The sequence below is a fragment of the Drosophila innubila genome (assembly GCF_004354385.1).
Source record: "Drosophila innubila isolate TH190305 chromosome 3L unlocalized genomic scaffold, UK_Dinn_1.0 0_D_3L, whole genome shotgun sequence".
Taxonomy (NCBI): Eukaryota; Metazoa; Arthropoda; class Insecta; order Diptera; family Drosophilidae; genus Drosophila; species Drosophila innubila.
The window spans coordinates 9,279,486-9,351,311 of record NW_022995376.1 but is presented as its reverse complement, the minus strand read 5'-3'; the positions used below and the strand labels follow the sequence as shown (position 1 = coordinate 9,351,311).

The 71,826-nt window shown below is 38.9% G+C and overlaps 4 protein-coding genes and 1 long non-coding RNA gene across 7 annotated transcripts; 4 read left to right on the top strand and 1 right to left on the bottom strand.

Annotated features, from left to right (window-relative positions):
- Window positions 1–28,988: 28,988 nt before the first annotated feature.
- On the top strand, window positions 28,989–38,548 carry LOC117786513. 2 transcript variants are annotated; one of them, XM_034624812.1, is made up of 4 exons: window positions 28,989–29,072; window positions 37,315–37,434; window positions 37,511–37,673; window positions 38,224–38,548. In XM_034624812.1, the coding sequence occupies exons 1-4, from the start codon at window positions 29,063–29,065 to the stop codon at window positions 38,246–38,248; spliced, it is 318 nt and encodes a 105-aa protein (XP_034480703.1). In that variant the 5' UTR covers window positions 28,989–29,062; the 3' UTR covers window positions 38,249–38,548. The 2 variants fall into 2 exon arrangements, with proteins under 2 accessions (XP_034480703.1, XP_034480704.1); XM_034624813.1 differs by lacking the exons at window positions 37,315–37,434; window positions 37,511–37,673; window positions 38,224–38,548 and adding an exon at window positions 35,730–36,901 and having other exon boundaries at window positions 29,013–29,072.
- Window positions 29,800–34,658, top strand: LOC117786514. Of its 2 annotated transcripts, none has more exons than XR_004617635.1 (2): window positions 29,800–29,812; window positions 34,495–34,658. It is a non-coding gene; the product is annotated as an uncharacterized LOC117786514 (long non-coding RNA). The 2 variants fall into 2 exon arrangements; XR_004617634.1 differs by lacking the exon at window positions 29,800–29,812 and adding an exon at window positions 30,079–30,092.
- On the top strand, window positions 37,320–56,835 carry LOC117787006 (glucose transporter type 1-like). Its single transcript, XM_034625441.1, has 15 exons — window positions 37,320–37,434; window positions 37,511–37,673; window positions 43,988–44,153; window positions 44,261–44,398; window positions 45,088–45,344; window positions 45,417–45,541; window positions 45,602–45,880; window positions 45,940–46,217; window positions 46,285–46,407; window positions 48,332–48,535; window positions 48,596–48,735; window positions 50,730–50,833; window positions 52,152–52,416; window positions 53,635–53,880; window positions 54,022–56,835. Exons 3-15 carry the CDS (start codon window positions 44,010–44,012, stop codon window positions 56,024–56,026), a joined length of 4,308 nt encoding a protein of 1,435 aa, XP_034481332.1. The 5' UTR covers window positions 37,320–37,434; window positions 37,511–37,673; window positions 43,988–44,009; the 3' UTR covers window positions 56,027–56,835.
- A 2,669-nt stretch (window positions 56,836–59,504) lies between these two features.
- On the top strand, window positions 59,505–61,163 carry LOC117786460 (divergent protein kinase domain 1C). The gene is made up of 5 exons (XM_034624731.1): window positions 59,505–59,685; window positions 59,751–59,903; window positions 59,967–60,104; window positions 60,162–60,370; window positions 60,431–61,163. The coding sequence occupies exons 1-5, from the start codon at window positions 59,536–59,538 to the stop codon at window positions 61,017–61,019; spliced, it is 1,239 nt and encodes a 412-aa protein (XP_034480622.1). The 5' UTR covers window positions 59,505–59,535; the 3' UTR covers window positions 61,020–61,163.
- Window positions 61,164–61,187: 24 nt separating this feature from the next.
- LOC117786461 (diphosphoinositol polyphosphate phosphohydrolase 3-alpha) lies at window positions 61,188–64,699 on the bottom strand. The gene is made up of 4 exons (XM_034624733.1): window positions 63,656–64,699; window positions 63,132–63,230; window positions 62,835–62,990; window positions 61,188–62,777 (listed from the first exon to the last, which is right to left on the bottom strand). The coding sequence occupies exons 2-4, from the start codon at window positions 63,228–63,230 to the stop codon at window positions 62,490–62,492; spliced, it is 543 nt and encodes a 180-aa protein (XP_034480624.1). The 5' UTR covers window positions 63,656–64,699; the 3' UTR covers window positions 61,188–62,489.
- Window positions 64,700–71,826: the final 7,127 nt, after the last annotated feature.

Genomic DNA, 71,826 nt, shown 5'->3' with positions numbered 1-71,826 from the left:
GTTTTTTTTTCCTCTTTTCTCTCAATTTCATCATTTGGCATTTGCTGCACTCGTCACGTCTGTTTGTTTGTTTGTTGTTGTTGTTGTTACAGTTGTTGTTGCTGTTGGCAGTTTTCAGCTGCAGCTGCAGTTAAGTAGCCAAACTGACAGGAAGAAAAAAGGATAAAAAGAAAGCAGGCAAAAAGGAAAGGCGAAAGCCAAGCCAAAAGAAAACTTGGCGTCATATGTGAAAAGTTTGTCTGCGGCTTTGGGTTTTATTTTGATATGGGTAATGATTATAGGCGAAAGTTCGCTTAATATGCAGCAGAGTTTCTTCTCTGAATTGCCATGATTTATGGCACATCTCTCAAATTTGGCCAGCAACAAAATAAGGTTTCAATTGCAAACAGCATCAGCAAATTGTAAATGTAAAGTATCATGATATCATATATTAGTAGCTTTCAAAGAAACAGGAGCAATGTGCAAGAGATAGCTGGAAAAGCTTCTTATACTCTGAAAATAGCAACTTCATCTATTGAATTTTATGAAATGCAATTTTAAAGTTTTATAAATTTGATACCCAATTGAAAATTGTTAAATTGAATTGTATTTTCAGCTCTTTAACAGAACAATTCACACAAGAAATATGATGTAATATTTTTGCATTGACAGAGCACAAATATTTTGCAATCTGCTGCCGCATGATTTTTCACGCTCGTTAATTCAAAAGCATTGTGATATGTGTACGCATTTACACCAGTTGGGTTTTACAAGCTATATCCAACGGGGCGTATGAAATATTCGTTGTAGACTCGAATTCTTTTTAATTAAACAACATGTGTTGGATTTTAATTTGCAAGGTAAATAAAAAAAAATACACTGGACAACATGTAGAACATTTGCTCGTTTGCTGCATCAGCTCATGTTGTTTTTGTTGCTGTTGTTGTTGTTGTTGACGTTGTGTGCTTGTTTGTGTTATTTCTGTTGTTGCTCCTTGGTCAGGTGTCGCATCAAATTGAACAACGTGCACAACATGCGGCAATAAACGCGCGCGTTTTTTGTCGCTTCACTGCAAAAATGCCAAACAGAAAAGTGGCTCTAATCTGTTTAAACTGCAATAGCAGCAATAGCAGAACATCAACTGCAAAGGGAATGAAGGACGATGAACAACGGACAGTGGATACAACAAACGGTCAAGCAATTGACATGCCCATGAACCATCAATCACTTCAAACTGACCCCCGACCCCCGACCCCCACACTTGACGCCTGTCCTTGCAGTTGGCACTGCAATCAGCGGACATGGACAGTGGGCAAGAGATACACACACTCCCACACACAGTCACACTCTCACACAGATGAGAAAATAGATATATGAGTTTATCCTTTAAAAGAGTATTAACATTTTCTCATGCATTTGGTAAACATAAATAATATGATCTTAATAGAAATGCTGAATTTTTTCTTAAATATATATATATATCAATATTTATTTATAGAAATAGAATTTTCATACTTTAAAGTAAAATCTTTTGCAAAAATCTTTAAAGAAATTAGGTACTGTTTCTTATATTTATTTGAATATTTGTTTATGGCACTGCTTTGCATAAATGGACATTTTTAGAGCATAAATCGAGCTCGTTGCTTCGAATATCGTCAACCCTTCCAGTTGAGTGGTTAACCGGCGGGTCCTGCCACCGCAAACAATATAAATTATAAAAGCAAAATGAAGCCAGTTGACCAACGTTTATTGCTTTTTGTTTTTTGGGTTTTTTTGTTTTTGTTTTTTGAAGTGTCGTCAGGCAGAATTCCGTTTACCCTTTTTATAAGTTGGCTGAGGGTATTTTTTGTTTTTTTTTTTTTTGAGGGTCAGCAGCAATCATGCCATTCTGCTGTCAATAAAAACTTACCCACCCCTCAAAACGCTGACTGTCAACATTTTGCAGTTATTTTATCTCTGTGCCGAGTGACAATGTCATAAAAGTGCAGCTCAGGTGCTGGACAAACATTGTGAATGGCCTTTTATTTAGAGCTTTGCTATTTGTGTATGTGTGTGTGTGTGTGTCTGGTGTGTGTGCTTGTATGCTCAGTGACTTTTTGTTACATTGCACATACGCACTGTTGCATTTTAATTAAGGCCAATAGATTCAGCGCTAAAAACACACAAAAACCAATTAAACCAAAATAACGACTGCAGTTAGTACGAACACGGCCAGTAACAGTGCCTGCCAAATAAAATGCAATTATAGCACGAAAGCTGAGCCACCAAATTAATAGGAAGCCATCAGCGTGCGACATTCAGTGTCCAGTCCAGTCCAGTGCTGACCATTGGCCATGCGGCGTATGCGTAATGCGAAACGGTAGTTTCGTGTTCTTCTTCATCTGCTCTCAGTTGGCAGCCGCAGCAAAGCGGACAATTTGCAGCATTAATGCTCATCCCGGTGGCAAATGAATGCCGGGACATGCTCGGAAGTTTAAATGCAGACCACAGAACGGCACCAAGTGCGAGTGCGAATGCGACTGTGCGAGTGCTTGCAAGTAATTACAATTGACGATCCCAGTCGGAGGCCATTCATAAATGCATTTAACATGTCGCTGCGGCAGGTGGCAGGTGGCAGACCAGGTGAACGTGCCGCAAATGCAACTAACAAGGAAACAATTACGCGCTGCAGATGTCGCCATTTTGCAAGTGATGGAGACGATGGCGGCGATGTCAGAACGGAAAATCGCATTAGAAATGTTGTAATGCAGCCCCGCCACAAGGACACTGAAAGCGACACGCAGTACTATCTACCTAATGAGCAAATGAAGTCGATTAAACGTGTATATGAGTTGGTTTCCCAAGTTCCTTCAGCGTGTGTCTATGAGAGTGTAATTGTATGTGTGTGTCTGTAGCATTTGCAGTTTTAAATATGAGAAATGTTGATTGCAATGGCAGATAGCAAACGGCTGGCGAAAACAGGGCGTATGCGTAATATGTGAGCAACTAGGGGAAATTGTGCTACACTGTGCAACGTGTGATGGTGGTGTTGGCAGGGTTGCATGTGGCATGTGGCTGGGTTATGTGTGCCTTGGGGTAGCTAAACTATCCATTGTGCTGTCCCCTATGCGAAGCGTGCAGTCGTGGCATGGGAATGCATAATGAGGGGCACTAATCGCAGAGCAACTTGCAACGCAATGAGGGTAACAGTTCTTTATGCAACTTGCAACGAGCGAAAAGTGTTTGTAAGAATTCACAATACGCAATTTGATGGAGAAATATTCTGAGAACTATCGCGTATACGTATTTTAATATGTAGTTGAGAAATTCTTTTCATCATTAGCTTAAAGGGAATCAAAATGTTCAGTTAAGACGATTTTAATTGCTTGTCTTACTCTGTAGTTAAACAGATTTCTCAAGCATTAATTGCAATTTGATACTTAATCAAAACTATTTACAATGTACATTTACAGTACACTCGCTTTAATTGATATGACAGTCTGAGTTTAACTATAAATTTAAATTGTGCCAAAGTTGTTGCTTTAATTTTGATTACTATATGCCCCTAAGCCTACTTATTTGATTAAATGCGCCCAAATCCACAGCTACAGATGCAAATACACAGATACCAGGCCACAACTCATTTAACTGTCATGCACTAAATAACGCCAGTGTAAACACACACATATGCAGAGCTTATGGTGTTACATAATGCATACATATACATACATATATGTAGGTGCATATATATATATAGATTTACGAGTTACAAACCAGTCTCGGTATCTGCCGCTTGGCCAGGCACGGCAGGACATAATGAGATCACATGACATATAATGAGGTGCGCTGTTAACATCGCTGCTTATTATAGATATCAGTGTGTGTGTGTGTGTGTGTGTGTGTGTTAGTGTGTGTGTGTGTATATGCATTTTGATGGCAGCAACTAATTGCACAGATGCCAACGATTCAAATTCAATTATTCAAGGAATTTCATTAATTTCAAATTAGTTGAACGCGCCAATAGCAACACTTAAGCTCACACAGACACACATATGCACTTGGGCTTGCCACGCCCATGGCCACGAAATGAGGCGAAAGTAATGCCACAGCATCGTGGCCAGCAACGCCGAAAAGCGGGCAACACTTTTCATAAATATTAAAGGCAAGCGCCATATAAAATATAACGCATACCACATGTTGTCCGCAAGTGCAACCAGGTGTAGCAGGAATATCAGCAGCAGCAGCAGCAGCAGCAACACTTGTTGGTTTTGTTGCTGTGGCAAGAGGCAATCTGCCAGGATACCGGACTGAACTGGACACTGGTTACCGTGCAAAAGCATAAAGTTTGTTTTATGCAGCTTTTTATTGTTTTAATAGTCCAGAGACGACGGCACTCAAGGGCAAGTGGAGAGAGCCTACGAAATCGAAGATGTCCTTGTGCCAGGGACGCGAAACAAGGCGGCTAACCGCCAAATGACCGCAGCTACAGCAGCAGCTGGAGTAACTGGAGCAACAGTAGGAAAACTGCAGCAACTGCAAATTGCAATGTGTGTAAATTCACACACATCTGCCCGACCTGCCCGGATATAAAGTCAGCCCTGACAGTCGACAGACGACAGACGGTGGCCATGTTGGTCATATTTAATGTGTGCCTGGTCAACGCCTGGTCAGCTGCAACACTGCTCCGGGTGGCTGCCAGTGTTGCAGAGTGCAGAGTGGAGCAGCCAGCTTGGCATTGCATTTTTTATGCGCCCACAGCTGACAGCCATGGCCCATTTTGCATATGTGCGAGTTCTTTTCAGTGTGTGTGTGTGTGTGTGTGTGTGTGTCTGTGTGTTGCAGGTGTCGAGCCATGCACAATTTTTGTGGCTTTGATTGCCTTTTCAACCAAAAAGAGAGAGAAGCAGGTGGAGAGTGAGCGAGTGAGAGAGTTATAAATGAAGTTTAGCTGCAGTTGAGTTGTGACCAGCTCATAAATATGTCAGCAGTAGCTCAGCACAATCAAAATCTCAAGTAAATTTCACATGCTAAACAGATTGGCTGTGCTATCTTTCTATGTATGAGTATGAGCGTGTGTCTGTGTGTCTGTGTGAGTGTGTGTGGGTGTTTGACTGTATTTATGTTTGTAATATTTGCGCTCAAACTGCGGCAATGCAATGAAAACATACGAAATATGTAAATAAATCGCCTGATGTGACATGTGTGGACTGCGTGTGCGTGTGTGTGTGTGTCTGTATGGCCACAAAGATACACACAGAGCAGCAGTAAAAACCAACAGCGGAGGCAACAAATAAAAGCGCAAAAACATAAAACTAAAGCAAGCAAAGGCAAGTGCGCTATTTACTAAATTTTGCATATAAAATAAAATAAAATAAAGAATAAAGCCACAGCAAAAACAACAGAAACGAATGTAAATAACAACGAAAAGGCAATTGAAATAAAACATTTGACAATGGCCGCAACGAATAAAAAATGCTCTTAAAATGCCTGATAATGGAATGATTGAATTAAATGAAGAAAACTTTGAAATACATTCTAATCTCAACTGAAATTGCTACCAATCTTCATTCTCAATCTTAATTAATAACTTAACTTACAGAAACAAATGAAAAAATATCAAAAAAAATCTAAAATCTAATAATAAAGAAAGTACTAAAAAACTTCATACAATAAATTCTCAATGGATTCCAGTCGATTTTTAGTAGAGCATTTTAATAAACACAAGATGTTTATTAAAATATTTTTGACACTCGAAATTTTTGCCTTTTTAATTTTATTTTCTAATTTTAATTTACATATTACATTCTTCCTATTTTTATGGTTTCCTGATATTTGTTTCCGAAAAACAAGTATCTTTATTTGTTCTTGTTTCTATTGTTATTTCTAGTATAATTTCAATAAAATTTTATAGAGAATCTCTGCGTAACATTATATGTTACATCTATTCAACGTTATTTCCCTCAATTCTTAACCACTTTTGAACCACTTTACAGACTCATAACAATGTAATTTCACATTAAACGAATAAAATGGATACAAATTATTAAAATCAGCCTCATGCTTACAATGGTAATCAAACAATGTAGAAGCATTTTGTAAAATTAATTTTATATTGTTGTTGCCTTTTGTGTTTCTGATTATTTACAATTACATTGTGCAGTTGATAAACAATGATAAAAGCAGCAGCAACTGCAATGAACAGGTGATTGTCATAAAGTGAAAACTGAGCAGCTTCATTGGCTTTAAAGCAATCACTGGCTTGATGCAGTCAACATTGTACGAATTGTGCACAATTCTCAAGCCAGGTTAGTAAGGGAATTCAGTCTCAACTCCTTCTCCTGCTCCCACTTGCTCTTTCAGTTAGCTTGGGCAAATAAAATACATACTATCTGGCGGAAAAACAAGAAGTCGTGCGGCATTTTTGCCATAGCGCAAGACGAACAATAAAAATTTACAACCAGCAAAACGAACCTACAAACGAACGAGTTGCAAACAATGGAAAAGGGTTGAGAAAAAGGGGCCGGAGCAGAAAAAGGGGTAACCAAACCCAAAAACCACACAGAGCGGCAAATGAGCAGCAGGGGCAGGCGAGGTGCGGGGAGAGAGGGACACCCAAAAAAGAACTCAATAAATTGTCATGCAGTAAAATGTAGTTTTCTGTGGTGGCGCAAAAAGAGGAAACCAGCTGGATGGGAGGAGGCAAGAGGATCAGCAGGGAACGCGACTTTGTTTCAGCTGAACAACGCGACATCAGCAACTGCAACAACTGGCAACTGGCAACTGCAACAAGAGCTCAACTGTAGCACACATAAAGGAGCGCACGTAAAATGCCAAGACAGCAGCAAAGTGCACAGCAAACCAATACATATGCATAACAAGAATATATCCAAGACACACAGACACATGTGTGTGTGTGTGTGTGTTTGTTGTGCATTGTCTGACCGAAAATCACATGTTTAGTTGTACGGGAAGGATGTGATTCAAGTTGCAACAAGAGCAACAACAGCAACACGAACACCGCCTCTGACATTTTGGCATTTCAACTGCGCGAGAGAGAGAGAGAGAAACAGTTACTCCTAGGGTCTGAGTGCCAGTTCTGCCTATGCTCGACTGCCTCTGCCACTTGTACCCCACATCCCCTTTCTGCCTCGCCCTGTTTCTGGTTTTGTCAACGTTGTCAGCGCTGCTGTTGAATTTTTCATGCCCATTGCGCGACATAAACTTGGCCTGCCTCTAAATTAAGGCGGCTTCGCTTTATTGGCCAGCCTGCTGTTCCTTTTTTTCATCCTCCTCCTGCTCTTCTGCTCTTCTTCTGCTTCGTCTTCATCTGTTTCTGCTTCTGGTTGTAGTTGCGCCTGTTTCGCTGCCGTTGTTGCGGCTTCATTTGGCTTTCACGTAAATGTGCGCTTAGCGTGGCCGTGTAATTGAGAACCCTCCATGCCGCCCCCTGACACGCCTCCCCTTGCCACGCCTCTCGCAGTGCCCTTTTAAGTGTATTAATCCTTTTTTATATGCGCACAGAACCGCAGCCATTGCCGAACTTGAGTTGCCGAACACACACACAAAAATTAAGTATACGTGGTGTATGCTCGCGTAATTCTCTCTTATTTGATGCCGCCAAACATTTTGCGCCGAGGCATTTTGGCTCGTTTACTTGGCCAAAATTGCATTAAAGTTGCATAAGTGCACATGGTTTTAATATTTAATTTGGCAAAGAGCTTTCCGAACAGCGCCAGGGATCTGGATGCGGTACACTTCCCCTGTGCTCATCTTCAACCCTCGTTCGCTTTAACTGCTCTTCCACACTTCTTAGTCCTATTTGCTGTCCTGCCGCTGTGCACTTAGCGCTTGCTTTTGTCCAACTCTAAGGGCGATAACGCTGACATCCACGCTTAATAATATCCTTTTGCCGTTTCCTAATGCCGAAAAACAAAAGCGCAGCTGCAGTTGCACCATCCAGCGATGTCCTGTTTGTCCTGCTCGTGATTTTTTCCAGTTAAGCTCCAAAAAAACAAAAAAAAAAAACAAAAGGGACGAGCGCAACGCGCAAATGGAGATAAAAATTTGCCATGCCAAGCTAAAGGAAGCGACAAAAAATACAGGAAAAAAAAATAAGAAACAAAAAACCAACAACAGTCAAAGTGCAGCAAAAGTATTTACAAAGCGTTATCGTGATGCGACCTAAACCCCCTGAACTCTGAACTGCCCCCTCCCGACCTGCCCCCAATGCCGCCTCGCAACACGTTCGCTTGTTTATTTTTGCTGCTGGCATTCGCTCCTCTAATTTCTGTTGCCCTGCAGTTTATAAAGAGTTAAATAAAAACGCGATACACTTAGACCAAGTGCTACAAAAAAGATAGATGAAAATATTAAAAGGGTTTGTAATTATATTAAGCATAAAGTACATTTCTTGGCGGGTCGACAACTTTTTTTTTTAATATGTTTGCATATTCTTCAATTAACAGATTGATAAAAGTTTTTTGCAAACACAGTCTATAGCATACTTTTGGGATAAAAAATAAATGCTGTCAATCTAGCCATTGAAATCAGTTTTCCCTTTGACAAATTTTGCGTGTAGATTAATTTTTGAAAAATATATATATTTTGTGTTGTGCACTCATAAAGATTAAAAAGAAGTTTTTAAGCGATTGCTATCAATGAAATCAAAAATCAATAAATACAAATGATTACTTGAAAAGTAAATAAAATTATATTCTGATTCCTATAAATTAAAACTTTAACAACTTTAATGAGTTGCACAATTCCATTTATCTTTTCTTGCAACTTGGTTTTATATTCCTTGCTTTTCCCCGTTGGAATTATCTTCTCAAATGCGTTCAAATGCTCATCCAGCGCATTTGTTAGTCGTTTAATCTTCTTCAGAATACTCACTTCTCACTTGTTTCTGTTTTATTTTTTGCATTTTTTTTGTTGAACTGCTCTCTGTGTTTTTTAGCTATGCTTTTAACACTTTGCGCCTCATCTTCTATTCCATTTTTGTAATTTACGAGTCGACAGCTCTTAAGTTTAAAGCTCATCAAGCGTTTGAGCATTAAATTTCGCTGTTCGCAAAATAGTTTCGCATTTTTTATAACTCAATTAAGGCGCCAGCTCAAAGCCAATTAAAATGAGCAGACAGGCAGCTGATTAACCTTGTTACTTACACACACACACAGACACAAGGGAGAAAGAGAGAAAGGGAGCTGGGATCTATATACATATAGAAGCGTCTATTTGTCAGCCATGGGCAACGCCTGCAAGTATGCAATGGGCAGGCTTTAAACCATAGACCAAGTGACCGTCGCCAGGTCACGTTGTCGTCGTCGTCGTCGTCGTCGTTGGCGTCGTTATCGTCGCCAGGGCGTAATGGTAATTGTGCAAGTGCGAGTGCGAGTGCGAGTGCAGCAATGACGTCATTCGCACAATGCCACGCCCTCGCCATTCGCTATCGCCCAGCAAAACGTTGGCACGGTAATTGTGTGCACTGCACCACGCTTCGGTTGGCAATATTGTTATGACCAAAAACCAGGTCACAAAGGACTTTTCACAACACCCCCATCTTCCACTTTCCACTCTCCTCTTACCTTCCCTTCCCTTCACTTCACCCACCCCCTTTTGGACACACGAAACTCTTTTGCTCCCAACTAGCTGACTGTTGTTATCGTTTGTCTTGGCCTCAGCTTTCAGCGCGAACGCGCGCGCATATTTTATTTGATTTATTTTTAACAAAAAGAGAAATGCATAATTTTTGCAAATTTACCTACTTGAAGAATTTTTGCCCAAAGATTCTTGGCCTTTTTTTTTCTGTCAACAGCTGAAGCTGAAGTCAAAGCTATTGCAGCAGCTGCCAGCTGAAGATTTCTCAGCACTTTTGCACTATTTTGCATTTAATATTTATGCCGCATCTGTGCTCTCTCACTCACTATTTATCTCTCTCTCTCTCTCTCTCTCTCTTTCTCTCTTTCTCTTTGTACTTTGCAGGCATGCATCAAACTCGCAGCGCTCAACTGCTTAACTCGTTGCGACTTGGCAACTTGGCTCAATCTCTGACCAGGCCAGGTCCGGCCATGGGCTGTTGAATTATAGATGCAGTTTTGGTAAGTGCATTTTCAAAGAGATTCGTATTCTTGTGCACTCTCTGTCTTAGAGTCAGCTCTTTTAGCTCTTGAGTTCTTTAGTTGCTTAGCTTTGTAGCTATAGCCTCAAATCGCTTGGCATTTCATTTAAATGCATGCCAGTATCTGTCCCACTGAGCCAGAGCCTGACAAATGAAGTGTTCGACGGCAGCGGGAGGCGGGAGGGGCGTGGCAAAATCGCCTCATGCATAAACCAATACGCGCACACTTGGCCAACGGCAGCGTTTACGCGCCGGATGCGGAAATTGTACAACAACAATAGACAGCAAAATGGCATCGAGGCCAACGAAAAAATGGCGTTAACAGCACCTTCATCTATACACACACACACACTCACACACACACGCATACGAACAAATGGGAGACAAGCACTCGCCACATTGCCACACATATTGTCCACTATTTTCACACATTTGTATGGCCATTTCAAGCAACATGGGTGGTAGGAAATGGGTTCGGAGGCGGGGGAGGGGGGTTGTAGTAAAGCGAAGATTGGTGGCCATTATTTTGGGTCAACCTTCGGCCATCTCTTTCTTGCAGCTATTGCCGTTTCGCGTTAATAGTGTTTGGCGATGGCATCGTTAACTTTGCCATCAAGTTTGTAACCCAAAATGTTCATTATTATGTAAATGGATATAGGGAGTATATTAATATTTAACACTAGGATTTGCCAAAGTCTACAGCAAAGGGGCAATAAGATCAAACCATCCCCCTCATCACTCCCTCTCTCTCTCTCTCTCTCTCTCTGTGGTGATCTTATACAAAGTAAAGCCTAAGGCAATTGTTTTAAAATAACGCTAGATTAAAATGAAATGCACTTTATCGATATTACGCATACGCCTTGGTGTTCAATTTGAAATCGCTCAAGTATGCCATAAAGCTTTGCCCTCATTAGCTTTGGTAAGTGTATTTGGCAGTTGTTTGGTTGTTTAGTTGCTTGGTTGTTTGGTTGTTTATGTATGCATTTTCTTGCTTTATCTTAATGCTGTCTAGATACAACATTTTCGTCGCTGTTGCCGTTGTCGTTGTCGTTGCCGTTCCACATTGGGCAGCAACGACACTTATTTGGCCATGGCCAGGCTGAGCTTTTGTTGTTGCACAAGCTTATTGCTGTTGTTGTCGCACTGCTTATCCTTATCCACAACATTGTAGTCTTCGTCTTCGTCTTCGTTGTTGTCGTTGTCATCGTCATCGTCTTTGCCTTTCGCCTTTCCGCTCGTCGTTTGTTTTGTCATTCAATTCAATGAGGCTAATGTCCGTTGAGTTTTGCACCGCACCTACAGCTGGAGATATAGCCAGTTCAGCTTGTCGTTCTCTTTCTTCTACTTGTTTTTGCTGCTGTTGTTGTTGTTGTTGTAGTTATTGCTCTGTCTGGTCGGTCTGCTTGGGCTCTTGTGCGTCCATTGCTTCCCATGCTGCTGTTGAAGTGCCATTAAGTTTAGTTGTCACTTAGCCTCTTTGCTTTTATATGCCCGTTGTCCGTGCGTTGTCCGTTGTCAGGCTGTGCGACGCGTTGTTGTTATCCTTTTGGCTTGAACGTCTTAAGCGCCTAATACCATGCCCATAAAAATGTCCAACTAATGCTTTAAAGTGTGCCAGCCAACGACAAGACCCAAGTCAACTCAACTCAACTCAATCGAATATGGCCAAGATGAGCTGAGACGAGACGAGACGCGACGAGACGAGACAAGACCAGATGAGTTGAGTTGAGTTTAACTAAGGCTAAGTCCAAAGTCTAAGTAGCTGCTGTCTTGTTTTTTGTTATCGCAACGTTTCGGTTTTTTCATCGATCGTTTTGCGTGTTGTCTGTCATTTTGTCTGTCTCTTGTCTGTTTGATTTTCAGCTTTAAACGTTTTGGCATTGACAGTCGACTTAACTCCTTTTTTATATATTTTGATTTTTATTCTCGCTTTTCGGCCAGCCTGAAATTGCGTGTTAATTTTCACACAAATACAGTGACAGACAGCCAGACAGGCAGGCAGACCGTCAGTCGTATTTGTAGCGTATTCTGTTTGCGTTTTGCGGTTTTTATTTAAGCACCCAAGCCCCCCACTGCCATCCCCTGATCCCTGACCAGTGGACTTGTGTGAGAGTCTCTTTCTCTGTCTCTTTTTGGCGTGCTTGTGCGGTGCTCGTTTAAATATTTGCATTTTTATTGTGGATCAGGACACGTTGCGCCTTTTGGTTCATTAGCAGGCAACCGCATTGCTGCTGCTCCTGGTTGACCAAAATCTGATGGGGCCATATACTGAATTGAATGAGTTCGGCTCTGTTACAATGCTATAGTACGAGTATGCTATGCAAACTGTGCCGATTGTGCCAAAACTTTAGTCTAAATGAAGTACAAGCCATTCAATTAACTTTGCCCTCTGCTGTCGGAAAATAAAGCTTGCAGAAAAAATGCAAAAACAAAAAAACAAAAAAAACAAAAAAAAAAAACAGAAGAAAAGTTCGTAAACTTTTCGATCAACTCGCTCTCTCTCTTTCATACTCTTTGCTGTTGTCGATGAATTTTCATTACGCTGCATATATTTTGGCAATCATGTAAACAAGCCGCGCCAATTTGTATTTGTTGCTTCGACCCTCCCTCTCAAAATATGTGCAGTATATAAAAGAACAAACGAAAACAACAGCAAAAAAAAAAAAAAAAGAAAAAGATTACTTAAAAAACATGTCAAAATTTGCAAGCGCCTGAAAACACTTTGCACTTTAATGGGCAGCTGGAAGGGATGGCGTTGCCCGTTGCCGGTTGCCCGTTGCCCGGAAAATGCATTAAAAATGCAGATACAGCCGCTACAGGCAAAAGGCAGCGCCACAGTCATGTGCAAATTTCAACTTGTCAATTTATGATTATGGCACCTCATGAACCGAAGCAAAATGTAAATTATACGCCACCAACGAAATGAAACTCAAGCGAATAACAAGCAAAATTGCTGGTAAGTCTGCCTCGCTCTATCTCTCTCTCGTTCTTACTCTCTCGCTCTCTCTCTCGACCTTATAGTGTGCGGCTGCCAATTTTAAATTTAGTTTTTATTGTTGTTGCTTGTGGTAGTTGGCAGAATGACTCCTTGCTCGCCTGTCTGCCTGGCTTGCCGCCTGCCTTGTTACATTTAACGCTTTTTAACGCCGAATTGACTACTCTCACACACACACATACACACACACACACTCTGTTATTTGGCTGTTATGTAAATGAGAATGAGTCGCTTGCCGCTCGTCGTTGGTCGCTCCTTCAAAAATGTTGCCTCAATCGACAGCCGACGCGACGCGACGCAGGTGCATTGAAATAGTTACTTAGTACGTTACGTATACGACGTGTTGTGCACAGTAAAATCACATGAAGTTCGACTAGCAAGCAATCCATTGGCAGACCAGAGTCGTCAAGCCTGGCTAACAAACTGTCAATTTGGTTGCATGTTTTCTTGCTGCCATAATACCAATTGTCCTCCAGGCACATGTGCTCTCCATTACAGTATGTGCAGCGCACACACACATGCGTGTGGCAGTACCAAGAAATTGCGAGTACTTTTCAAAGAAAACTTTACGATACACTAAATTATGCTTAGCGTCGCAGCAGCTGATATTGATTTTATTTATTATTATTACTATCAAATTTATATTTTATTTTTAAATCACTCTTAAAGCAAAGCTGATTAAAATTTGTTAACATATGAAAAAGTTAAAACCATGAAATTTATTATTCAAATATGTTGTTAAACTTCATTTCTATTTTTGACCTGCGTGAGCTTTAATTCACAGCAATTTCCCCCATAGCTTGAATTATTTTTTACTTTATTTTATTTTATAGACCGTAAGCTAAACTGTATGAAAAAGAATTCAGGAATTTAATATGCTACATTTATTTTTGAAGAACTAAGATAGAAAGTGAACTGAAAACAGCAGATATTTTATATAAAGTTATTAATAGCATTCTATCAGAAAAAATAAAGTTTTATTCTAATGTGAGCGAAGCAGAAAATTGTTACAGTGTTACAGTAGTTTTGTGTTTTATATTTAAGAATCGAATTATTGCAAATTGCATTCAAAACGTGGTAGCATAATGCGTCTGCCTATATTATTTCTCTGAGTATTCGTTCAGTTGAATTCTCGGTTCAATTTTGCATTGTTGCAGCTTTCAATTTTATAGTATAGTTATCTAAAATTCCATTTTAGAGTACACTCACAATCAGCTAAACCTGCTAAACAATGAGAGTATATGGAGTTGCTAGCTGTTATTGCTGTTTTGTTGGGCGGCGGAAATGTAAATGAATCTGATTGTGAGCTTCTACGGGTAAATCGCACACACACACATACATGAGCGAGCACCTATGCCTGTATGTATGCATGTGTGGGGTATAAAATTTGATTGTGATTGAAAAGTGTAGCCTACTTTCAGGCGGGCGCATATAAAATGCATGTAATCAAGCGAAATGGCAATGTACGGCACACGAGGGGCAATGGCAACGTCAACGGACGGGGGCAGGGGGGTTGGTACATTGCATTGCTCCCCCCCCTTGGTTACTAGCTGGTCACGCCCATAAGCCACATGCCCTAGCACAATAATTGAAATTTGATTTGATTAGTTTGGATTCTGATTTTGTGCGGGCTGCTGTTACAGTTGCCCTTGTGTGTGTTTATGTTTGTTTAGAGAGTGTATTGTATGTATAAGTGTAAGTGACAGTATTAAAACGACACATTAATTTCGTTTTTGTGTGCTTAATTATAACGCCTCTGCCAGAATCCCTTTATAATTAAGTCGCTTGTGAAATGAGCAGCGTTCTTTTATTTTGTCTGCCATTTAACAATTACGAGTAAATGGAAATCGGAAAGGCGTTGAAATAATTGAACTATTTGGTTTTCATAATTACAATTTTACGCAGACAATTCAATAATAATTACCTCGAGACAATGCGTGACACAGAGAGCATGTCTCTGCTCGTATCCGGCGTCGCCTCCTGCGGCAGCGTCCAGTGGCATGTAAAAAATTTAATTAAGTAACTTATTGTTATTATTTGCATTCCCTTTTGTCCCTCTGCTGCTGGTCCTTTGCCTGCGGCAAGATAATTTGCTGCATATTTCTGTCGCTTTTGTTTTGTGCGCCTTTGTCCACGCAATAATTAAATAAATATTTGCGCACTACAAAACCAACAGCAAACAACAAAAAGAAATAAAAGAAAATGTAAAGAAAAAATAGAAATACATCTATTAAATTGTCAATATCAGGAAAATGCATTTTTATTTAATATTTGCGAAGCAATACAGACGGTATTTTCGCATCTTTAATGGCTAGCAAAAAGAATGAGACCTGGGCGGATACAGACAGAGAGAAAGAGAGAAAAAAAGAGAGAGAGAGTATGAAAAATGATGGTCACCATATTGATAAACAGTAAATGGAAGATTGCTAAATGATGAAAAATGTGCTGCACTTTCCGCACCTTTTTGTGTGGCCAAGTGGAAAGAAGAAAAAATAAAATGGAAGAAGCCAATGCACAAATATTGTCGAGAAATTTTCTTTAATATGAATTACGACTGTGCAGCTGACGGATGGGAAAAGTAGCAGCGGTAAGGAAGCGAAAAGGTTGCAACAGCTACAGACAAAAGTCAGGGACGTGGAAAGAGAGAGAGAGAAAGAGAAAAGAATTCAAAGAGGATTGATTGCAAGAAGGAAAGTAGTGCAAGCTAAGTAATAAATAGTTCTTTAACTAAGTAGCTTAAGCTCATTATGAGAACTAAAGCAGAGAAATTCAAGTATAAATAAATAAAAAATTTCATTTTTATATGTTTCTAACTTGACCTCTTTAAAGATAAGCGTTCTTCGAAGCTTATGTAAATATGGGACGCTGCCAAGGTTCAGCAGAAAGTTTCAAATGAGTTTTTGGGTCCTGTAGCCTATTTTGGCCCCAGCTATTCCAATTTCAGTTTCTTTGTTTTGCAACAATTTTCACTTTCTCTGGCATTTCGTTTTATGCAAGATATGCAAATTCCTAAGCTACCCAATGCTCTTTCTCACCCCATAGACACTTATCTCACTTTTGGTCCAACTTCTTTCTCTTTTTTTTCTCCTTCCCTCCACATAAAGATCCCCATCATTGCGCAGAGTTGCCAATTTTTTTCCCTTTTATTCTTGGCAGTCTCTTTGTGGTTTTCTCTGTTGCTGCAGAGATACCCTATCAAAGAGAATTGTGAATTGCTCGAGAGTTACAGTAACTTTTTGTTTACCCAACGACAACTAAATAAAGTCGAGCCACCATTTAACAATATTTTAAAATATGAAGTTAATTAATAATGAAATAAAATTTAAATTTATATTGTATAAAAAAGTTTAAATAAATTTAGGACTGATCGGATAGCAAAATTACAATTTTATATGGCACTTAGTACTTTATTTCAAATTTTAAAACATTGCTTAGCAACTTAACTAAATTTTTGTCCGTAAATTTTAATTAATTTGATTAAATAAGTATTTATTTTTATTGATTTTTTATTATCTATTGATCTTTGTATTTGTGCATGCTTTATACTTAAGTTATAGTCTCGTTGTTCTTGAAATATCCTTGCATTGCTGTTTTCTTTACTGACAACATAATAATAAGTTTTCGCACTCTCTCCCTCTCTGTCTCTCTATCTCTCTCTTTGGTTTCTTATTGTCGTTGTTGTTGCTGTTCTTTGTATTGTGGAAAACACTCTCAAAGGGCAACCTGCATTTGCCGTTTGTTGTAGTTATTATTGTAGTTGTCTTTGTTGTTGTTGTTGCTGCTGCGGTATTGAGCGCAAAAGTTTACTGAACGCAGGAAAAAAATGAAGAAAATATTACACACACTCACATGTAAACTGGCGATGGCCATAAGGACATGCTTGCATGTAAGCGTGCGTATATGCGAGAGTGTGTGTGTGTGTGTGACTTGTACTATTTACGCCGCCTTCGCTGTCGACTCCTTTGGCGCTTTATGGCGGCGGCGACGGCGGCCGTTTGCAGCGTGTCCTTACACACACTTTAAATTATTTATTTTTACACTTTGCTGTAACACATTTTAAGCTGTGTGCATGTGTGTGTGTATCTGTGTGTGCGTATGTGCGTTGTTGTTTAATACACTTGGCAGGCAACGCGTTGTTCAAGCTTCGGTCTCGGTCTCGGCTTCATTCCACGAAGAAGCAGAAGTAAAAGCAAAAGCAGAAGCAGAACAAGAACAGAGACCGCTCTTTATATTTGCACATGTTTACCCTCTCACACTCTATCGGATCTTTCCATCTCTTTCGGCTGTTGCCTTGCTCAATCTCTATCTCTTTCGCTGACTGGCTTTTCTTTTCAGAACTTGTAAATTATTTGCCTTTTGCCTTATTCCTTACACATACGCGCACAAATTGTCTTGAGTTTATGTGTTAAACTTTACATCTCATGTTTGGCCATGGAAGGACTACTCCTGCTCCTTCTCCTCGTTATTCAGGGTTGGGTCTTCTGTCCTGTGTTGGCCATTGTAGTATGCGGCCATGTGGGCGTCATTGTGGCTGTGGCCTGTGCGCCTGCATGGCATGTAAATGATATCGTTGCTTCTGGCCACGTCCACAACTACATCCACATCCATATCCACATACATGTCGTCCTTGCTCACGTCAGCAGCGGCGACGTCGCTTTTATTGCTCGCTTTTGTTGAAGCTGCCTGCCAGCCGCCGTTAAACAAATGAACAACATAAATAATTGCAAAAGCACACACTCACACTCACACTTACACACACACACACACACATACATAATCGCACACGTATGCAAAGTGGGGTAAATCGCAGCGTTTGCTGCATACTTAAAGGCGCTGCACGCGCCAACAAATCTGTTGAGCTTGAGCTTTGGCTGCCTTCATTTCGAAGCAAGATTAATGGGACTGGCAATGGACTGAAAGCTATTCAAAGTCAGCTGCCAATGCAAAATTCCCCAGTTGTGGCATCTACAACAACAACAACAACAACAACAACAGCAATACGTAAGTCATTACTAATTACTTATTTGCTGCAATCCATAAACGCCCCTCGTGCAACTCGGCCAACCTATTCGCCACTTGAATCACTCAACTAATTGCCGCAACACGTTCAACAGGCACTAAGCCGCCTCAACAATCTACTCATCCACCTATTGGAATGGTTGTTATACTCATTGTTGTTGCTGCTGTTGTTATCGTTGTTGTTGCTGTTGTCTGTTAATTGTTGTTGCAGCTGTCGCTTCTGATAACAGGCTGCACGCCAAACCCATTTGTGTTGCGGTTGCCTAATTGTATGTACAGATACGAAAATGTCTATATACAAATGCGATTACATTAAGTAGCTTGTCTAGTAGCACTTTCCCCACTCCCACTCCCCCTTTCACTCCCCTTCTCTCTCTCTCTCTCTCTTGTTAACCACCACAACTAACTCCCAAATTTAAGCTAACAAGCAAAACTAAGTAAGTGAGCACTGCGAATGAGACTCGGTGGCCACTTCAAAAAGCACTCAGCACCTCCGCACTCAACACTCAACACTCAACACTCAACATTCAACACTCAACATTCAGCATTCAAGCTTTCGGTATTCAAATTTTATTTGCTCAGCTGAAAAAGCCGAAAGCTGTCGCCTGGCATTGCTCCCATTGCCATTGCCACTGCCATTGTCATTGCTTTGTGCTTAGTGCTCCTTTCCCTCTCATTCGCATTTCCCTTCCTTTCTCCACCCATATGCACTCTCTCTTTCTTTCCCATTCCCTGTCCCTCTATCCTTTTCTATCCCAATGCTATGTAAATTTTTGGTACAAACATAAAGCCTTACTGAAGTGTTTTTTATAGCATTGACCTTGGCTAGGCGTTTTAAAATGTTGTCCCGCATATAGTCTAATATTAAATATTACAAATATTTTTTAAGACTGGATTGTTATTACACTTTTTTCTATATCAGCTGATTAACAACTTCAATAAATACCTTAACATAACATATAAATAGTTGAAAGTGGCAGTGTAAAATACGTTTGCAAATTATAAATATATACATATGTAATAAATACGTAGAGCTGGGGGATTTACACAAGGAATTAAAGAGTTTGGAATTTCCATTTAAATTCTCTTTTAATTGTATATCTCTTTTTATTCAATTCGTTGAATTAATTATACTAATTTCTAAGGGTATTTCCATATCATTTTGGTTGTAAAAGCTTTCGATTTCTGTGTTTTCTTGTTTAGTGGCATTTTTGTTTTGCTTCTCAACTTCCGTAGGGTTTCCAATACCAGCAGCAATAGCTTCGGTCTAACAGGTTCTTATACCCTGCACACTTGGGATTAAGGGTATATCCAGATTAAGAATGTCGATTTCTGCTAGTCTTTGTCCACTACAAATAATGTCTTTAATAATTGTTAGTAAACATTTTTAACATATTTAAAAAATACGATATTACTTATACGATTTACTTTACAATGCCTAAAATGCAATATATTCCATAAACTTTGATCTGAAAAACAATTTTAATAAAAATCTCGGAAAAAATTACAGATTGCTTTAAAAAAAAAGCCTCTGTTATGTCAAGTTTGGAATCTTAATGTTCTCTAATATAATATTAACTTATTATATTAAAATTAACTATAAAACGCAACAGTGAAAGGGAGTGCAGGGCATCGCCTATTCGAACCTTCATAACTGAGAACCTCTCGCTCGAGGTTTTATTACGTTGTTTTCCACTCCCACTTCGTCTCTCACTCTCGCTCTCCCTCTCGCGTTCTCTTGATCTTCTCTCCCAGCTACAGGCACTCTCTTTGCTTCGTTGATCTGCCAGACTGACGTTCACTGCCGGCTCAGCAGAGCTGAAACCAAAAACTTGGCAGTCCGATCGTGAACTTGTCGCTCGTCAGTTGTCGTGTGTGTCGTGTGTCGCAGCGTTTATTATTGTTAGTTGGCATTGCTTTTATGTCTTGGACAAATAACGATAATTGAGAACTGTTTTATGTTCGTCGCTATCGGTGCATCTAAAGGCTTAACAACAGCAATTTCGGGTCTGGAAAGTGTTATAAACTATAATTAAATACGTGCGTGCTTTTGGTAACTTCGCAATCAACACAACTCATTTAAATCAATACACAATCGTCGTGCCGGTTTTTATTTTTATCGCCTGCGTTGTTGTTGATTTTTTTGTATTGTAATTTTTTTCTTAAAACATAAATTAATATTAATCCAGACAAGGTTCGCTTTTTTTTTATATTTCGATAGCATTAATCTTTTTTCTCATTCTGCTTCTTCCATTTGTTGCCGTGGCTGCTTCTCCCTTCTCACTCCCCGTCACTTTCTGTGTATCTCTCTCACTCGCTCTTAATGCCTGTCAAGTTACATTGCCCAAGACGTGATCAATAACAACAACAACAACAACAACAACAACAACAACATGTACATGACATGATAAAGCAATAAGTGAAAATTGCAACAAGTTTTCGCCGTTCAACTCGATGCTGTTTCGATGCTGTTCGACACTGAAAAACAATTGGATTTAAAATTAATTTTAAACAGAATAAAATCAACATGCTGCAACTGTGTGTGCAACTGTGACGGGCAGCACCGTAGCAACAACCTCAACTCAATTAAAACGTTCAATAAGCGAAAGAAAAAAATCAGAAAAAATCAGAAAAAAACAGAAAAAAACAGAAAAAAAAAATGAAAACAATCAAAAAACTCAAGCAACAACAATAATGTTGCTTACCTCTATATAAACATTTACACTGCTTTTTTCCGGCCTCACGACTCTCACAATTTATTTATTGTGATTATTTTGTTATTTATTAACTCCTGTTGTTGTTCTTGTTATTTCAGTTCACGTTGTTTTTGATGGCAACGTTCATTCATATATATTTGTATACCCTGTACTCAACCTACATGTCATGTTGATCTTTATTACACAATAACAAGTGAGGTTCATATTTAAACTGCTCTATAAATTCATTTTTATTAGAATATTTTTATAGAAAAATTCAATATACACATTATTATATAAAATACACCTGTTTACTGGGTATCTCATAACCAATCCCTCTTCATTAAACCCTTATCGCTCACTTTTTTGTTTAATTTATTGAAATTTTTTGTTGCGATATTTGCTGCATTTATTGTTACTGGCAATTTGCTGTTTATGATTTTTATAGCACTTCCATGCGACTAAACAAATTCCATAAAATTTATACGTAAATCTATTATGAAGCAATAGCAATTTATTACACTTTTCCATTTTTCACTTGACTTTATTAAATGCTTTTTATGTGAATGTCGACTTTTTATGACAAGAAAATGAATGAAAGTTTGCATAATCCATTAAACATTTCACCATGCTTAAATATTAAAATATATACAAATTTATTATGTGATACTTTAACTTTATTGTATTCACTTTAAATCTTTAATTTCACTTTTAACCAATTCCTTATATCGTTATTAGTGTAAAACAATACTTTAAATTTGATTCTGAGACGTTTCGTTTTTTGCAAAAAGTCATGAAAAATTTGACAAAAATTTTGACTTGTAAAGTTGATAGGTCAAAGGTGCGACCAACTTCAAAATTTCATAAATTTGTCAAAACTGGACCGATTTTCAAGCGGAATGTCATTTTGATCATGTTTTGGCCTCTGAATTCATTCTGCATACAAGTTTTGTTCATTTAGAAAATATCATTATTTTCGACCTAGGCTCGATTTTAATGCTAAGGGTCCCCCCTTTGATATTTTGAAAATTCAAAATTTTAAATCTCAAGTTTTCACCTTTAATTAACTCCTTATATCGTAATTAGTATAAAACAACACTTTAAACTTGATTCTGAGACGTTTCATTTTTCTGTAAAAAATCATGGGAAATTGGTCAAAAATTTTGACTTGTAAAGTTGCTAGATCAATGGTTCGACCAACTTCAAACTTTTATAACTTTGTCAAAACTGGACCGATTTTCAAGCAGAATATCATTTTGATTTTGGTTTGGTCTCTTAATTCATGCTGCATTCAAATTGAATTAATTTTGGACAAAAAATTGTTTTCCTCTAAATCAAGGGTTACTTAATGTGGAAATTGTAGTAGATAATAAAAGCTTTGTTTATTTAGTTAATTTTACACATAGTGTTGTTTCATTTTTATCTCAAAGTCACATATTATCCACACACTACAATTATTAGATAAGGTTTATGAAAACTTGATTATCTATGCTTAATCATTTGTGAAAACCTGATATTCATTTGTACGTATATTTAGACAATTAAGAGTAGGAGTCATTAGAGCTGTTTAGGAAAAGTGGTTACACACATAAAACTCATGCCGGAAATTTCCATCGAAATACTTTTCCACTTGTCACGCAATTTGAGACACATCAGTTAGGTTCCCCTGTCAATCAAGCCTTACCCATTGGCGCAAAACTCAAACAACAACGAATAAACTACCGGGAGAACATTAACATTAACCTGCTTTCTAATTTATAGTTAACCATCATATTTCTTTGCCTGGATCAAAACTTTAAACCACAGTGTAACTGAAACCCAAACATGAAGGGGGGTGAATCCCCTCAGCGTCAACCGCTAAAAGTCAAATTAAATATCTATTTTTGGGCCACATGTACAAAAATGTACAGTAGGGCTAGAGAGGGGTGCTTCTAGAGAGGGGTGTCGGGAGGGTTGTGCTGGGGCTGGAGCTGCTTTGTTAATTTGATAGTTTTCATCAAAAGGTAGCGAGAGCGCTGTTGATGAAAATTCAAATGAACATGAATATGCAAATGTGTAAGAGTGGAAATGTGAAAATTTGTGTAAATGTGTTGGGTTGTCTGTGTCTGTGTGTGTGTATCAGTTGTTGTTTGCATTTCAGTCGAAATGCCGCAAATTAGTAATGTTGCCTAGTCGTATCAGCTTTTTGGGACCTTTGCCTATTAATTTGTGATGCCGATGCCTAGGTTTACAGTCTATAGACACCAATTAGCACTGAAATTTGAAGTGGAAAATGGAAATGGAAATGGAAATGGAAGCGTGAAGAAATGTATACATAACTCGTTGCCAATGTTGCTGTTTGCCGTTACAGCTGCTACAGCTGTCATAAATAGGGGGAGGGCGCGAATTGAATCTGTGGCTGGTGTGGCAAATGGAATTATTGCAAATGCAACACAGATACATATACATGTGCATGTGCATGTAATGGCAGTGGCAGTGGCAGAGATGTGGCACCACTCAGGGGACCACATGCAAACATTACTGTCAGCCTGAGTGACATTCGCCTCTGCCGCTCACCCCCTCAGAGTAGGAGGGGTAGGACAATATGAACCCTAGGACTTGGCTCTGATTCTGGTCTCGGCCTGGCTCTGGTGCTGCTGCTGGTGCTGGCTAATGATGCGCATGATGTGCGCCATTGTCATCGTCATCATCTTGTCGGCTTGTGCTTGTGGCAGCGCCAACAATGTCAACTTCATCTTCATCACGAGCAGCAGCAGCAGCCGCAGCCGCAGCATTGACTTGTCGACTTTGTTGCACATGCAACATGGCAAGTTGGACGGCCTCCAACTGTGCTAGACTCTGCTGTGCTGTGCTGTGCTGCACTGCATGAAATTAATATTAATCGCAGCAATGCATTTAAGCCGCATTTAGCCGATTTGCCAGCTTTATCCTGCCGCTTTTTCATTACACGGCCTTTGTGCGCTTTTTGTTTATTGTTTGATTTTTATTTATTGTTTTGCGGTCGCGCGGTTATTAAAATACCGCTGGCAATTTGTAATCATTAGGCGGTCGGGGGTGGCTCAGTGGATCGACATTCCAACGTCACTCTGGTTTTTTGCTTTAAACACTTTTGTGCGTCCTCTTGGGCTGACAAAAGATTGGTAAGGGAAAACTTTGAACAAAGTTAAGCTAACTGCAAGTCTGTAAGGAACTTTTACTATAGAACTGTATGACTTACAAGTTAAAATTACTGTAATGCTGCCAAAATTTGTGACAAATAACTTGGTTTTGTTTTATTTTTTCAAGTAAGGTATTAAATAAGAGAATTCTCTGACATTTAAGCCATCTAATATACATGCAGTTATGCAAATCACAGAGTGAAAGACAAGAAGCGACTGCCATTTTGCACGTCCACCTTATCCTCATCCTTCGTCCCGTTCTTTGTTTACAGCCACACTAACAGGAACAGGAACAGCAACATCATCATCATTGTCATTGTTGTTGTAGTTGTCGTGGCAAAATTTAAGTGGCCACTTGACTAAATTAATATGACACTGTTGCAAGTGCTCTGCACTTGTCTTTACTTCCCCTTCCTTCCCTCATCCCCTTCTCAGCAGGCTGTCGGTCTGTCTATCTACCACCCGGTAACATCTTTCGGCCAACAATATGAATAATTATGACGTTAAACTGCCAGTTGATTTGCATGCTCAACCCAGCTTGCACTTGCCAAAGACTTTTCAAATACTGTCAATAGACAAGAGTGCACAATTTTTGTTGCATAAATTTTGGAAAATTTCAACAAAAGTGACAATCAATGGAATTCTCGTCCTCGTACTCCCACTCTTCATTATACTTCAACAAAGTGCAGTAAGTAATACTTGTTCAGAATATCTAAGTATGCAATTGTGAAGAAGTGTTTAAAACGACCGACGGGCAATTTGTGCAATTGGGAAATCCAATTAATAATGATTCGCATGCATAATTCGAGAGGCTTTCAATTGAGTTTTCAAGTCTGACAATATTTTGAGCTATTTTAGTACTAATCTGTCAGATGACCGAATAAATATTAACGATAATTTTACGTTATGATTGAAACAATGACATAAATTGGTATGTGGAAACCAAATATAGTGCAGAATGACTTTAAAGATTTATATTCTGCTGAGCAAAGAGCAAAAGCCTTTTAGTCCATAATAAATATGACATTTCACATTACTCAATTAAAAGTTTATTTGCAAAATGTATCTAAAAACACATTGGAGTGTTTTTAATGAACTTTTCTAATAAATCAAATGTATGAGTTAGCAGCATATCTTTTTTATGAATCTCAGAATTATAGCCAAGGCAACAACATTTTATTTCCCAATGGCTAACAGTTAACGCTCACGTTGTCATCTCTGATGGCAGAAGGCCCATAAGCGGAGGATGTTACTACTAAAAATCCCAACTGTTTGCAGGTTGTCCTCCCCTTCATGTGCGTTATTTTTTTTGTATATTCTCTTCTTTTTTTTTTTATTATTATTTTTGTGCTCGTTTTTGCTGCAGCACATGTCACACTTGGCTCGCAGTTTGTGGCCAAGCCAGGGCTATGAAAATAACCATAAGGCAATTGCCCAGGCGGTTTGCAGCCTCAGTGTCAGAGCAGCCTCCATTTGTCCCACTGCCCCGCCACTCCGCCCCCTTGGCGCTCCCGAGGCTCCACGCTCAGTGTTTGTGGCACTCATAAGCCTTGAATGCTAAATGTCAAAGTTACTCCTTGGCGTAACATTCGACACATTGGGGCGTTGAGGTGTGCCTACGTGTGTGTGAGTGTGTGCGAGTGTGTGCGAGTGTGTGCGAGTGTGTTGGTAATGTCAGGCTGCCCCCTCCTCTAGCCATTTACCTCATCATGCTGTTGCCTACCGCCTGCCTGGTTGCCTTTGGATTACATTACACTAAGTTCTGTGCAAACACAGTTGGCGCAGTTCATTAACATGTTACATGGACATGTAGCGTCGAAAAAGGAGGAGAAGGAGTGGTAATAGGAGTCGAAGTCGGAGACGAGGTTAGTTCAGTGCGACTTCGCTCTACTTTAGACGAGACGACTCTTTGGGTTTGTTTGTTGCTACAAATGTATGCGTAAGCACAATATGCATGTGTGTAAATCTCTTAACGTGTGTGTAGATGTGTGTGTGTGCTTGGGATATATGCTTTATGCCTTTTGTACACGCCCACCGCCCACCGTCCACCGCCCAATGCTGATGCGGAAGTGTTGCCCGGGCGCCCACTTTAAGCAACTGGAGCGACTGAAAGCTCAAAGCTTCAGATATGGGTAGCATATGAATATGAAAATGAATGCGAATACGAATACGAATATGAATACTTAGATGTACACACACTCGTACAAAATAGCAAAATAAGTGTGTGGTTGTGTTTTGGCCTAAGCTGCGCATTAAATGTAAAATATAAATAATTAACAGCTCTTTCTAAAGACTGAGACACTGAGCAACGAAACGAGGCTGAAAACAAGAAATAAGGAACTAGGAACAAAAACCCGTCTGCGGTTTACAGCTCTCGTTACAATTGGCGCCCAACGTGGGGCAGTATTTTCTAATTAGGCGCACTTTAAGTGCAGTCGTGCGGCTAATCAAAGGGGACATTGGGAGTTAGGTAGGTAGGTAGGTAGTTAGGTAGTTAGGAGAAGATGTAGGTAACCGATCTGCACAATACTCCAGTTAATTTACAGTTTTAATGCGTTTTCGACTTGTGGCCAGTGCAAAGTTTTTAGCCAAAACAAGCAGACACACACACACATAGCAGCACACAACAACTATAATAAACAAACAGACAAACAAACAACATGCAAAGCATAGAAACAGAGGAGGAGAGCGGGACAGACAGTTAGAAATTGGCAACAAGCGGAGGCTAATTCATTTGTTGGCTTCCGTGCACAAAACCAGCAGCCGTTGCATACTTTGCGGCACAAACAAAACCAAGGCACCCGAGGCAGCCACAGGCCACAATCGCAGTCACAGTGGCACTACCAAGCATCCAGTAACTCTCTCTCTCACTCTCTTTGCCCCTCTCTGTGGCATCTGCACGTCAATGAGTCCCAAAACAGAAACCAAAAAACTGCATATATAGACATATATAGTAGTTGTATTTGTACCCATTCCCTGGTGAACTCTACCCGGACTATTTGGCCTGGTTGTTGAGCCTCGTCAGAGGCAGAAGCAGAGGCAGCACCGTAAAACTCAGAGCAATTCGTTTTAATGAATCCATCCACATGCAGACGAGAGGACGAACTGCTCTCAGGCCAGGCAGCTCGTCAGGCCAACTGATTGTATCAACTTCCTAAGTGGATTTTGCAGTCCGACTGGCATTACGCCTCTTGGCCGCAGGTAATTTCATATGAATGAAAAGCAAGAGTCTGTACGGGCCACATCACATACCCTTCTCTCTCTCTCTCTCTCTCTTTGTCTTGCTCTGTTTCTGTCTTTCTCTCTGCAGTGCTGCATCTGAAGCCAGTCCCGTATTTATGCTATTGCCTATGCATATGAGCAGCTCTTGGCTCTGATTCTCTGATTCTCTGACGTTTCACGTATTTGTTTTCTCTTATTTTTGGTCGCGAACTGCATATAGGTCCACGTCCTGACGTTGTTCTTTCAATAAACATTCATTTACACTTTCAGACGCCCACACAATCCTCCAGCTACAGTTTCCCCCTCTACACTCCCCGCCCATAACCCCGTCGTTTGCCTTTTCAGTCTGTTATGATTTTTGTTTGGCTGTCGAAAGTTGAGGCAACTTTTTCGCCTTTCTCCGGAGCTGCTTACCCTTGGTCGCGTTCTACGTTCTACGTTCTGCATTCTCTGTTTCTCGTTTCTCCATCATCGTTCCCTTCACACTCACTCGTTGCGGCTTTTCACACTCATGAATTTTTAAGCGGCATTTTGCAGTTTTCAGTCACTAACACTCAGTTCCGGGCCAAAGTCTTGCGACGTTTGCAATTCTGCCCATTTTCAGCAAGCCGAAATAGTTTTTTATGCAATTTTTATGATTGGATTTGGGAGTTGCAGTTTTCAAAGCATAGCCAAGTGGCATAAGAAAGCGGATTCACTCTGCATTCAAAATGAGCAGCATTGAGTTTCTTGACAGACTCAAATCTCACTGGTATCCAGAATATGAGTGAAACTAACTTTTTTTTGAATTTTTCGGAATATAAATTGGACCATATATTAGTCTGTGAATTGAATTTGATAGGCAAAATTGTCTCATTGAAATCAGAATAAAATATTTATTCCATTGGCAAATTATTACAGGGTATCTGTTTCTGGCTACCTTTGTAATCATAGTGCTGGATTTAGAAATAACAAACCGTCAGAAATAACAAGCCGCAGCTTTATAAAACCAACAAGCCGGCTTTTAAAAAGAGATTTGCACAAAAACTGCATTTCAATTAGTTATTATAAAATAAAGTTTGTCCGGTTATTTGGCATACGAAATTAGTCGTAATGAATATAACTTGTGCCACCTTTTGTAGCAGCTGCTCAGTTCCCCGCTCCCTGTTCGAGCTGCTGGGCTAATGGAAGCTAGTTATTAGTTTATAAATTACATAAACCTTTTGCTGCAGCGTTGTAAAATTTAAAAACGCATTTAGAATGAGAGCGTATTTCACTTAGGTTTTTATGCATAATGTTAAACAGCTTTAGACACTCAACTGGGCTTGGGTTTTTATGAGCACATTCCAACTCTGTCTCTAACTATCTGTTTCTTTTACTCTTTCTATCTCATTGCAGTTCCCTGGAGCACGGCAACGGCAGCAGCAACAGCAAAACTAATTTATGGCATTAAAAATGTATATTTTCTAACAGTGCGTTGCCAGTTTTTATCATTTGCCAACTGCAAGAGGCGCGTTTGGCAAGCAGCCGCTTTTTAGTTGCGGCGCCCGAAAGTGTGCACCACTTCCTCAGCGTGTGTGCGTGTGTGCGTGTATGTGTGGATGCTACGACTCCTTGCAGTTTGCTGTGAAAGTGAAGCTTATGCAAGCTGAGCTGTGAGTAGCTCAGGCAGCTGAAATTGGATTCGACTGGCACAAAGCAGCATTAGAGCAACTGAGCCTGAACATTTCTTCAGCCAACCGACCTGTTGTCTCCCCCACCCATTCTCTCCCCCTCGCTCGGACTGTGGCATCTTCTTTGCATCGCCAACGTTATCGTCCTTATCATCGTCATCGTCATCATCAACATCAGCAGCAGCAGCAGCAACGCATGATAACTCACTCCTTTGGCCCTGGACTGGCAACGAAATGGCTTTCCTATGTGCAACGGTAAGTACAGATTACATACTTTCGTATAATAAATAGCTTTCCAAGTGTGAGTTTTTACAAAAAAGTCAACTTATTACTGTGTGAGTGCTTGCGCTATTTTAATGGCATTTTTTTTAATACTAATGCAAATGTGTTACTCTAAGCAAAATGTGGAAAGCAAAGTTCCAAATGGAATACTTAGTTTACTATTAATATTATCATTATTTACATAAATAAAAACTCAACTTGACAACTGGCAGAAATTCATCTTACTAATTTACGATGTGCTTATGACCCTTATCGTTGAAAATATTATTTTTGCGCGTTCCTTTTGATCGTTCAATGCGTCGTATGCGTAATATATTTCACATAAAACTCACGCGCGCTGAGTGACAGCTTCGACAAGCACTCAAGTAATTTTAATAATGTGTCAACTGACAGCTCATTCTGACTAAATGGCCAGCTGAAGCGTAAAAGCGATGCCCTCAACTTTTTTGCAGATACTGCAACATCTGATTGCAGCAGCAACTGCAATGTTGACTTCTTTCGGACGACAGCATAAAATTAATCATACGCCACATGTGCTGCAACTTAATGAATGTGATTTTTAAAATACGTAGTGTATATATTTATATAGCCGCATGTTGACAAATAAACAGCGTCGATAATACGTGTAAACTTTGTCCTTACCCAAAAAAAAGGAAAATGATTTTAATGACAACAAAGAGGAGCGAGTGTCCAGTGTATATGTGTGTGTGTGTGTGTGTGTGTGTGTCTGCCAGGAGCTGTCCGCACTGCCAATACGTGGCCAGCAGAACAAAAAAACCGAGTGGCAGGACAGTAACAAGCGATAGACCCTGGTCTGAAGCAGACTCTGACTCAGAGCCAGGCCAAGACCCAGAACCAATAGGATGACAATGACGTCGTCGATGTCGAAAACCAATTCACTTTTGAAAGCTCCAGCGTCAGAGCAGCCAAGCCAAGCCTTCATCTTTACAGAGACTCATTCAGAGAGAGTGTTGTGTTTGTGTGAGAGTGTGTGTTTCCATCTGTTTTGAGTGCTGATTGTCAAGTGTCGCCCACAGACACGTGCTCACATAGCTGGCGTTCTTTTGGTCCTCTTTTCTGGCACCCCACTTGCAATCAACGGTTGACTTGAACTGCAAACAGTATTAAATTTATATATATATGTATGTATGTATGTGTAAGTGTAACATGCGTTTTCTGGCTTAAGCCAACGAAATAATAAAGGATTTTGCGGTTTGGAATCCAACATGGCCATAACAACAATGGCACATTCAAGTGCATTTGAGCAGCAATCATTTTGTGGTTAACAAATACAAAAGCCTATTAATGAACACACACACTCACACTCACACTCACACAGACAGACAATAACTAATAGATCTGTGGTTGCATTCAACGCAGGTGTGTGTGTGTGTGTGTTTTCACTTGTCTGTGTGCGGCTTTTGTTTCATTTAATCAACGGCATTTAGTTGACAAGCGCTCAAGACAAAAGACTCGTGAGTTTGTGAGTTGAGCGCATATTTGCGATTGGTTTTGCAACAACACTCACATTGATTCACAATCGCAACTGAATAAATGAAGCAGCAAATGCAAATGCAGCCCCAAGACAATACACACTCAGTTTTACTTAGTGTAACAAACTCCAACCCAAAAAACTAATTCAAGCAGCGGAATTTCGCTTTGTTTCTGACTGCTGATGTGTGTCTGAGTCTGTGTGTGTGTGTGTGTGAGTGTCTATGGTGGGGGCGTTAGTTAATTGAATTTTAAATTATTCTTATCTCAAAAAATGGTTAGTTGCGCTCATGAATAAATCAGATTTCAATTTTACTTGCTAATTTGATTGAAGACAGGCGCCGGGAGATACAGAATAGTGGAAGAGTTCAACGGAAAGTGTGAGATAGAGCAAGAAAGCGAGTGAGAAATATACTGAAAGAGTGTGAGAGTGCATTGCTCAAGTTTTTAGACAAATCAAAAATTAAGCTAATAAAATGAACTGTCGGAAAATGCAAAGAAGTTAAGCAATGACTTGTGAAAAGTTAAAAACTCTGCAAGTTATTCATAGTAATTTGCTCAATGGAATAGAATCTTATTTATGCCACAGCGTTGAAAGCTTGCCAAGAATTTCAAAACGTCTGCAAAACGAGTTAATGAATACAGATGTCAAGTTGACTTGACTGTTAAATACTCTGTAACAAGTAGCTATAAATGAAAATGCTTACTGTTATTATGATAATAATTAATAGAGAAAAGTTTCCAGTTTTATTATCAAGATTAAATAAATTATTGTTTCTATAAATGATGTAATATAAAAGTGTGGATCGAATTTAACATCGAAATATTAAAATCGATAAACATATATCGACTATTTTAATAATACATATATGAAAAAAAAAATGACAGTGATGGAAGAAAAATTCAATTTTCCAATTTTGATACAGAATAAAAAAAGAGGCCAAATAATGAAAAAATTGATGTTCCGCATGGAAATCGGTTTAGATTTGACAAAGTTATGACAGTTTAAAGTTCTTAAAAATTGTCAAGGGATGGTATGGAAAAATGGACAGTGACGGAAGAAAAATTCAATTTTCAATTTTGACACAGAATTAAAATAGAGGCCAAATAATGAAAATTGATATTCCGCATGGAAATCGGTTAAGAATTGACAAAGTTATGACAGTTTGAAGTTCTTGAAAAATTGTCAAGGGGAAGGTATGGAAAAAATTGACAGTGATGGAAGAAAAATTCAATTTTCCAATTTTGATACAGAATAAAAATAGAGGCCAAATAATGAAAAAATTGATGTTCCGCATGGAAATCGGTTTAGATTTGACAAAGTTATGACAGTTTAAAGTTCTTAAAAAATTGTCAAGGGGATGGTATGGAAAAAATGGACAGTGACGGAAGAAAAATTCAATTTTCCAATTTTGACACAGAATTAAAATAGAGGCCAAATAATGAAAAAATTGATATTCCGCATGGAAATCGGTTAAGAATTGACAAAGTTATGACAGTTTGAAGTTCTTGAAAAATTGTCAAGGGGAAGGTATGGAAAAAATTGACAGTGATGGAAGAAAAATTCAATTTTCCAATTTTGACACAGAATTAAAATAGAGGCCAAATATTGAAAAAATTGATATTCCGCATGGAAATCAGTTAAGAATTGACAAAGTTATGAAATTTTGAAGTTCTTGAAAAATTGTCAAGGGGAAGGTATGGAAAAAATTGACAGTGATGGAAGAAAAATTCAATTTTCCAATTTTGACACAGAATAAAAATAGAGGCCAAATAATGAAAAAATTGATATTCCGCATGGAAATCGGTTAAGATTTGACAAAGTTATGACAGTTTGAAGTTCTTGAAAAATTGTCAAGGGGAAGGTATGGAAAAAATGGACAGTGGTGGAAGAAAAATTCAATTTTCCAATTTTGACACAGAATAAAAATAGAGGCCAAATAATGAAAAAATTGATATTCCGCATGGAAATCGGTTAAGATTTGACAAAGTTATGACAGTTTGAACTTCTTAAAAAATTGTCAAGGGGAAGGGTATGGAAAAAATGGACAGTGATGGAAGAAAAATTCAATTTTCCAATTTTGATACAGAATAAGAATAGAAGCCAAATAATGAAAAAATTGATATACCGCATGGAAATCGGTTAAGATTTGACAAAGTTATGACAGTTTAAAGATTTCGAAAAGTCCTTAAAAAAATGGAATAAAATATAAATTGAGTTGAGCTGCGATTTCTCACGAAAATCGATTAAACTAACTCGATAGACTTTCAAAAAATTTATCGTGTTAGAGAAGCTGTTGATTGTTTAATTTTTACGAATGTAACATCCGCGAGCAGTGCTTAAATAATTGCATAAAATCATCGTTGCAGGTCGATAGTAAATTGAATCGAGTCACACACTCACACTTACAGAGAAACACGCAATTGTTTGAAGGTGCATAAATCTAATATAAATAATACAAATAAGCAGATTGCAATGCCTAAAAGTATGCAATGAAATATGCGCCCCCAGTCAACTAAAGCACTCAAACAAACACACACACACAGACAGACACACATGCATGCACAAAGATTGATTGCATAATTTTCAATTATTAAAAACTAACGGCAAAGAGTCTGAGAGGAGGCGGTGGGGAGGGAAGGGGAGGGGAGGGGAGGAGCTGCTCCATGGGAGGCCACTTTTCATAACTGCCAGGGCAAAGGACGCATGCAGAGAACTTTTGTCAATGGCCAAGCCTGAAAGTCACATACACTCTCAAATGACTTACTGCTCAATGCACTCACATAGATACACACACACACACACACACTGATGTACTGCTTGCGTCATCAGCATCGTCGTCAGAGTTGAAGCTGCTGCTGTTGAGGCCTTGGCATGCAGTCAAAACGCAGCGCTGCCATTTTCCACAACTATTTTTCTATGTCAGCAGAGAGGTGGGTGGACAAAGGGTTGAGGGGTGAGGGGATGGAGATCAGAAGCAGGGAATCCAGTCAGGCATGCGGATGGATGCAGCTGCCCAGACAGAAGCATCATACAGGCCATTGAATGTCTGTCATCAACTTGCTGCATTTACCCACATCCACATTACCCCCTACTCCACCCCCACCACCCTCATGCTGCTGCTGATGCAAAGGCAAAACAAACAAAAAACTTAACCTCAGCAGAAATTTAAGCAAATATTTGCATGCCACATGTGGAGATTGAGGCGACTCTTCACATCAGTTGACAGTGGCTCGTGGGTCGGGGACTTGACTTCTATTTGGCCTACATGGTCGGTTACTCCTGCTGCCTTGTGGCTTGGCCATTGATGCAATTGAAGCCGGAAGCAGTTGCAGTGTCAGCAAAAGAACTTAACCAGGTGACTGCGTTTCCTGTACCCAGCCACTATAGAAGAAGAGAGACAGAGAGAGAGAGAGAGGGCAGTAATGTTGATGCATGCATGATTTTAATCTGTTAAATTCGAAAATGCTTAAATGCCATTGCAGACTTTTCAACCGATGGCAATGACTGCAGCTAATGACGCGCAAAATGTTTACAAATCATTTTGTCAATAACGACAACTGCCAAGGGATATACACGCCTGATCCTTCCATAATTTGCGCACATTTCTTACATTCATCGACAGTCGGCCATGAAAAGGTCATTAGTGTGTGCGTGTGCGTGTGCTTGTGCGGGTGATTGTATGCGTGTATGTGTGTGTAGCACAAATGGCCATTCAATATGCCATAGAAAGACACACACACACTCACACACACACGACGCTTATAGCTAAAGCCAGCAGCCATAACAGCCACATGCTTTTTTCCACAACATTAACGCAAATTGCAAATAATAAAAATTCAAAATACCGAACAGTACAAAAAGCTGCACGTGTTGCTGTCGTCCTTCTTCTTGTTGTTATAGTGTGAGTGTGTGTGTGTGTGTTTGTGTGTGTAAAGGCTCAAGTGATGGCCTGCGGAATCCATAGCAAACCACAACAAGAACCTGACTACTGGCACATTTATCGCAGCTAGCGAGGCATTTTTTAAGCCTACCTAAAACTTGTGTGTGCCAAAAAAGAAAAAAAAGTAGAGAAGAGAAGAGAAGAAGCTTGAAAGCAATGCAAATTGTGCTGCCACAGAGAAAGGGTATGCCAAGGTTTCTGATGTGCTATAAAAATTGTTAGATATGGTCATTCAATCTTGATCATATCACAAATATTAATTTGATGATATCAAATAAAATTTTATTACGTCTTTCTGCTCATAAGTTATGCGAATCTAAGTCATAAATTTCAACAGGAAAACAAAAATCAAAGAAATAGTTTTTGAAAATAATTGATATATTACTTTTGGCATCATTAAATTCCCCCATTTAGTTCTGGCAATCTTCGATGGCAATTTACGATGTTCTCGTAGTTTATTTAAAACATTCAAATGCGATTGAGGCAAATTTAAGTTTGGACCAAAGATTGATTTGACTATTAAATGAATTTAGTATGCAGAACTTAGCTTGTTATAGTTAGTGTGCTTGCTATTTCCATAAAATGATATCAGCCACAGGGCATTCGAGTTGCCGTTGCCATCATTGTAATGTTTTCTTTCGTTTTCTCTGAAGTTATCCTTGTGTTGCTGCTCAAGCGAATCAAAATGAAATCTATTTTATGCAAAGGCACGCAACGTGCCCAGGACTCTGACTCCGACTCCATCTCCGATTCCTAGTTCAACCCACATCCTAGACCCATTCCTGGAACTAAGCCAAACATAAGGAAGAGCCACATATGCGGCTGCTTGCTTCACTGCTCCTGCGGCTTTCAATCCTTTGCAGCCAGTGTGTGTGTGTGTGTGTGTGTATGTGTGTGTGGGAGGGAGGGTTATTTTGTGATTGTGTACGTGTGTGTGTGTGGACTAAAAGCTTTGCCTATGCACTCATGCATGCGTACCTTGCAGCTGCCACCAATTCAGCCTTTACCTTTGCCTTTTGGACTTGCCACACAATTTATGTATGTGCGAAATATGGCGCCACATCACATTTTTTTGCTTTGGGCGCTCTGTGACACCTTTTGTTGTATGCCGTGCCGTGTGTTGTATGTTATGCCCTAAAAATATTGAAATGTTTGCGGTGTAAAATGCTTTTAACAACAATGACATCTCTTGCAGCTGGCTACAGTAATGAAATGGCGACCAATGGTGATATATCGATGATCTCGCCGCCAACGTCTTCCATTTCAAACGATCAAGATCCGTTTGGACAGCTGCCACCACTACCACCGCCATTGCGTTCCACCCAAGTGCTTCAGCCATTGAGCGTATTTCCAGGTGCCAAACGAACCAAATTTCTCAATTTCTCCAATTCTCTGTTCCTTTCATTTTTTTTTTATCAGTTTGTTTGATTGTGGTTAACTAAACAATTTTTATTTGATTTTTTATATGGATATACAATATATATCTGTACATAGCTTTTATTCGTATGCACAAAAAAAAAAAAAAAGAAATCATTTGATTTTTCAAGTATTTCCACTTGAATTGATGTATAGATTGGATTTTTGATTTGCTTGCCAACATAATTGCCGTTGTATTTGATGCTATTTGTATATTATTTTCAATTTCGACTCCATTCAAATACTACCTGCATAGAACAACACTCAACACTCCACACTCTACACTAGACTACACGTTTTGGCTTACACTCCAATACACACACACACACTCACACTCCGAACATGCCGCAACGCGTTACAGCTACACGTATTTTTTTGATACCTTTGTTTAGAATTTTCCAGCTGCGCTCGCCGCACTCATTCAGTCAATCAATCAATCAATCAATCAATCGGATTCCCTTTCAAAACATAACAAACATACAACCAATCTGTCAAACAGTCGTCCATTAATTAAATGTCGCTCTCAATGTCCTCTATCTCTGCTTGCTCTTTGTATTTGCAACTTTTTTGACTAAAACAAAAATCAAAACATTTTTTATTTGTTAACTCCCCATATACAAACTTTTTTCAAGTAGCATTAGCTCTGCTCTGTTTTGATGCCGCTGTCGTGTGTGTGATTTTTTTGAAAATGTTTATTAGAAAAACACGATAAAAAAATGTAATTCGCAGCTGCTTTGTAAACATTTTTTGAACGTTTGCCAGCCGTTGCTCATTTCACTTCACTTACCTTTGTGATGCCCCCAAAAATCTGTCAAACCCAACAAAAACAAAGTAACAAAATGCTAACAAATTACAACAATTTTGTGCTCTCTTCTATTTTTTCCCCTCGGTCAACAAACAACAAATCAAATAAAATGATATTCATAATGATATCATATCTTGACAAATAACCTAAAAATTATATTGAACAAATGCTTTAATGCGTTCATAATTTAATGTAGAGTGAGTATAAATAAACAACTTTTACAAATAGGACGGAACAAGAGCTAACATTGGAGTATTTTTATTTGAAATAATAATATTATATAAATATATATATTATGGTCAAAGTATTTTTATTGCTAAATTATTGTGCAAACTTTGTTGCACACAGCTGTTGCTTTCTTTATATACTTTTTTGAATTTATTTTTATGCATAAAAGTGTGTATGTAAATGGTTTATTTGTTTTTAATTTTGTGCTTTTGAGTAAACTTTTGGGCTTTGAGCCAGTGTTAAATGTAATAAAAAGATGCCAAACTATTTAAAAGAATTTGCTTCAACATAAATCCTTATGAGCCTGCTCGTTATTCTTTGCCGTGTCCAGTGTCCAATTTGAGCGAAGATTCTTACGATTATGTTTTTGGTGGTCGACGTAAGACTCCGCCCACAACAACGACAACACAACTCAAGCTGACCTCGCCGCCAGTTCGCTTGCGACCCGAAGGTACGTATGTAATCCTCTCCAGCCCACATCTCCCATCTCTTTCTCAATATAATTCTAAATATATATAAACTTACAGACGCCTATCGAGGTGAGAATATAAACAACGGCCGTTTGTATCGTCATTCCTTCAGCTATGCCCCAAAAAGACAACGCCACTCAAGCCGTGATGATCGTGACCGCGAGTCAAGATTGAGATGTCATGGCGAGGATGAGGCCACACTGCGCCAATTGCTGCTCGAGTATGTAGACATAACGATAACGATAATGATAACGATAACCCTAACCCATCAATTGTTCAGTTATTCCGTTATTCAGTTAGTCTATTCTAATTTCCATTCTGTTCGCTTTGGTTGCATTAATGCAAATCAAATGAACACATAATGAACCAAGCTTGGAATGCCTCATTATGCGTCATTTAATTTGCATGCCACAAAATGTCCGCCATAAAGTATTAGCATTTAGTTAGACAAATAAACAACAATTATATATTTTTACAAAATGCATATTGCATTTGTTCCACACAATAATGACACACTAGTAGTTTTTAATTTATAAATTATATGAGCACGAACAAATAATTTAATTTTCATTTTCATTTTGGTTTATGTATTTGCCAAACTCTTGTCGATGTTTTGGGCAAACACATGAAATTAATGTGAGTTTCCTTTGGTCTTTTTAATTGATAGCACAAATAAACTAAATTCCACGAATTTTACAACTCTGTATATTTGTTTTTTATTTAATAATTATTTATGAGCAAATATTTAAATAATTCTACTCCCCACACAGATTTACGCAAATTATGTTCATTTAAGTGTCCAGCGCGTGTCCTTAAAATGTCAATTATTCATTGAGGGCATTTGTGTTGTGTTGTTTTTGTTGCGCAACTTCCCAAATAAACCAAAAACCAAAATAAAAAAAAACAACAACAAACAAAACAAAAGTATTAACAAAATATATAAACAACAACTGCGGGCACATGCGGCATTCACCAAAAGTCGGTTTAAGAAATTTGCTGAAAAAAGAATTCCCCCAAACAAAGAATACAAATGAAAAAAAAATGTGAAAATAAATTAATTTAGCATAACGTATTTTGATGCATAACTAAAAAAGAGAGAGAAAGAGAGAAATTGTTAATCAAATAAACGGCGGAGTGTTCACACAAAAGAGTCAACAAAATGATGGGCACAATGCCACCCAGGTACATATACAAAGCATTCCAAACTATTAAAATTAATTTTAATAATCCAAATAACAAAGCATAGCAATAATTAACAACTCGAACATTACGCATACGCCATGTATTCATTTCATGTATTCATTTTTTTCTGTCGTTTAATTTGTTTATTTTCCGCAGTGCAAATATTTTAAATTAATGCAAACATATTACAAACGCTCTCATTGCCATTTTTTACTTGTTATGTGTGTACGTAAGTGTGTGTGTGTGTGTGTGTGTGTGTGTCTGTGTGTATTGGTGTGCGTGTGTATGTGTTATCTTGTTGTAAACGGCTAGGCATATTATAATTTTGTATAAGTTTAATTAAAAATGGTTAATTAGCTTGATTCGTTTTGTTGCTTTGTTGCTTTGACAAGCGCTGTATAAAATTTACACATTGATTTCATAACGAAATTTAATGAATTGAATAATATTGTAAAATTGTGTATATTATATTGTCATTGTATAAAACTCATTTAAATTCCATGTCAATCTTTAATCAATTGAGCATAAAAATCATCTGCATATGTGAAAAAAAAATATATATATATAGAACGAGCTCCGAGTATATCTCTTCAAAATTCAATCATACACGCAATTCAATTGAATTAATTTTGATTTTATGCAAGCACCAAAAAAGTATGCTCTTATCAATATAAACTTTATCGACGAGATGTCATATTTAGACAGATCCATTCCGCATTTCATTTTGATGGAGATACATGGAACTGGACTGTTTAACATACATTTTCAATTCAATTTCAATGCATAACTTTGTTCTTGTCATTTACCTTACCCTGCCACAATAACAACTACAACAACAACAACAACAACCATCACCACAACAACTATAACTGCAACAACAACAATTTGTAGAAGCCACACCCAAAGTGGTTTGGTATTCACGCCACTCAATGAGTATGCAATTTACCTATGATACTTCAAACAAACTACTTACTTCCTACTTACATTTATCTATCTATACATATTTACATGCTTATCTAACTATCTATCTATCAATCAATCTATCAATTAATCAATTCTTTCCTCTGCTAGCTCTATTGTAACATAAACCTTTCCCCTTCACTTGTGCACTTGCATCTGGCACTTCATAGACCATTCAATTGATTTCTTAATTATTTAGAATATTTGCTCCGCATAACCGAATAACAAAATTCGTGCCACAACCCCCCCCTGAAATCTATCAACCGAAATTGCATGTCAGACAATTAAAATTCAATTAATATGCCTAAAATTTAATTTAGTTGTTTAATTGTAATAATTGTGGCAAAAGAGTCAGTCGAATACGAGTATTGCAATAGTGAAATGTATGCGATGCGATGGCTTCCCTTCACCTACCCTATAACCACCACATCACCACTCAGTTTATGCGTTTTGTAGAGCACTCGAGAACAGCCACAACAATCTGTGAACTGAAGCCTCTGCTGCTCTTACTGTATGCCAGTTTGTATGCGTATATGTGTGTGTGTGTATGTGTGTGTGTGTGTGTTATGTTCTTTATGACATGCCGAAAAGTGTTCGAGTGCCATTAAGTCGCTGTACACACTTCAAAGCACAACCACACAGATACACACACACACACACACACTTACACACACACACGTAGAGAGAGGCTTACACTCAGCTAACAGCTACAACTACAACAAGCAATGCTCGTCCAGGCAGTCAATCAGCATTGGGCACTCAACTCATTCAGTCCCTCACTTTGCATGCCATCAAAGCCATAATTAGCTTGCCCATTTGCCACTCCCCCCACGTCCTCCTCGCCACACACTCCAAGCTCAACAGTCGTGCGTTATCTTCATCCCAAAAACAAAAAATCAACAACATAAAAATAAAGATAAAAACCAACAACCCATCAGTCAATTCAGTCAACCCTTCAAAAGTCACACAATATTTTCAGGTTTATCATTTAACATTAAATTTATTTATAATTTAAGCAAATTGTTGTTGTATATCCTTTAAATAGTTGAGCTTTATTTTAATTTTTACCAATTGGCGGAATGGTCCTCTCACCAAAATGAAAATTGTATGAAAACAACAATCTACTCAAATTTGTAACTAATTTGTTGGTTTATCTATCACATTCACATTAAGCGAGTGCCATGGAAATTGTTGAATTATTTTTGTTGTCGTAATTGTACTTGTATCTCATTTGTTCTTGTCTCATTTTACGTTCAGCTTGGCATACAAAAAGATAAAAAAAAAAAATAATATCAATTTTCAAAACTTCAAATATGAGTTAATTTATGCAAATTAAACAAAATAAACACAAGAGTGTAATGAATCCGAGAAAATGTAACAAATTCAACGTGAGCTCAACATGAAACTGCAAATTGAATATGAAAAGTTGTACAAAAACTTAAATAATAATAATTAAATTAATGAAAATTGCGTACATTTGGTGAATGTCCCATATGCCAATTGGTCTGAACAACTTTAATCTGTACAAATGTGTATTATACTTATTACGAGATCTTTTGTTGGTTTGTTTTTTTAAGCTTGAAAATATTGTGTAAGTAGACTGATGCGGTTACATTTTTAATTAAATCAAGCCGCAAATACTCGTACAATAAAATACTCTTGCAGTGAGCTGAGCTTTGGCAAAGAATGAAATCAAATATGTAGAAATTCTTTTTCTTTGACAATTCAGAGTTCCAGCTGTAAGTTTTCCAGTTAATCTTCTTTTGCACTACAGTTGCCATGTTGCCGAAATTAAGTAGCATTCCCCTGTCCTTCCAGTTGACTGTACGCGTACCTTGTCAAAATGCACAAAATACTCAAATGTATAATAATATTTTATACATACAGGCGCAATCCTGACAAAGGACCTCCAGCGTACATCCGAGAGCATTAAATGAATACAAAAGGCAGCAGAAGCAGCAGCAGCAGTAAAAGTAGGAGATGCAGTTGGAGCATTTCAATACGCTGACTGAAATTGGCAGAAATTTTATTAAATGCTCACGTATACAAATCCGTTACACAAAACCGAAAATTCCTGCAGCTGACAGACGAATACACCCACACACACACACACACACGCACATACACTTAAATATGAATACTTGTAGGTATTGAAATACAGATGCAGATGCAGATGCAGCTACAGATAGAGATTCAGTTATAGAGAGACGGAGACACGTGCTCAGATACTCTTATTCGCATTCGCATTCGCATTCGTATATGTGATAGAGATGGAGATAGAGATACGAGTATGCATGCCAATACATATGCACAAACAACAATTGTTTTCATGGCGAACAATAACTTACACAGGATGCGCCTCGTTCTGCTTTTGGTTCTGCTTTTGGTTATGGCTCTGCTGCAGCTCGTTGCTGATGTATGCATAAAATAATCCTTTTATGCTCGGCACAACAATGTCCGTGAAATGCAAAACAATAACAATAATAACAACAACAGCAACAACAACAACAACAACAACAACATGTTGCAAATAACTCGCTGCCTAGGCGTATTAACATAATGCGCAGCCAACTCAAGTGCATGGCGTGTCAGCAGCGGGCGGGGAATGCGGATTGGGGATTGCGGGCAAGATTGGGGAGTTTGGGGCTTGCGGCCAACGTGTCGTATGCGCATTGTGAGCGTCAGTTAATGCCCTCTCTGCCCCGCAAAACATTCTCTAACAATTTCCCTATAGAGCATGTGCAACTGTCGCCTATAACTTTTGCCTCTATGTCGTCGTTGTTGTTGTATTTGTTGTTGTCGCTGTCGTTGTTGTTGTTGTTGTTGTCGTTGCTGCTGTTTGATTTTGGGCGCCACTCGCGCGTTTTGTTTGCTCAACCAACAAAAAGCACTTCTCACTTTCAGTCATAGATACTAGGCACTATGTACATATAGTGCTTTTGGGGGCCACCTGCCACGCCCACTGTCCTGCCAAGGCAAATGCAAACACACACACACACACACACACACAAAACGCACAAAACGTGGGCGTTTATTTGTTTTGATGTCGTTGCATGTTGATGAAAATGTAAATTGTATGCATTCCGTAAAGATTCAAAAGTCGAATCTAAGCCGGTCACAACAACAGAAGTGATTACTACTCGTGTTCTATACGCTAACTCGCATCTACGACAACAAAACCGAATTTACGGCCTTCTTTTTGCAATACGATTTCAATTCTGATTTCAAATCTGAATTAATTTTGACCTTAGGAGGTGGAAAAGAAACAAACAGTCGTCATAATTGTTATATAAGTCGGACTTTTTGTTAGAAAATATGTAAATCTATTTTAGCTAGCGTATATTAGAATCTTAATTGGATTTTTGAGGCATTTATTTTGAATAAACAGCCATGTCTGCAAGAGTATTTATGTGTCGGTGTGTGTCGAGGATCGTTTATCCTTTTCATTTCTGGGCTGCTGCTGCATTATTCTTGCCTTAACCTTAACGAAAAATGCCAACAATTTACTTAAACTTACTTTTTATGTACTTAGTGGCTTGGCTTTTCCGTTGTGGAGCCACAACAACAACAACTACAACAAGAATAAAGACAACGATAGCAATAACAAAGACAACAAGAAGTACACAAAAATCCTTTCGTTTACTTGAAGCTCTTGCCTGCTTTATTGTTGCCTGCGTCTGTATTTGTATTTGTATTTGTATCTGAATCTGAATCTGTGTGTGTTCTTTTCAGTTGTGCTTTCTCTATATTTTGAGTTTTGTATCTTGTATTTTGTATTTGGAGTTTTAGTTGCAGCCCAAAGCCATAAAATTTATGTTGCTTCATTCCTCAATAATTGCATAGCTCGGTAAATTTTAATGCAAGCGGTCATAAATAATTTCGTTTTGTGCCTTCGTTTGCTTGCGACTTGCGCCACAAAATAAATTACGTTGATACGCTAAATAACTACGTAGTCTGTAGATGTATTTCAATATACATATATATACATATAACATAGTATGCAATAAGATGTATACACATACGTATACGTAATATAAATGCCAGTAAGGCATTTTCCAGCTATCGTACAACTAAAGTGCATTTTTGCTTGATATTTTCTTTAACTGTTACAAAACCCCGACTACAAATACGTAAACAAATACGTATACTACGAAATGTATGTGTGAACTGTAACAACAACAACAACTACAACTATAACAACAACTACAACAACAACCAATGTCTTGGGGGCACTTTGCGTGACTTGGTGTCGGCACGTGACGTCACGCAACGTCTTCGAATTGAATTGTATGCATTGCACGCATATGACCTGCACTCGGCCACGCCCACCACACATACCGCCCCTTTTTGTGATGGCTATATGTAATTGCAACTGCTGCAACTGTGCTGCAGTTTGCAAAAGCAAGTTAGCGTGATGAGCATGAATCTATCAGCGAAACTCGATGAACTGCAGCGAGGCGATCGACACCTGGAGACGACAGTCGCCTTGTGCGAAATCCGCACACAGCTGCAGGAGCTGACCAAGTCCGTGGAGAGCTGCCAGAGTGAGGTATCTGAGGTAAGTGCAGCATCTACTCTAATTAGCACACAAGACTCTAATTGTATTAAATTGTCTCATCTGGATTTGCTTGCCATCTCTCTCTGTGTGTGTGTGTGTGTGTTTAGGTCAAACGTGACATGGTGGCTATCAAACATGAACTGGACACCGTGCAGCAGGTCAAGGAGGAGATTGAGGAGCTGCGCGAATATGTCGACAGACTGGAGGAGCACACGCACAGACGGAAGCTAAGACTTTTAGAACAAGTTTGTAGCTTAAATTATTTGCCATGTTGTGTAATTAAATACTTGAATTTCATTTCTATTCATGTACAAACCAAACCAAAACCAAACACCCAACACAATACAAACACACAACCGAACAATACGACACACGAAAAGTTGTGCTCATAATGGAACTTTCTATTTTGCTAGACATCTCCATACACATATATGTATAAAATATCCATATATATATATATACATATATCTGTATAAACATGGGCACAACTTTCAGATACCCCACCACATACACAGACGGCTTTGAAATTCACACAATTAAAATGATACTTTATTATTTGGATACAATTATGTTTTGTTTCTTAATCAAATTATAATAAATATTCGAAAAACTCTTTTCAGACTTTTGTTTTATTTCATTTGGTTTCCACAACTTTTCAGTTGCCACACAAGTTTATATATATACAAATATAATTATTATAAATAGTTTTATTTTATTTTTAATTTAGATTTAGAATACTAAAAATAAGTAGCTAATTGGCCTCATATCAACTGTACTTGTATAATATGAATAGTATTTTATTTCTGGCGCACACTCGTTTGCAAAGCGTTTGAAGAACCCGCACAAACCCAACCAGTCATCCTGAATCCCGTCCTTTAGTTGGTCAAATCGCGCATTACTAACCCCATGATTGTTTCGCATACCTTTTGCACAGGGTCTGACCTTCTTTCTCACCTACTCCATATTCTCGGCGGTGCTGGGCATGCTGCAATTTGGCTACAATACTGGAGTCATCAATGCGCCCGAAAAGAATATTGAGAATTTCATGAAGGATGTGTACAAGGATCGCTATGGCGAGGACATTAGCGAAGAGTTCATACAGCAACTCTACTCGGTGGCAGTCTCCATATTTGCCATTGGCGGCATGCTCGGTGGTTTCAGTGGTGGCTGGATGGCCAATCGCTTTGGCAGGTTGGTATCATTAAATATAATTGATTATAGTACTCTATTTTATTATTTTCAATCTCTTTCGCGAATTTACAGAAAAGGTGGTCTATTGTTGAACAATGTGCTTGGTATTTCCGGCGCTTGTTTGATGGGTTTTACCAAAGTTAGTCATTCCTATGAAATGTTATTCCTTGGCCGATTTATAATTGGTGTTAATTGCGGTAAGTCATGTTAGAATTATCAAGAATTCGAACAGCATCTGCAACTAATTTTCTTGACAGGTCTCAATACATCGTTGGTGCCAATGTACATCTCTGAAATAGCGCCACTGAATCTACGCGGTGGCTTAGGTACTGTTAATCAATTGGCTGTGACTGTAGGTTTACTATTATCCCAGGTGCTGGGCATTGAACAAATCTTAGGCACTAATGACGGCTGGCCCATACTTTTGGGCCTGGCCATATGTCCAGCAATATTGCAATTAATATTACTGCCAGTTTGTCCCGAATCTCCCAGATATTTGCTCATCACCAAACAATGGGAGGAGGAGGCGCGTAAAGGTAATAATTCACTCTCTTTCTCTCTCTCTCGATGAGTAATAAATTGACTATATTCTTAGCACTACGTCGCCTGCGCGCCTCCGGTTCGGTGGATGAGGACATTGAGGAAATGCGCGCCGAGGAGCGTGCTCAACAATCCGAGAGCCATATATCCACCATGGAGCTCATCTGTTCGCCCACATTGCGTCCGCCTTTGATCATTGGCATTGTGATGCAGCTGAGTCAACAGTTTAGCGGCATCAATGCCGTCTTCTACTACTCCACATCGCTCTTCATGAGCTCCGGACTGACTGAGGAGAGCGCCAAGTTTGCCACGATAGGCATTGGCGCCATTATGGTAAGCTTTTATTACGCACACAGCTACAACGATTAATATATATTTATTATTTATTTTAAACATTCAGGTTGTAATGACTTTGGTCTCCATACCATTGATGGATCGTACAGGTCGTCGTACCTTGCATTTGTATGGACTGGGCGGCATGTTCATCTTCTCCATCTTCATAACGATTTCATTCCTGATTAAGGCAAGTACAGGGGTTGCCAGTATTTTGCATAGATATCAATATACCTATCAATATTGTCTCGAGCTGTGTCAAGTATCTGCCTGCCTTTTAAGTTTATTTTTTTTAGGCCGTTGCATACTTTTAGGCCTATTGCATTTGATTTTGATAATCGTTTTTAGATGCTGATAAAACAATATTTTGAAACTAATGCTAACCCGTACCCTTAATATATGCGTGTATTTTATAAATATTTGAATATTGACATACATATTTTATGCATGAAGTTGTGTAGACCCCCAATGAGTCCCCGAGTAAATGCAAAACAGAAAAAAATTAGCAAAAAAAATGAAAAAAGGAGAAAAACTGAAACATGGCATGACAGTTGTCCCTCGCGTATTTCTATAAATTATTGATGTGAGATATGTATATTTGAATTTATAACAAGTTGAATTTATAGCTGAGCCTGTGCCAGCAATCAATTTACTGCTACCTTTTGACCCCCAACCTTTTCTATCGTATCGTATTGCATTTATGTGTTTAAATTAGTACGACTATGTTATTTATAGGCCAGCGCTAAGCTACATTATTTATTAGTTTTTGTATAAAATATTTTAAAATATGTTTAAATCGGCGCACATTCATCAAATTAATATTTATGCATGCACTGCACTTAGCAGACGATTTTAAGTAACATAAGTTAATTTTTTTAAATATTTAAGTCTATGTAAATATTAGCATGTATTTTTACTATTTTTATTATATTCATATCAAGTTAGCTTGCTGCCCGTTTTGCACTCTACTCTACAATTTTTGACTTGCTTCACAACCATATTTATTTTTATGTTGTGCCTAGGTTAAGTTATTGCATAAATGAGCTGCTCATTCAGTTCACAACTGAATAAATGTTTAATGGACCAGCATTTAAAGCTGTCTTTGCTGCTCTGAAAGCTTAGACTTCGCTTTAACTGAGCGAGTTTACAGATCAGCTCATTTATGCAATTGTCTCGCCCCTCACTTGAAAGCTATTCTCGACTTGGCAGGCTTTTGCCCCCACACACAAAAACACACAAATCATTTAACGAATATGCAAAAAATTTAATTTTTGTTTATTTATTTTTTTTAATTTCAAAACTTAATTGGGCAACTGATATCTAAATCCAATCTTAAGTAAAAAGACACAGTTTCAAATGCAAATACAAATCACACGAATTTGCAAAACAGTTTTCGGGCACCAAATGCAAACAGTTCACACACAGCCAAATGCCAACAGCAATGAGCAAAACACTAGACAGTGTTGGAAAATGTACAAAAGCTGTCGCTAAATTGAAACTAGAGCAGAACACGCGCTGAAATAAGCTTTAGAGGTCACTTCCAACACCCAAAAAAAAACTCACAAAACACAATGTCAAATGTGTCAACACGCCGCTTCGTTTATTCAATTAATTAGACTTAAAATTAAACATAATTTATATAATTTATTTACTTAAGATATACTAGTATTTTCTACTACTTATACTTTAAGCATTCTTCAAAAGGTTACAGCAAAAGATAAAAAACTCAAGTGACAGTTTGTTTTGTGCAAAGTGCAGCGATGAGAACAAATGGTAACCATTCAACTCTTTGAGAACCAAGATCAAACTAACAAATCTAACAAGCTTTACAGTATCTTTACTAAATATACTTACTATATCCCAGAGATAAGCTCAACTCATGCATAAAAGTGATCAGTTATAGAGGGTTTATCTTAAATAATTTTACTTTCGATTTAAACTTTTATATATATGATGAAAGCTCCTTGATTTGTTTTGGTTTAAAATCAACGAACAGTTCGTTAAGCGATAAAAAAAAAAACAAAATGAAAAAAAGAATGCAAAAGAAAAGCCTACAAATCATCGAGAATGCGATTACTATGCATTTTGTATAGGAGTTTTTTGGTTATGTGCAGGAAATGATCGACTGGATGTCATATCTCTCGGTGGTGGCGACGCTCGGCTTTGTTGTATTCTTCGCCGTGGGACCCGGCTCTATACCCTGGATGATTACGGCGGAGCTGTTCTCTCAAGGACCACGGCCCAGTGCCATGGCCATTGCAGTGTTGGTCAATTGGATGGCCAATTTTGTGGTTGGCATTGGTTTCCCCAGCATGAAGGTGCGTTTAAAAGCCTATAATCAATTATAAAATTTACTCAATATATATACCTAATTTCAGACTGCTTTGGAGAACTACACATTCTTGCCATTTAGCGTATTCTTAGCCATATTTTGGATATTCACCTACAAGAAGGTTCCTGAGACCAAGAACAAAACCTTTGAAGAGATCTTGGCACTCTTCCGTCACAACAATGGCAGGTATGTTGGGTAGATCCCATTCTGGAGCTCTAGGCTCTGCACACATCTCATTGCAAATTGATAACTAGTTCTCAATTCACAAAGATCCCATCCACCAGAACCTCTCAGAGCAGCTCATGTAACGTAACGAACGTAACAAATCCAAAACATTATCAACAAGATCAAAACAATACCCCGAAACGAAACCTAAGCCAAAAGCTGTCTCTTTCTTTCTTAATTATGTACTTGGAAGTTAATTATGCGATGAGCATATATGTCGTATTGTATTATTTTTGGATCGTATAGCTATACGCATCAAAAGTCAGCGCCTAAGTTATTAACTTTTAAAATTTTTATCTTGTTTATTTTGTTGCACATTGTGTATAATCGACCGAATTGAAAATAATACAAAAAACCATGTCCATTTTATGTATGCCTAAAACAAAAGGACATTTCGAGATAGTAGACTGTACGGGTAAGTTGCATGAACTAAGAGAAACTGAAAACAAAAATATAAAAAAAAAACCAAATACAACCCGTAAACAGTTCATATAAAAATAAAAAAATCAAAACTTAATTAATTAAACTTCAATCTGAAGCGTTTCGCTCTTTTTAAACGTAGCTCGTTTTGCTGTTCTTTATTAGTTCACTCTAAAGCAACTTTATTGTACATTTTAACAAAAAAAAAAACCCAAAAAAAAAACAAACAAAAAAAAGCTAAATGCAATTCGATGAAAACTTGCGCTCAAAGTGTCATACTTTTTCGGCATGTCTGCTTAACTTTGCCTGTACTACTCGTTACTTTGTTACAATTACAATTACAATTACAACTACAATCAATAAACAGCTGACTACAGTTGAAAAAATATTTAATTACTACAAGTTCCTATTTAGCAATTTAAATATCAATTATCCAACTATTTAATATGAATTTAAATATTGTACTCTTCTACTTATTTAAATGCCATATTTCATTATCAAATGTTTTGTAACTCTTTCTCTATCTCTCTGTCTCTCATATCACCTCAACAAAAAAAAAAAAAAACACAGAAAAAAAACAAAAATCCAATTTCAATTTCTCATTCATGCAGCGCCCTTACATTTCAACAATCCCGACACCCAGAGTTGTTGTCCTCTTTTCTCATTGTTCATTCCAAATAAATTGGTTCGTTTAAAGCACCAAAATTTTCAGTGTTAAACCAAACTCACAATGCACAACAACAACGACGACAACAGACACACACACACACATATACTAACACCTACATACATATATGTATACAACACACACTGATTATGTTGCTTGTCCATTTAGTGAGGACGGTGACAACGGCAACGACAACAACACCGGCAACAGCACCTCCACAATGGACATTGAGATATCGCAATATGACTCGAATGCAACACGACCCAAAGTGCAATAAAGTGCAGTCAGTGCAGCGAGGCACCTGCAACTGCAACTGCAGCACTTTGCCACTGTTGCAATGTCGTTTGCCACTTTAATTGCGATTTCAATGTGTGCACAAGGAAACGGTTGCAATCTCTACAGTTGGAAATCTCTTTTTGCTCAATTTCGTGAAACTTTTCAAATGAAATTGATGGAAAAAGTATTTGTTGCCAGCACTTGCGATTTAATATTATTATTTAGCTTTAATTTATTACATATTATCTGTATTTTTAAGTTATAATTCACATTATTTCTTTTCGTAAAAAATAATTGTTTGCTTTAAATTGTTTGAGTTGATTTTTTGGTTAAGCCGCGCTTAATAACTTCCAAGCCAGTTAAACTTAAGCTCTTAGCTCTTTCAGCTCAGGTAAACTTAGCGACACACACACAGCACATTCACACACACACACACACACACCGTTTAACCCCTTTGAATGTCTTTAACCCAACCTTCGTGTGCGCGAATCTGTGTTCAGTCAAGTCTCGAAATTGCTGTCATTAGTTTGCAAAAATAAAATTTAAAATACGTTTACACTTGAAACATAATCGTAGAGTGTGCGAATTTCAGGAGTATGCTAAACTGCACAAATAGCTTGGAGCCACAAAGTATGAATTCTGGCATCGAGCATGCCGCATTGATGGTATCTGAGGAGAAGACCCAACATGACTCACGTAAGAATCAATAAAACACGTCAAAAAAAAACCTATACAAAAATATTAGTAAATACCAAATACAAAATCCCAAACTTACGTTCTTAATTTTACAAACTATTATTTGTTGTGCAATTTGCTCGTTCAGTCGAATATCAAACACACCAATAAACAAAACAAAACAATAACAAACACGAATACCATATTAACGTATCCATGTTGTAGAACAATAACAAAAACAGCAAACACACATTTAACATAGTACACAATTCAAAATGACTTATAGGTAAACAGTTGAAAACTACATATAAACTAACTGAAATATACTTGTAATACTGCTTACACACACATACTAACACACACATGTATATAACAGTTCTACTGCAGTTATTGTACACATGTTCAACATGTCGCATTATTAATTTTTTATCCGTCCCCTTTGTGTATACATTGCGTATACGAAGTGTTGCACCCACACTCACACACTCACACACATACAAATACACTCCCACACAGACACGGTGAAATTATCTAAAATAATACACAAAATTACGCATAATCATATACTTTTTATGAGTAATTAGCAAACATATCTATTTATATTTGATTTTAATTTGCAAAACAATTATTTTTCTAACAATCAACCATGTCAAGCCATTTATGTGTATGTCGGACTTCTCTGTATAAAATAGCGGCATGACTGTAAATTTAGTAAATTATTTGACTTTAAATACATTTTCTAGTTTAATGGTTATAAATATTTGTCGTAGAATTTAGTTTTATTTAAATTAAAAGTGATATGCAATTGTTTAGTTATATCGAAAATTAAATGCATATTTCAGCTAAAAATTTAAAGTTTCAATTGGAGTTAAATATTTGAATCTGAAACAATTGCATATAAATATCTGTTGCTTGTTATCGTATCTCATAGCAATTTTATGTTGGCTATTAGATTTTAACTATAAATATAAACGTATATCTATTTTAAAAATCAATATAAATTAAACTATTTCATATTTTTTTATTTTCATTCGAACAATTCGAATTGTATTGAATTTTGAATGTGAATTTATCGAAACCAAAACCAAAAATAATCAACAATTCAATTACATTGGCCAATAACAATAACAATAACAATATTGGAAACCAATCAAATCATCAACTGGATCTGTACACAACAACAACAACAACACAAATAATAATAACAACAACAACTACTGTATGTAACCAATTGCGAAATGAATCTGAATACATTGGCGACAATCCGAAAAATGCATGTACAACATAAACTGAAATTTTGAAAACACGCACACATGTGAACCTAACACATATACTAAAGTCTTTGGTACGACTTCGTTCTCGTTGACGGTTGAAGGCATGGGTCCATATCCGTTAAGCGATAGCACCAATCTCTTGGGTCCAACGTCAACAAGCTATGCGGTCGGCGGGGTCGGTGTTGCCGGCTCCTCTGCGGCTTGCTACACAAACTACGGTACAAATATACAAACGCCAGTTCCTAATCGCAAATGCTACTACAATGAGTCTGACTATGGCCGAGATGATAACTTTCGCCGGCACTCGGCGCACGGAAGAATGTCATGTAGGTGAACAACTCGTATTCGTAAACGTATTCGTACTCGTACTCGTACTCCTAAGAGCCACTAAAACCACATTCACAGCCGCATAAACCACGCAAGCGTGGGGCGCCACAAAGCCACAAAAGCATTTACATGAAAATGCCGCGCGTGCCGCTTGGAAATACCGTTAACACACTTGCACCAAGCTCGTCAATAAACTAAATACTCGTTTCGCAACTAAGTCACACTCCAACTAAACTAAACTAAATAACAAACTGCAGACGGTTCACTCTTTAATGTTAACAATTTGTAGCTTTTCAACTGCTTTCAATAAATATATATTATTTTTATTCATTTGTTTATTTGTTTTTTATTATAGTACGCAAGTGAAAGTGAACTTGGGACCAACTTAAGTAACCAAAACAATGAATTGGCTAAGTAAACATGATCGAAAAATACAGATCTTCAATTATCGACGCACCTTTCAGATACAAGATACACTACACACAGTGTGCCAATAATGCGCCTGAAAGTACACTTGAAAAACTCAAATCATCGGGATTAATATTGTCATTGTCATTATCATTATCATTGTCAATTGAAACTGAAAATCTTTCTCAGCAATTTCGCTAAATTGCTTAGAAAGTGAATTTTGGAATGCTCTATCAAATCATTTAACATTCTTCATATAATTTACATAAAGGTCATACTCTTGCTTTCATTCTTTTAGGCTGCATGACTTTCTCTAGAGATTTCTACTGTAATAACTATGCGCATGCGTATTATTGGCATGTACTTTTTGCATGCACTGTTTAGCGCTTTAGACAACTAAACAACATACTAAATCCAGCCAGAAAACTAACGAACTAAATGAAAAGAATCCAAAATGCAAAGTTTCTGAAATTTAGAGGCTCTATTAATTGGAAAATCATTTTGATTTTTGTTTGTTTTGTTTTTGGCGCCTTTTACGCTGCTTGTAGCTGCATCCGAGCGATTTTTAGACGGCGGCCGAAGTACACACCAGGGCCGGAGCGCTGCCTCTGCGCCCCATCACCTTCGTCAGCAAGCACCTGCCTGCCAGAACAGCGGGCCTTGACTGAGGAACGCCTCACCTCCTGAAACTGCCAGTGTACATTCAACGAGTCGCGCTGAGGAGCAGCAACAGCAACAACAGCAATCCTCCTCCGCACAGTCCCAACATCAGCATCAGCCCTGTTACACAACACACGAATACGTACATTGTAGCTATGAGAAGGATATCGTATGTGATCAGACGCCGCTGCCATCGCACAAGCAACACAAGCATGAGCTGCCTCAGTCCCAATCTCGTTCTCAGTCTCATTCCCAATCCCAGGAAACGGTTGCCATCATGCCACACTGCCATCAGACCACACAGTCGCAACGCAAGCACAGTCACAGCCACAGTCCGCACCACAGTCGCCACACTTCACCGCACAGCCATCACTCGCATCTGGGTCAGTCGCAGTCACAGTCGCAGTCACAGTCACAGTCACAGCCGCACTCTCATCATCATCATTATCGCCGTCGACGTCGGCAGCACAGCGTCGCTGCTGTTGGTGGCAGCGGCAGCTTGCCAGGCGCCCACAGCCATCACTCCGCCGCCGTCGGCAGTGGTGGGCACCACAGCTCGCGTCATGTGTGCAGCAGTCGACGGCATCGCTCGGTCACCGATGTGTCCTGCAACTCGATCAACGCCTGTCAGGATGCAGCGTGTGCCGATCGCGAGGTCCAGGAGATAATGGTGCGCAAGTCCGGCTGCAGTGCATCCCGCACGGAGTTGGCTCAATATTTCGCCGAGGATCTGTATGGTTCATCGTCGCGTCGTCCCAGCAGCTGTTGCACCAGCTCCGATTACTGCTATCAAACGGACTCCACGAGTCTCTACGGTTCGCGCTCCTCGCTCAGTCGCAACAACTCCATCAAGTCGGCCTCGGCAGCGATGCGCAAGCAACAGCGTCTCCAGGCACACCAGCCCAGCTACACATCCATATCCCTGCGAGGCCTCAATGCCAGTCGACCCAACAGTCAGCTGGGCTCCCTGACCTCCATCTTCGATCGTGCCAAGCAGATTGCAGCAGAGAGCAAGTTTCCGGAGCAGCACGAGCAACGCCAGTCGACGATGACACCCTCGAGGGGTTCCACTCTGGAGCGCCACAGCTCGAAGGGTGCGCTCAGCAATGATTTGCCGGAATACGCCTGCTCGCCATCTCCCATACGCTGGAGTTTCCTTGCCGATGGCAAATCGCCCACGGAATTGGAGCTGGAGGGTGCGGTGGGTGGTTCGACGGAGACAGCCGCAACAAGGACTGCCTCGGTGGACAAACTGGATGCCTGGCATGTGCCGGAACCGGAGCCGGAGCCGGAGATGAAGCCCTGCCGCAAGCGTACGAGCAACACGGAGAACAGCAGCTGGAAGAGCGCCTTGTATGATGACGGACCAAGCACATCGGCAGCGGCAAGGAAGCGACGTGGCAGCAACTATCACTGTGAGTTCGAGGAGTCGACAACAGTGTTGTTCCATCAGGATCAGGAGGGCGAGACGTTCAACAACTGTTGCAACAACTACATACAGTGCAACACGTATCTGGATCAGGATCTGCAAATCACCAGCGAGGATATCCATCAGTATCTGTCCAAGGGCAATCCAACGATTGGCGATGTACTCAACAATTCCAAGAACTATCCATTTCAGCCGAGCAATGCACTCGAGTTCCAGTACAAGAACAACTTTCAGCAGGGCAACAACAATGCCAACAACAACACTAACACTAACACTAACACAACCAACACGGCCTCCAGCGATGCGGGTGAATGCTTCCAGCGCTATGAGAGAAGCTATCGCACCAGCAGCTCCAGCAAGGAAACGAATCTAAATCAAAATGCCAGCGGGGTTCAGACCACAACAGCAACAACAACAGCAACAGCAACAGAGCCCTTGTCCCCCAGCAACATCAATTTGTCGAGCAGCAGCAACAACATCAACATTGTGTTCAACAGCAGCCAGGAGCGCAACGCCAACGAGGTGAAGTTCATCAACAATCGGGCGGGGGAACGGGATGCAGAGACTTTGGTCAGCTCGGAGGCACATCATGCGGGCTACCTGCCGTACACGTATCCCAGCTATGATTACACCAACATGTCTGGCAATTCGCACTTTGAGAAGCCGCTGGGCATCGATGAGCTGCCCAAGGAATTTGCTGGCGCCCATTTGGATGGTGGCGGTTCCACGACCAGCGAGCATTCGTCGTCCTTGCACTTTGACTCCTTTGATGCCGCCTCGGAGCACAATTTGCTGTCGCAGCCAATGTCACCCGGTTCGCCAGCCTCGGTCTCGGTGAATCCTGCTGGCGATGGTTACATGCATCTGCATCATTCGCACCTAGAGCATCAGCAGCAGCAATATCATGGCCAGTATACGCATGCACAGCTCTCGCACCCGCACAGCCACGCCCACGCCCACGCCCACGCCCATTACAGCACAAACACACACACTAGCACGAGCACCCATCACTATGGCAATCACGACCTGGCCGAGGAGCAATTCCGGCTGGGCAATGCATTGAAGAAGGTGCGCAAGCGTGCACGCAAGTACACAGACTTTCTGCGCAAGAAGTGAGATGTGAGAAGTGAGCTGAGATTGTGAGTCCTGCTGATATGCCTTAATATCGCCCCCCATCTCTAGATTCACCATACTTTGGGCGCAAGTATGTGGTCGTCTCCAAGTCGCAGCCACGTCGCTCGCAGAGCCTGGACGAGGATTAGCTGCGGATGAAGCTGCAGCAACAACTAAATCAACATCACAAAATTGCATACTTAGCTCACACTTTTCGAATAGCAATAACTAAACATTTTTCATCAACTCAACACAAACTCAAACTCAAAATCAAATCAAACAAATCGCGAAATTAATTAATTAACTTAAATTTTTACACTGCCAAAGACGATGAAGTTTAATACGAAAAACCAAAAAGAAAATATATTTATTTATGGCAAGCCAAATTGTAATGTGCGATGGACAGACACACATACAGATACACAAACAGTTACACAAGCATACATACATATATGATTCATGTACGGCAGCCAGTTATAAATACAAGAACAAGAACAAGAACAAGATGAACAACCACAACAACGACTATTTTAAAGAATACCTAAGCTAACAGTGCGTATACATAATAAGTATGAAAATTTGTATATTCAACTTAATGATTAAGTACAGGTTTTGAATTTGCATATTTCAATTACGAATTAAACCAAAACAAAAACGAATGGCAAATGCAAATAATAATGCACAACTAACCAAAACATAGTTATTAAATTTAACAATACATTTAAATAGTATAATTAAGAGGTCGATGGAGAAATCCAAGCAGCGCTACAAGATTTAGAGTTTCAGCAACTGCAGCATAAACAACAACAAAATATTAACAGTTAATTGATAAATTAATTAAAATTAAATTACAAACAAGTTTAAGAGACATATGCAAGAACAACAACAACAACAACAACAACTGTAGCTGACACATAAAATGCAAAAGTTATTAAGCATTCCACTTAATCAGTAAGTAAGTTAAACTTAATAACATTAAATATAGGAAGGTGATTTTTTTTAGTTATTTACTATTTTATATGCGTATTTTTATGGTTGAAGTTGAACAAGTTTCTTCAGGGACTGCTTGCAATTTATGTATAAGCAATAAGCCGTTTTGCTCAAATCTATTATTTTATTTCATTCCCAAATTTAAATATTTATTTTTCTCTCAATTTGTTTAAACTTATTTTCGTGCCCTTTCTGTTTCTCTGACTTTCTTTGCCAAGATGTGTAAACACATTTTATGCTAAAATTCATTTGAATTGCATTGATCCCAACAACTGTCTTCCAATTGTATTTAATAGTTAATTTATAGTTTCAATTTCTTTGTTGATAAACAATTCAATTTATTCAAAAAAAAAAAACATACATTAGAATATATAATTTCGATAAATTAATAATTCATTAAATCAAACGTACCTTGCGTGACAAAAATAAATAAATAATTAATTAATAGTAAGACAAACGAGACGAACAATTGTAAATAATTGCTGTTAATTAAAGATTAAACTAATTTACAAATTAAATTACATTTAAATAAAATTAATATAATTTGTAGTTATTAGCTGAAAATCATTAAAAATAGTAAACCGGAATAATAAATATAAATGCACTGCCAAAAAAAAGGTTTTATGTAAAACAACAACAACAAAATAGATTGAACAAACCGACGATGTTGAAAATAAGAAAAAAGCAAAAGTAATAAAAAAAAACAAAAAACAAAAACAAAAGAGAAGAAATAACTAAAAACAAAATATTGCTGTAAATATAAGAATGAATACATATAGAAAATCATAGACATTTTTTAATGGCACATTAATTAACGAGGAGCATGCAATTTGCAGATTTTTTACATTATTTTAATGAACTAAGTAAAAACAATAATGAGTTAAATAAAAATTCTTAAGAAACCAAAAATAAATTTAAAAAAATGAAGCCACGCGGCAGCGATTTTGTAACAAAATCAAAAGAGAAAATGTTAACATTGCATAAAGTTTAAAGTAATAACTAAATAAATTAATGAATAAATAAATAAAGGATGAATAAAAACAATAGAAGCGCAAAAAAGGACTACGAAACGATGTTAACTGGTTGTGAGTTCGATTTGATAAACAGCTGAGATACTTTCGAGTTGGAAAGTATCTGAGATGCATATCATTTGAGCCGAACTAGTCTAATGTTGTGTGCATTATTCTAAATGTAAATAAAAAGAAACCAACTAAGTTAATTAACGCCCATACAAGTTAATATACACACGCAAAGAATTAACTATGCAATTTAACGAGAATCGTTCATAAAACAACAATAAAAACTAATTAATAAAACAAATGAAATACAATTTTAATGTTCACAAAATACAACAAAATAATACACATTAAATTAAAAAGAATAAGAAAACAAAACGATTTACGATAATCATACACGCAGTTGAATGCAATGAAAGCAAAAAAACAAAAAACAAATAACAAAAACTAACAGCAACAATTAGACAAAAGCGAATTAAAAAACAAATGTGAGAACCGTTTGAATTATATAGCAGAATTAATACAATTACAATCGATCCATAGACAAGTTAGTCAAATGCAAAAGATTTTTCCTTCAAAATGATTTGTTTTTTTTTTTTACAAATTTTTTATATAGATTTGTTATACATATGATTTAACAAATTTAAACAAAAGGCACACGAAGTAAAACAATTAACAAAAATATGTTCTAGCATTTGTCATAACAATATATAGTTGTGTACATAACTAGTTAAAATTATGCATTAAAGAGCAGCTATCTTAAGTATATAAATACATCAAAAGGTGAATAATTAGACACGACTACACACACACACACACACACACACACAACAACAACAACAACAACACACAGACAATGTATTAGTGCGAATCTGAGTTTGCGTTAGTTAAAATGAAAAAAGGCAATGAAAATAACAATTAATAATGATATACAACAATAAACTTGAACTTAGGTATATAATTATGAATTTAAATTATTTTTAGCAAAAAAATAAAAGAAATTACATAAATGATGACAAATCTAAAACCACTTGAAAGCAAATTTAAAGAGAACAAAAACTTATTAAAATTAAATTGATGAATTAAGTAAAATAATTGCTCAATTTAGCAAAGAGTATAAATAAAGAATTATACGTTAAGTAATAATTTCAAAAAACAATTGCATTTTTTATTTAACTGCGGTTGGAAAAGTATGGAGCGGGTTCTACTCTGAAAAGTATGCTAACTTTTCGTAACCAAGTGGAGATTTCCGCGTCGAAGCGAAAGCGAGATTACCCGATAAATGTATCGATAAGATGCTGCTTTCATCGCCACTCCCACAAAACTATTCGCGTGGTTTTTCGCAACCAGAGAGCATCCGGCAGTGCGCATGTCCCAGACCCGTCAAAATATCCGCCACTGACAGTTCCGCCAAGCCTAGTCTTAAGTGTATATACCTCAAGTGGACATGCGAAGGAAAACCTGACCAACAATGAAAATTTAAATAGGAAATTCTTGAAGTAGAAAATGTTGACTGCATTGCGTCGCAAATTTCGCCTAGGAATGCAGCGTACGGTTCTCATTGCGGTGCTGCTGGCGGTTGGCCTCTTCAGCTATGCGTTCCTCAATCTATCCTTTTGCTTCAAGCTCATGTCCCACAGAAGTCTTACGCACATGGTGAGTCCAAGAAGCTATCAATCATTGATCATACAATCCATCTAAATTCGAATAATGCATTACAGTGCCAAAAGTATGAGCATCATGAGTTCAGTGGCTCGCTCTGTGAGGAACTGTGCGGCAGCCAGTCCAGTTATGATAACTTTCAATGTCCGTTGAATGACATGAAAACTATTTTGTTTACGGCCGAAAAGAATGGCGACATGTATGCGGTGAAGGTAGGTCAGTTTAGCGATTGTTTTCGGGTTGCCATGACTACCATTCCCAACCTATTCCTGTAGCTGGCAAAGCATAATGACGATGACTTGAGCTGGACGAACAGCAAGGGCGAGTCCATCTATCCCAAGATCGAGGAGTTCCATGAGATTGTCAAGCTGCACATTATACTTGCCTACAATGTAACATTAGATGATAATATGGTAAGTGTATTCTTTATAATTGTAGTCCTTTATCATTTTTTTTACTCGGATTTGTAGATTAGGGCTCTGGTCAATCAGGAGATAGCTGACAACAACTCTCAGCAAATGGTTAGCTTCTGGAGATTGTTCAAGGACAACAACTATATGATGGGCAAACTGTTTGATGAAGAGTCCGTATTTCCAACAGTTATGGGCTCCTGCGGTCCTTACTATGCCACAGAGGGCCTTGAAATAGTGCAGGCCAATCCCAGCATTATTCAATATCTGTGAGTACAGAAATCAATTATCAGCGCATTGTTATTTACTTTGTTGCATCCACTTGGTAGCGCCTCAAATCGCCAGCAGCGTCTGAAGCATGCACTTAATATTATGGAGTACATATTTCGGCTGGAGGAGATGAAGCCGGAGCCGCTGAGGATGTGTAAGATGCAAGTAAATCGCTTTGGCCTCACGCCCGATAGGCGCCTCAAGTACCAAAGTGCAGAGCATGTCTATGTCGAGAGTCAGCTGGACAAGCGCATGTCCAATGGCATCAAGTGTCGCACCAATCTGGACTGCAACTTCCATTCCTGCCGTGGACTGTGCGATGCAGAGCGACAAGCCTGTACTCATGTGCAGCAGAACAACAACTTTCAGATATTCTGCGAGCATGTTCTCCTGGGCAGCGGCACCTTTCAGCCGGGACTCTTGAGTGGCATACGCTTGCCCCGGTCGCTGCAGAAGCTGGTGAAGATGTGCGTGCAGCCGCCGAAGGAGCATCAGCTCCCAGATCGTCGCCAGGCGCCCAACCTACAGCTGGCTTTAAGGCTCTACAATGAGTTGAAGCAACTGCTCCAGGCGATGATCACCGCATCCGGTGCCGACTCCGAAGTGGAGGCAGAGGCTCCGCGTCTTAGACAGCGAGGAGGCGCTTAGACGTCGAAGATTTATATGTAGTTGAATTGAACATTTCCTGCTGATGGCGTGCTCAAAAATTGGTAGCATTTTTACAGAAATTAGTTTTAATAATTTAAAAAAATAATTATAGAGTTAACATAAATAAAAAAGGTTTTTTTAATACATGATAAAGCGGCTTTTAAGTCGTTGTTTTGGTTTTTGTGTCTTTATTTTATTTCTATTTTCGCTTTCGTAAATCATTGTTCTTTAATTGCAACAATTTGTGGCTCTATTGTTTAGCTTGCCGATGAAAATGTTTTTCTTCTGCAAATTATTTCGAATTTTTATTGAAAGTCAATTAATCTTGAGCGTTAAATCTTGAACTTAAATTTTGTTGTCTTTAAATGTGCCAAAAGTAAGTGTATCCCAAAAAAGTTACATAAAAGTGTTGATTAGCATTTATCACATTGACATTTTAAGTTGTTTTTTTTTTTTAAATTATATTTCTTTTTTTTCGCTTTTCTTTTTGTTGACGTTTACTTTGTATTTTTGAAAAGTACAGCGTGCACATAACTTATTGTTAGTATATAGTTTATTTAGTTGTTTTCTTTATTTATCATATTTGTATTAATGTTTTCTGGTTTCACTAATTTCAAATTTTTATTACAATAAGTTAACGTTTTGTTATGGGCGCTGCAGACTTTAAAGTTCACATACGGCATAACCTATATTTGTTTATATTATGTGTGCTTAATCTTTTTGCATAGGCAACTTTTGTTAATTATTTTAGTTCTCTAAGGATTTATCTGCAAACAAAGTTGTAATTGTTTAACTGTTGCAGATGTAAAACGATATTATTTAGATAATTTCGTTTCAATTTTTGTATTAATTTTTTCTTTTTTATTATTTATTATGTTTAGGCCGCTTAGCATAATTAATAAATTTTAGCGCTTCTTTAAAGCCATTTCCAATTGTTTATTACAATAATCAAGATGTTTTTGAGTAAATTATAAAAAAGAGTAGAAAAATCTAATAGATATCATAATTTCTGTTAGTACACGTATTTCGTTTTGCAAAAAGTGCCCTATGCGCTCAAAAATTATTACGTTTTTTTCTTCTTCTTTTTAAGTTTTTTAAGTTAATTTAGTTTTCGTTTTTATATGCTTTATCAATTTGTTTCTGTTTCTGCTCGTATTAGGCCTTCTCTTATTTAAAGTACATACATATTGTTTCTCAATACAATTTCTAAAAACATAAATGAAGCGCTCGACTTAAACTAAACTCGAAAAGGATGCTTGCAGCTGAATGCTGACAGCATTGCAATGGAGAGCGGGGGTGGGTGCAGGGAGAGGTAAATGGTTTAAACATACCGAAATGAATTTACTGCCTGTCTAATTGTAAATTTCCAAAATGTCAAAAAGTGAGTGTGTGTGTTTTGTATGTGTATGTTGTGTGTGCGTGTGTGTGTGGGTATATGTGTGTGTGTGATAATTCCTTCTGTATTTATCTTTATGCCGTTGTTGGCGATGCTGCCGCTGAGGGTGCGTTGGTCAAAATGGGCGGATGCGTGGCATTCACTACCCGACCGGGCGTATTGGCATTCTCCAGCGTCTTCGAGAGTTGCAGCTGCATCAGATAATGCTGCTGGGTGGGCTTGTGCAGCGCCAGCTGTGACAAGGCATCATCGATCGTGAACCATTGTCTTTTACGTCCAATGCTACGTGAATCCTCCCATTCATCCAGTTCCTGGGTCACATTCATGACAAACACCTCGGTGCGATGCATATGATCATTATTCTAAAATATACAACTATTAGAACCAATTGATAATATTGATTTCAGCTATTGCCTCACCTCAAAGACACCCAGACAACGTCCCAGGCTGCCAACAACGCCGGCCTCCTCGAGTACCTCTCGCACAGCGGTGACGGGTGGCTCCTCCTCTGGCTCTACCCCGCCGCCTGGCACAATCCACAGCTCTGGACGACGCGAAGAAGTCACCAGCAGAACCTGCAATATATCAACCATTATTATCACGTAATCTAATGTCATATAAAACGTGATTTCTTGACAGAATCTGCACACTTCTGATTGTGCTTGGTGGTCATTGAGATACCCTATAGGATCTTTAATGACTTTCCTACAACTCACCTCCGCTTCATTCTCGGAGCGCACGCAAATGCAAGCGGCGCGTCGCCTGAAGCCATCCTTATCATAGATGCGCGTCGAGTTTGGCTTCTCCTTGACCATCTGAAAGCACAGTGACATTGGTAAGTAGGGCGAATGATAGTTCGTGCAGGTCTTACGTATTTTAAATAATAATAACAAGAACAACAAATATATTGGCGCATACTGATAACGTTCGGGTTATATTTCTTGCTTTTTTTTATCATTTCATTGCTGTCGCGTTTAATTTGAATGTGCGCGCACATGAGAATCGTGATTCCGTCTTATCAGACATACGATTGAGAGGCCGCCGTCAACTGCAGCGCCGGCTTATCAACTATTTATGTACATACAATAATATATTCGAGTGTGTGTGTGTGTGTGTGTGTGTGTGTGTGTGTGTGTGTGTGTGCCGGGTACCGTTTGGCTGTTTGTGAATTAGCCGTGTCATGAATGATGATGATCGAAAGAAGCATTTTTGCAATAACATCTGGATCTGTGGGGCTTACCTTTGAGTCTTGTAAGTACGGCGGCAATGAACGTAGATAGCTAACTGCTTAGGCACTTTATATACAGAGAGAGAAGAGGACAGAGCCGCTTTGTCGTCTCTATCCCACTCCCACTCCCGTACTGTCTCTGCCGCTCTCTCTATCACTCACTCTCTCGCTCTGTCTCTCTCTCTTTCTGTGTGTTGCTTTTGCTGCGTTTGCAACAAGTGTGTTGTTGCTGCTGCTGCTGCTGCTGCTGTTGTTGTTGTTGTTGCGCTATGACAGCTGCACTGGGAGCCGGTCGCTGTTCGCTGGTCTCGTGCCGCTTTTGCAGGTGCTTTTTTGGTGGCTGCTGCTGCGTCACAGCAAAAGTAATTGTCGTTGTATGCGTGAGAGTCTGTGTGAGAGTCAATCGTGTAAGTGTGTATGTGTGTGTGTGTGTATTGTTTTTATTGTTGCTGTTGTGGTGAAGTAGTAACGAAAAAAGAACTGCGCGTCGGATGGTTTAAAAGAGATGTGGGGAAAGCGAGAACAGAAAACTTGTTGAAATTAAAACGAGTACAAGAATGAAGAGGAAATAAAGCGCAGACAGGGCAGAATTATTTAACTACTTTGCAGTGGGTGCATGTTGTTTTTGTTTTTTTGTTTTGTTGTTCTTTTTGTGTATTGATATCAAATTGGATCGTAGTTGCTTTAGTCGTGTCTTGTTGCTGTTGTTGTTACTGTATGTCCTGCTTTCAGTTGCTTGTCTATCGCTGTCTTGTTTGTTTTTGTGAATCTAGCCGGATGCTTTCCACAATTTGTTGCAATTTGAGCTAGACCGACGCACAGCTGGGCCTTATCTGAGCACGAAACATGCGTTTTCCATTTTCTCGCTCCAAACACGCCCCGAAATTGTGTTGAATCGTCGCCTTGGGCAGACAAACACACGCGTCACGCCTTAAAAACCGAACTTATTTGGCGCAATTACGTTTTGCAGCTGCGACTCCACGTTAAAAGTAATAGTTTTCAACAATTTCACGAATGTTGCATCGGCGAATGGCTCTGCAAAGAGGACCAGTGTTGCCAACTTAGCTATTTTATAGCTAGCTCTGGATATTTTCAGAGTTCGTTTGCTAGATAAATTTCTAAGCTGCTATTAACTGACTATTATCTGGCTATTTAACATTATAATCAGCTCAGTTTTGCTATTAATATATTTGGTAATATTGTGCAAAAGTGCCCAAAATAACAAATTTAGATGCTTTCCCGCCAGAAACAGCTATTGTTCCCCCTTAAAACATGGCAGCACTGGTGTAGAAGGTTGCCATACGGTCCAAGGGCTGCCACCCTGCAAAATCTTTCGATCTGGCAGGATGTACCATTATACGAAATTACAAAAATAGTAAAACAGAAAGAAGAAAACTTGTTTTAAATTTTGAACCTAGTATTTTGAAAATTGCTAATAGCTTTTCTGTTAGTTTTGTAAATAGCCAGAACTAGCTATAAAATAGCTGTGTTAGTTGGCAGCGCCATTCGATGGTTGGCAACGCGAGCTCACTAAGTTGGCAGCACTAAAAGTATGTTATATTAAAGCGTCAACAGATGGCGCCAACTCTTTTTGGAATATTCAAATTTTAAATTGTAGAATGTTGTTTAATTAAATTAATGAACTTGAAGCTAAAAACAAAAAAGTACACAATTAAATGTATATTGAATTGATGCATTGACGAATTGATTAGTAATGAAGTTATCGATAAATGTATAACTACATTTAATTAATGTTAATATTTGAAACATTTTGCAATAAGCTTTAAGGTCGTCAACTTACTACAAAAAGTACACAAATGATTTACTGCTACATGCCGGCACGTTACTTGAGCGGCTGCCAAAAAAGTGCGTCCCGGGTGGAGAAAGGGGGCTGGCAGGGAGTCGGAGTTTATGGCCGAGAGAAATTCGGTTTGTATTTGTTTCAGTTGCTGCCTCTGCGATTTGCTTGTAAGCTTTTAATGCAACTACTTAGCGCAGGGATTCCGACTCCGAAATGGAGCATGGGGCAGGGACAGGAGCAGGAAATATGGACAGGGGAGAGTGGGGTTGCCCTGCGTGGCCTTGGCTGGCATTAAACATTTACTGCCAACCTTCCGCGTTCCAGTCGCATTCGCAGTCGCGACACATTGGCTGCCCTGGCCTCTGTGTGCATCCCTCGTCCTTCCTCCTGTTTCGTGGTGCTTCGTCTGATCTTGTGGCTCGTTTTTTGCTGCTGTTGCAAAGCAAATTGCTTATTTCTTAATGCATTGCCATTTCCTTTTGGCTTTCTAAGACATTTTCCACTGTCTTTCGCTGTGTTTAAATGAATTATGAGCCTGAGTTTTTCTTTTTGGGTGACCATGCAGAAGTGTTAAACTGTTTAACACGCATCTTTATTCCTCTTTTTCTTCTTCTTGCTCTGTGACTTTTGATTGGGTTTAAATTCGCACAAAAACTGAAAATATAAAAGTTATTAACTTTTTTAGGTCATAAATTAACTCGACTGTCGATCGATTGATTTCGGACTTTTTGACATTTTTTTCTTCATTGTAACTGCTTCTGGTTTCGAACGTTAGACTGCACCCCAACCGCCTGAACTTGCCACGCTTTGTTGCACATAAATTCAGTGTCATAAATTTGCAATAGGCGTCCTTTTGGCTGGCAAACTTTGTCTATTTGATGTGTCGTCCGGCGACCACAAAGAAATCAAGTGCAAAAATGTACAATTTTCCAGGGATGGATTGCAATTACCCCAGCAATCAGGGCTGCAAGCTAGTGTTTTAGTTGAAGTGTTTTACTTTGATATTTAAAGAAAAACTAAAAATTTGTATTCGTATAGTTAAACTAGATCAGACAGAGATAAAAATTACAGGCTCAGTTTTGAGAACGTTTTGAAAGTTTGAAGTCAGCCAACACCCTTTACTTTATCAGTAAACATTTTCATTATAATGAACATAAGAAAATTAGTTATTATAATGTTATTTACTATTAAGTTCAACTAAATTGAGAATATTACTTTTTTTTATATTTTCTTTACATTATTCAAATAATTTCGCTCATTTCTCCCTCTCTTTCTGTCTGTCCTTTTATCCATTATACATTTCTACTCACACACACTTTCATTATTTCGCTCGTTCTGTTTTACTGCTCTTTGTGGTCAATGTTCGCCGCCTTCTCGGCATTTGCTATCCTCCCATATCGTTTATTGCGCATACGCCGCGTTGCACGAGCAACTTCTTGCATTTAAATGAAGCCAAGTCTGAACTTTGCGGTACTTATTGCTAATTGACTGGCAAGAACGGAATTCAATCAACTTGGCTAAATTCAAAGCCAATTCAAAGCTGCTGACTGCAGTTGTTGTCTCTTGGTCGCAGCTGTCGCAGGTGTTGATTCTGTTATTAATTAACTATCGCTGTCATCAGCAGCAGGAACAGTAAGAGGAACAGGAACTGATTCAGGAGCAGCTCCTGCAGTCCTGTCGGTCGTGCACGTGTTCAAAATGCTCAATAGGATGTTTTCTGTACTGTGGCAGCATATTGTTTCATTCCCAGTTTTGTCTCTGCTCTGTCCATAACAAAGGAGCACCTACAAACGCAATTTGGCAACAAATTCACAAAACAGACAACACAACAAACAACACAACAAACAACAGCAACAACAAGGAGCACAATGACCAGCTAGAATTATACAATTTATGCGATTTACGAGCTCCGGCAACTCCTCCAGTTGCCATCTAGCTTCAGTTCCCGTTCCCGTTCCCGTTCTCGTTCCCGTTCCCGTTCTGACTTCAACTGGCATCTCCCGCTTTTCCCACTTTTCCCGCCTTTAGCCTCGTTTTTTGCCTTGGAAGCCGCAAAACTATTTCTATTGCTGCGGCGCCGTTGCCACTGAGCAAGGATATGCCGTATTTCCGTTTACATAATAAATTTGCTAACCACGTTCTGTCGTCGTTGGGTCCCGGCATCTGTCCCGCTCCCACCTCTTCACCTCTCCACTCCCTCTCCCTTTCCCTTGTCTTGCCCAGCGCCCTCGCCGCCGTCGCTTGGCATCAAGTGCCTGCGGTTGGAATTTTTGTTGCTCTCACTGTTGTTGTTGCTCTTGTATATAAATTTATATACATTTTTTTTCTCTTCCACTGTGCTGTGTCGCCATCGTTGGCGTCCGGGGCACCTTGCAGTGCCAGTTGACAAAAGGCGGCACAAAAAAATTGGACAGCAGCCGCAGCAGGCGTTTTCGCTTTTCGCTTTTCCCATTTGCCATTTGCCATTTGCCCGGTTTGTAAACTTTAACTTGGCCAACAGATTGCCGCTGGCAAAGTGTCGCCTCCACCTGCAACTGCTAATGCGCTGTCTCCGTCTCCGTCCAAGTCTTCCACTCCTCCTCCTCCTTCGACTTCCCAATCTGCTGCACATTTCCTTGCACAATTTGATTGACGGAAGTCAACGGCGGCAGCAACTTTTGCTTAATCATTGGGCGGCACTCGCGTTGTCTTTAATTAATCTATTAAATGCAAACCAGAGTCAGAGTCAGAGTCAGTCACTCTCCCAGCACCTACAAAAAATATGCGTTGTCGAGGAAGTTAACTTGTTGTTGGCCAGTCAAACTGGCCGCTTCCGTTTTCCGCTGGAAGTGAAATCTGTCAGCGGATGTCATAAAAATGCCAAAAGGCGAACACAGCAACGAGGGCCAGCATCGACTGCATCTAATCTCAGCCAGAGATTGAGCCCAGTTAGCAGTCTGTTGGCCAATGTCTACCCACAACTGGGATTGATGGCACAACCTTGCCACAAATGTGGGCTTAAACTTCGCCCACTTCGCCCACTTCAAGCTGCACATCAGCTGTCGCCTGTGGCAGGTTCAATAACCCGCGGCTGAAGCTGCCACATGTTGCCACTGCTAATGGCTTGCCACACTTTACATTAGCGTCACAATTTATTGGCCAACTGCTGATGCTGCCACACAGTTGCTGCCGCGCAGACGCGCCACAGACCTGGTCAGGACAGTCAGGCTGACTTTACGCATGCTTGGTAGCTAAAATGGTCATAATAATAATAAAAATTTTCTGACTACAAGTGCGAGACGAGTCAAGGCGAGTTGAGGCGACTCCAGGCGAGGCAAAGGCGTTTGAGCGCATGTTTGACGCATCAAATGATGGCAACAGGTCCCGGTTCCGATCCCGATCCCGGTCCCGAGACTCTATCTACACTGATAAAAAAATGTCGTCTCAAAACTAAGAATTTTGGTCAAAAAAATGAGTAAAGAAAATTAAATTCTTAATGTAAAACAAGAACATTTCGAATAAGTCCATGCTCTTATTATAAGAACAAATGTTCTTAAAATAAGAATGTTCTTAAAATGTAAGTCAAAAAATAAAAGAATAAGGAATATTTCTAAATTTATAATTTTTTTAATGTTTTATTTTGGTGTATATACATTTTATTCAGACTAAGTAATTTTATAAATGTATTCTTACTGTGTTTTTTTCTTGGGACGAAGTGGGATTCGAACCCGTGCCTTTTCTCACAACTGAAGCGGCGTCTCTAACCAGAGCACCACGAGAAAACTTTTGGTTTCAAATAAAATATGACATATTTATAAGTTTTAAAAAAAAATATGATGAATGTTCTTGATTTTAGCAGTTGGTCTTTTTTTTCAGTGTATTTGAAAACATGCCGCTGCTGATCTCGTTGCAAGTGCGTAAGCAGCAGCGACCGGTTTATGGTTTATGTCAATGCCATTGACAGGTGCATGCAGCATGTTGCTCCATTTATGCCACAGTCCAATTCCAATTCCACTCCCAACTCCAGCTCCAGCTCAAAAACTGGCTCGAAAATGCATGCATTTGAATTGATTTTCGGGGAGCTAAAGGCACTGTCAATATGCCCATGAATTTATGTTTAATAAATGCAGCTCGTATCTGTGGACTATCCGCATTCCTTGCCCAGTAGTGACTGTTAACACCCACAAGAAGATGCTGACGCTGACGCTGACTCTTAGCCGGCAACTGGCGGCCATTGTGCAGCCAACAAATTCTCAAAAGAGGCGGCGGCTCCTTTGTGCCTTTGGTCAGCCCGCTGCAGTTTTAGATTATTTGTTGCTGACAGCTTCATGAAATATTTATTATTATGGTATGGGCTATGGGCCATGGCTAAAGCTATAGCTATGACTATGGCCTGGGTCTCTGGGTCTTGCCCTCCGACTACTCGGCTACTTGAGCTCATTGTGTGCAGGTGTTGGGGGTGCAGCAGCTAACTTGGCTGAGACAATCGTTTCGGCTTACGACTCTACAGTCTTCAGTCTTCAGTCTACAGTCTACAGTCTCGGCATAGGCAAAGCAGTTCACGTTGGCTACCAAAATTGAGAATTGAGGTGTTTGCCGTTCAGCGCGAAAACTTAAAAGCCAAAATGCCGAACACCGAGCACCGTACATCGAACACCGCACGTCGAGGATCAAAGGGAAACTCCAGAGATCCGGAACAATGCTGCGTTAAAGGTAATTGTTTGTCAATTACTTGACTCCCGGCTGAGCGCGTGGCCATGCCTGAAGTTGAGGCTGAGGCTCAGGTTGAGGTTGCCAGTATGAGTATCTGCCTGCGTAAATGTATCTGCATCTGCACTGTATCTGTATCTGTATCTGTGTCTGAACCGAACTGAACTGAACTGGACTGGGCCAATTATAGCAGCCAGCTCGTTAGCATACACAAACTGTATCCGTATTGCAATCGCAATCGCTGCCGATAATCGCATGGAGTGTAAAATTATTTAATTCCCGCTTATCGCAGTCGCCGTCGCAGTCGCAGTCACCGCTGACTTCGACGCCGACGCTGACGCCGACGCCGACGACGGACTCTTCGGCTGCCCCCGTGAAGAGTGTGTGAAAATGTGCAAGTTCAAGACAATGATATCTGGCATGGACATATGGTATGTGTATAACTTTGGGTATGCATGACTTTATATGCTCTTCGTAAGTGGGAGTAGAGCATATCAGTTGACTTATGTGCTTTGACAATCGATGAGGGGAAATGTGAAAAGACATTTCATGTTATTAATATCCAACAAAAAGATGTTTATTTAAAGTTTTTAAAGAAAACTATTTAATAAACATTTAAATTATTATTAACTTACTTAATACAATCTAATGACGTCTTAAAAAATAAATTAAATAATATGCAGTTCAACTGCTAGCTAAACAAACGTTTGACTTAAATATATTAAAGTATACATAAAGTTGACAGCAAATTTTTTTAATTGGTTAATTTCCAAATGTACTAGTACGAATAAAAATAATAATTATAAAAACATAAGTAATACAATTCATGAATAATAATTACAAAGCAACATTAATTTTTATTTATTGATCAATACTCAACATAAATCTTAGTTAATAGGTAAATAATTATTATTAGATTAATAAATCTTAGCTATTAATCACACCATGAATGTATTAAAAATAAAAATGAAAAAAAGCCATAAATTATTTTATTAATTAATGCAAATATATCTTCATAAATATTTAGTTGAAGCATTCTCCCAAGATTTTCTTAACAAATTCTTGTATACCTTAACTACAAAATCTGTGGCAAGTGTATAACAGCTTCGACCTTTTTACAACAAATCTAACCTTTTTGTATTGTTGTTGTTGCTGTTTGTTTTGTGTTGTTGTGTGTGTGTGCCACAGTTTACACAGAAAAGTAATTTCGAGCATGTTGCGGCAATCAGACGATTCCGCCGACGTTGCCACTGACTGAGAGATGCTTTGATATGGCCAGTTCTCTGTTCCAGTTGGACTTTCAGCTGGAAGTTGAAGCTGAAGCTGACGCTGAAGTTGCGGTTGAAGGTGTTGTCTGTGGCATGGACAGTGGTTGCTGCCACTGCCACTGCCACTGCTGTTGCTGCTGCTGCTCTTAATTGCTTGCTATTTTCAAATGCTGGGCGCTTTCAATTTATCACAGGTCTGTGACATCTGCAGTGACATTTTATTAGGCGATAACGATAAATTTACAAAGATTTATTAAGTGCCGGCAGCGGCAGCAGTGGGAAAATTGCATCGGCTGCGCTAATTTAAACAAATTAAATGAAAATCTCTACAATTATTGATCGCATGCGGCAAGTGGCAAGTGGCAAGTAGCAACTGCCGCACGGGTTTAATGAACGCGCTAATGAGCTGGAGTTGATCAGATGTG

What these genes read in the sequence shown, in the direction of transcription:
- LOC117787006 (XM_034625441.1), top strand. Translation starts at nt 44,010, where the DNA reads ATGAGCATGAATCTATCAGCGAAACTCGATGAACTGCAGCGAGGCGAT. An exon ending in ATGGCCAATCGCTTTGGCAG is followed by an intron (nt 45,345 to 45,416) that starts GTTGGTATCATT and finishes GCGAATTTACAG; the next exon opens with AAAAGGTGGTCTATTGTTGA. An exon ending in CTGGGTCAGTCGCAGTCACA is followed by an intron (nt 53,881 to 54,021) that starts GTCGCAGTCACA and finishes CGCCGTCGGCAG; the next exon opens with TGGTGGGCACCACAGCTCGC.
- LOC117786513 (XM_034624812.1), top strand. An exon ending in AGTTCGCTTGCGACCCGAAG is followed by an intron (nt 37,435 to 37,510) that starts GTACGTATGTAA and finishes ATAAACTTACAG; the next exon opens with ACGCCTATCGAGGTGAGAAT. An exon ending in CTGCGCCAATTGCTGCTCGA is followed by an intron (nt 37,674 to 38,223) that starts GTATGTAGACAT and finishes CTCCCCACACAG; the next exon opens with ATTTACGCAAATTATGTTCA.
- LOC117786461 (XM_034624733.1), bottom strand. Translation starts at nt 63,230, where the DNA reads ATGGTCAAGGAGAAGCCAAACTCGACGCGCATCTATGATAAGGATGGC. An exon ending in GCTCCGAGAATGAAGCGGAG is followed by an intron (nt 62,991 to 63,131) that starts GTGAGTTGTAGG and finishes GATATATTGCAG; the next exon opens with GTTCTGCTGGTGACTTCTTC. An exon ending in GTTGTCTGGGTGTCTTTGAG is followed by an intron (nt 62,778 to 62,834) that starts GTGAGGCAATAG and finishes TGTATATTTTAG; the next exon opens with AATAATGATCATATGCATCG.
- LOC117786460 (XM_034624731.1), top strand. Translation starts at nt 59,536, where the DNA reads ATGTTGACTGCATTGCGTCGCAAATTTCGCCTAGGAATGCAGCGTACG. An exon ending in ACAGAAGTCTTACGCACATG is followed by an intron (nt 59,686 to 59,750) that starts GTGAGTCCAAGA and finishes AATGCATTACAG; the next exon opens with TGCCAAAAGTATGAGCATCA. An exon ending in TAACATTAGATGATAATATG is followed by an intron (nt 60,105 to 60,161) that starts GTAAGTGTATTC and finishes TCGGATTTGTAG; the next exon opens with ATTAGGGCTCTGGTCAATCA.